The 54,996-nt window shown below is 34.8% G+C and overlaps 5 protein-coding genes across 5 annotated transcripts; 3 read left to right on the plus strand and 2 right to left on the minus strand.

Annotated features, from left to right (window-relative positions):
* Window positions 1–3,361: 3,361 nt before the first annotated feature.
* On the minus strand, window positions 3,362–4,506 carry LOC116124039 (gibberellin 20-oxidase-like protein). The gene is made up of 2 exons (XM_031409754.1): window positions 4,484–4,506; window positions 3,362–4,094 (listed from the first exon to the last, which is right to left on the minus strand). The coding sequence occupies exons 1-2, from the start codon at window positions 4,504–4,506 to the stop codon at window positions 3,494–3,496; spliced, it is 624 nt and encodes a 207-aa protein (XP_031265614.1). The 3' UTR covers window positions 3,362–3,493.
* A 2,860-nt stretch (window positions 4,507–7,366) lies between these two features.
* Window positions 7,367–8,746, minus strand: LOC116124082 (gibberellin 20-oxidase-like protein). The gene is made up of 2 exons (XM_031409790.1): window positions 8,380–8,746; window positions 7,367–8,005 (listed from the first exon to the last, which is right to left on the minus strand). Exons 1-2 carry the CDS (start codon window positions 8,733–8,735, stop codon window positions 7,405–7,407), a joined length of 957 nt encoding a protein of 318 aa, XP_031265650.1. The 5' UTR covers window positions 8,736–8,746; the 3' UTR covers window positions 7,367–7,404.
* A 9,348-nt stretch (window positions 8,747–18,094) lies between these two features.
* On the plus strand, window positions 18,095–21,520 carry LOC116124040 (pentatricopeptide repeat-containing protein At4g02750-like). The gene is given in 7 exon segments (XM_031409755.1): window positions 18,095–18,195; window positions 18,383–18,470; window positions 19,060–19,193; window positions 19,879–19,967; window positions 20,191–20,324; window positions 20,409–20,742; window positions 20,745–21,520. Coding segments are annotated over 7 exon segments (1,656 nt in total).
* Window positions 21,521–22,673: 1,153 nt separating this feature from the next.
* On the plus strand, window positions 22,674–23,514 carry LOC116124041. The gene is made up of 2 exons (XM_031409756.1): window positions 22,674–22,835; window positions 22,927–23,514. Exons 1-2 carry the CDS (start codon window positions 22,674–22,676, stop codon window positions 23,512–23,514), a joined length of 750 nt encoding a protein of 249 aa, XP_031265616.1.
* A 6,625-nt stretch (window positions 23,515–30,139) lies between these two features.
* LOC116124042 lies at window positions 30,140–32,695 on the plus strand. Its single transcript, XM_031409757.1, has 4 exons — window positions 30,140–30,163; window positions 31,181–31,310; window positions 31,412–31,554; window positions 31,970–32,695. The coding sequence occupies exons 1-4, from the start codon at window positions 30,140–30,142 to the stop codon at window positions 32,522–32,524; spliced, it is 852 nt and encodes a 283-aa protein (XP_031265617.1). The 3' UTR covers window positions 32,525–32,695.
* Window positions 32,696–54,996: the final 22,301 nt, after the last annotated feature.

Below are 54,996 nucleotides of genomic sequence, written 5' to 3' on the forward strand. Positions count from 1 at the left end.
TAACACAATTAATCATTCAAATAGATTGACCGAATAAAAATAATCATTCAACCAAATAATAACCGTTAAAATAGTTAGGAGATATACTTACAATTTCATATTAAAATAGTTAGATTATATACTTACAGTTCAGAAGAACGAATCAAAATAACAACTCATTTGACAATGTCAATCGGACATCCTTCCTTTATTATATGCCAATTCGTGAATCTTTGACCTGTAAACAACAACAAAAATATAAATAAATAAAAATTATCGATTAACAAAATCATGAAGAATAGATGTATTATTGGCACAAACTAACATGACCTATAAACAATTAACAAAAGACCAAACGTATTGTTGAAACCAACTAATATATTGCGATAATACATAACTAAACATACGCCTCTTTTAAACCCCTTATTTAGACCTTTTGAATATAAACACAATTAAATACGAATTGAATACGAAGAAATGTTTGCAATGTTAATACAATGCACCTATATAATATTAATAAACAAGTATGCTTTTACTACCAATGTAATGCACCTATGTAATCCAATCTTTATGTCTGATTATTTAGACTTTGGAATAGCAATACAACAATTAATATTATCTACATCATCACCAATAAAATTCAACTACATGACAATCACAAATCCAAGGTGTCATTATGGTTAGACATTTATAATGCTAATGCAATGCACCTGTATTATTATTATTATTACTATTATTAATTATTAATACAAATTCTATTTTTTTAATTAATTAATAATTATATATAGAGCAATAAATACTAACTCAACATATCAAGATAGAGCAATTTGATTGATTTGTCAATCCAATGTATCAAAATGGAACAATTATAGAGCTTTCAATATGTGTCATGTGTCGATCAGACCGTATAGGTATTCAACTTTATATATATATATATGATTAGTGCAAAGCAGAGAAAATTATGGCATAAATTAAGGAAGTCAAACAATATGCATAAAGTTGAAGCGAGACAATGTTTTAGTATTAGAATATTAAAATTAAAAGTAAAATTAATGTATTTTAGTTTTAGTTTATGAGGTTTGACGTAGTATTGGAATCGATAAACATATAATTAAAGTTGGAGGTGGTTAAATTAATTTAAATTGACAGGAAAATTGAGGTGTAATTTGACGACCTCAATGGGCTCGATCAAAAGGTGCACCATTTGATAATCGGTGGTGGCCGTCCCCGTGAGAAATGCCAATTATTTAGCACCCATTAATTCTTCAACCTCAGGACTCAGGAGGCTTTGTGGCCTCCCATTATCACTTAATCAATTATTAATTAATTAATTTAACTCTCTATTTCTTTGCTATATTCGTTATTTTTTTTGACGTTTGGTTTCTCACGAGTTTACATAAGTAAGAAGTATGTATTACTTTATTTATTTAATTTATTATCTAATTCCCATGCATAATCACTTAATAAATTATTAATTACCACTGAGTAATCTAACGGTTAACTAGGACTTTTGGCATCTTGGGTGTATTACTAAGAAGTTCTGAATTCAATTAACTTGGATTGTTAATATAGTTGTTCATTGAGAGGATTTATCTAGCTCTCAACTTTAGGGTCTCGGTTTAACTAAGTTGCGTACAAGCTGGCCCGAACAGTCTTGATCATAAAAAAAAAAGAAAAAAATTAATCAAACTATCACATTGCAATTTGTTAACTTCTTGTTGTTTGGTTTATCACGAGATAACATAAATAAAAAAGTATGTATTACATTTTCTTTGTAGGGTTTAACAGGAATCATATTAACAAAAACTGTCTATTATTTATTTATTTTTAAAAAAAAAATAACAACTTGTTTAAACTTGACATAATTTTATTTTTTTTAATTTTTTTATATAAAATGAATACTTGTAAATTGGCATTATAACAATATTGTCCACTCTTCAAATAGTTAATCAAAGTAGATATTCTACATCTGCTTTGGAATTTATCATCCAAAACAGTCTATTTAGTTAAAGAGAAAAGATCTTATCACCAACAATTTAACTACCCGTGAGTGATTCAATAGTTAGATAGGGACTCTTGAGTGTATTACTTAAGAGGTCCTGAATTCGAGTTTCTCCTTGGTTGTTAATAGCAGTAGCCATTAAATCTCTTATTTGGTCAGTCGTTTCAGAGTCCTAAGAGATTAGTTGAGGTGCACATAAGCTGGCTCAAACACCCTCCAATCATAAAAAATAAAATAAAAAATATGGATCTAACTTGAAGTTTGTAAGTATGGATGAGACTAAATTTGAGTTTATCCTTAGTTGCTAATAGAGGTAGTCACTGGATCTCTTATTCAGTCGATAGTTTCAAAGTCCTAGGAAATTAGTTGAGGTGCATATAAACTGGCTCGGACATCCCTAGTCATAAAAAAAAAAAAAAATGTGGATCTAACTTGATATTCATAAGTATGGATTGAGACTAAATTTTAATTTACTTGCCGAATACAAGTAAAAATAAAATTTTAACTAAATTTATGGCACTGAAATTATAAACGGCATGTTTGGCTTAATATTTTTATCCCTATTCTGGATCCTATTCTCCAAATAATGTTTGGCACATTATTCCAGAAATATTACTCTATTTTTTAATTACATTTAAACCCCATAAGGTTATTAATTTCACTAAATACCCCCTGAAAAAAAGTTTAAAAATTAACAAAAGCACCCCCATCAACCCAACTTGTCAGATTCCGGCAACCACCGTCGGTGATAGCCGGAATCTGTATAACGGCCTAACTTTCGACCAGAAATGGCCGGAAGTTCACCGCTGTGGCCTTTTTCGGCCAGATCTACCACGGATTTGGCCGTCGCTGACGGCCAAAGATGGCCCTTGTTTGGCCTTTTCCGGCCATCAACGGCCATAACAGACCATAGATCTGGCCTTTTCCGGCTAGATCCGACGTGTTACGGCACAAATCCGACCGGTCTGTGCCGTAACGAAATTTTTCGGCCAGATTCCGGCGGTGGTGGCCGGAATCTGACACTGCAGGTGGTGGGGGTGTTTTTGTCATTTTATATGTTAGGGTCTTTAGTTAAATTAGTAAACTTAAGGGCTTTTTCATAAATTTTTAAAATTTACCTCGTAATACTCCCCTATTACTCCCCTATCCAATAACCCAATACTATCCCTAAAATCCTATCCAAAATACTAAACCAAACGCACCCAAAAAGATTTTGTTTCAGTTACACAAAAAGATTTTTGGCATTAATTATCTGTTAAAAGTTTTCGGTTCAAACTGGAAATTTTACTCAAATTCGTTAATGTGCCGGCAGATGCATCCAATCCACATTATACATATACAGTAAACCGAATCAGCCACCATATTGAATCATTATTTTATTCATACCCACACATTTTGTAGCTTCAATTCATTGCTTCAGATTAATTCATGAACAAATAAAAACAAGTTACTGGAAATATACATGGCAAAAACTTAATTAACAAACCCAATAATCACTTCTTCATCTCTTGATTATGAATTAATTCCTGCAAACTGTTTCACTGTAAAACCCACCTTCTCAAACTTCCCTTTCTCGCTGCTCTCTCTAAATCTCAAATAATCCCTACAAATAAACGTCTTGTACATCCTGTTATCTTCTTCTCCAACAACTTCATCGGGGGCTGAAATGTTTTTCTCATCTTCAAAACACCAGAAGAACGCCAAAGAAAATCTATTAGCATTACGTTTTAGAACAACTCTATGTTCAGATGACCTGAGCTTCCCATTGCTCCATGCATGCATCAAATCTCCAATGTTGACAACGAGAGTGTCTTCACATGGGTTTATGTCCATCCATGTACCTTCTTTAGATCTCACTTGAAGCCCTCCAATCTCATCTTGATAAACTATTGTCACACAACTCATGTCTGTGTGCATCCCTAGCCCTTCAACTTGTTTTTCTACCACATTTTCCGGAGGTGAGTAGTTGATTATTCTCAAGTAACCATGGCACTTGCTGAATTCAGATTCATAGAATTTCTTTTGAAAATCTTTGCCTAAGCTCATTAGAACAAACTGTACTATTGCTTTTGATAGCTCTGTCATCTTCCTTCCATACTCCTTTAATGTCTCACTGCCAACAAAATCAAAACAGAATCACTCTAACTATCAGAAACAATACGAGTTAAAGATGACTAAATTCATGCCGTAGAGTTGTGGTCAATTTATTACTAGTTGTTCAGTGGAAACTGAAATGCATGTGATGATAAAATGAATGGTTCACTTGACCCAAATTTAAGGGATTATCATATTAGAATTGATAAGAAATATTTAAAATAACACATATTAATTGGAAAACATAATCAGCCAAAATTAATTCATTTAACATATATAATCGCACATCAGTAAGACATAAACAATTAATCATTTATATAACAAATTAAAATACACGAATATTTTTACAGAAAACATATTCAACACAAATGAACTATTTCTATTAATATAGATATGACACATACTCACAGTTCAGCTGACAATAAGATCATCCTCGATTTGATGTTAGTAAAGTACATGAACATTTCCTTGAAAACAAACATAACAAAATTTAATTAATCTTTATGTTAAGATTATTAAGGAATACACTTACTGTTCGGCAGGACTAACACAATTAATCATTCAAATAGATTGACCGAATAAAAATAATCATTCAACCAAATAATAACCGTTAAAATAGTTAGGAGATATACTTACAATTTCATATTAAAATAGTTAGATTATATACTTACAGTTCAGAAGAACGAATCAAAATAACAACTCATTTGACAATGTCAATCGGACATCCTTCCTTTATTATATGCCAATTCGTGAATCTTTGACCTGTAAACAACAACAAAAATATAAATAAATAAAAATTATCGATTAACAAAATCATGAAGAATAGATGTATTATTGGCACAAACTAACATGACCTATAAACAATTAACAAAAGACCAAACGTATTGTTGAAACCAACTAATATATTGCGATAATACATAACTAAACATACGCCTCTTTTAAACCCCTTATTTAGACCTTTTGAATATAAACACAATTAAATACGAATTGAATACGAAGAAATGTTTGCAATGTTAATACAATGCACCTATATAATATTAATAAACAAGTATGCTTTTACTACCAATGTAATGCACCTATGTAATCCAATCTTTATGTCTGATTATTTAGACTTTGGAATAGCAATACAACAATTAATATTATCTACATCATCACCAATAAAATTCAACTACATGACAATCACAAATCCAAGGTGTCATTATGGTTAGACATTTATAATGCTAATGCAATGCACCTGTATTATTATTATTATTACTATTATTAATTATTAATACAAATTCTATTTTTTTAATTAATTAATAATTATATATAGAGCAATAAATACTAACTCAACATATCAAGATAGAGCAATTTGATTGATTTGTCAATCCAATGTATCAAAATGGAACAATTATAGAGCTTTCAATATGTGTCATGTGTCGATCAGACCGTATAGGTATTCAACTTTATATATATATATATGATTAGTGCAAAGCAGAGAAAATTATGGCATAAATTAAGGAAGTCAAACAATATGCATAAAGTTGAAGCGAGACAATGTTTTAGTATTAGAATATTAAAATTAAAAGTAAAATTAATGTATTTTAGTTTTAGTTTATGAGGTTTGACGTAGTATTGGAATCGATAAACATATAATTAAAGTTGGAGGTGGTTAAATTAATTTAAATTGACAGGAAAATTGAGGTGTAATTTGACGACCTCAATGGGCTCGATCAAAAGGTGCACCATTTGATAATCGGTGGTGGCCGTCCCCGTGAGAAATGCCAATTATTTAGCACCCATTAATTCTTCAACCTCAGGACTCAGGAGGCTTTGTGGCCTCCCATTATCACTTAATCAATTATTAATTAATTAATTTAACTCTCTATTTCTTTGCTATATTCGTTATTTTTTTTGACGTTTGGTTTCTCACGAGTTTACATAAGTAAGAAGTATGTATTACTTTATTTATTTAATTTATTATCTAATTCCCATGCATAATCACTTAATAAATTATTAATTACCACTGAGTAATCTAACGGTTAACTAGGACTTTTGGCATCTTGGGTGTATTACTAAGAAGTTCTGAATTCAATTAACTTGGATTGTTAATATAGTTGTTCATTGAGAGGATTTATCTAGCTCTCAACTTTAGGGTCTCGGTTTAACTAAGTTGCGTACAAGCTGGCCCGAACAGTCTTGATCATAAAAAAAAAAGAAAAAAATTAATCAAACTATCACATTGCAATTTGTTAACTTCTTGTTGTTTGGTTTATCACGAGATAACATAAATAAAAAAGTATGTATTACATTTTCTTTGTAGGGTTTAACAGGAATCATATTAACAAAAACTGTCTATTATTTATTTATTTTTTTTTTTTAAAAATAACAACTTGTTTAAACTTGACAGGATTTTTTTTTTTTTTTTTTTTTTTTTTTAATTTTTTTTTATATAAAATGAATACTTGTAAATTGGCATTATAACAATATTGTCCGCTCTTCAAATAGTTAATCAAAGTAGATATTCTACATCTGCTTTGGAATTTATCATCCAAAACAATCTATTTAGTTAAAGAGAAAAGATCTTATCACCAACAATTTAACTACCCCCGAGTGATTCAATAGTTGGATAGGGACTCTTGAGTGTATTTTACTTAAGAGGTCATGAATTTGAGTTTCTAATTGGTTGCTAATAGGTGTATCCATTAAATCTCTTATTTGGCCGGTCGTTTTCAGAGTCTCAGGAGATTAGATGAGGTGCACATAAGCTAATACAGACATCCCCCGATCATCAAAATCTATATATATGGATCTAACTTGAAATTCGTAAGTATGGATTGAGACTAAATTTGAGTTTATACTTAGTTGCTAATAGGGGTAGTCATTAGATCTCTTATCCAGCCAGTAGTTTTCGAGTTCTAGGAGATTAGTTAAGATGCATATAAATTGGTACGGACATCTCCGGTAAAAAAAAAAAAATGTGGATCTAACTTGATATTCGTAAGTATGGATTGAGACTAGATTTTACTTGCCGAATACAAGTAAAAATAAAATTTTAACTAAATTTATAGCACTGAAATTATAAAAAGATTTTGTTTCTGCTACACAAAAATATTTTTGGCATTACTTATCTGTTAATGTGCTGGCAGATGTCATCCAATCCACATTATACATATACAGTAAACCAAATCAGCCACCATATTGAATCATTATTTTATTCATACCCACACATTTTGAAGCTTCAATTCATTGCTTCAGATTAATTCATGAACAAATAAGAACAAGTTACTGGAAATATACATAGCAAAAACTTAATTAACAAACCCAATAATCACTTCTTCATCTCTTGATTATGAATTAATTCCTGCAAACTGTTTCACTGTAAAACCCACCTTCTCAAACTTCCCTTTCTCGCTGCTCTCTCTAAATCTCAAATAATCCTTACAAATAAACGTCTTGTATACCCTGTTATCTTCTTCTCCGACAACTTCATCCGGGGCTGAAATGTTTTTCTCATCTTCAAAACACCAGAAGAACGCCAAAGAAAATCTATTAGCATTACGTTTTAGAACAACTCTATGTTCAGATGACCTGAGCCTCCCATTGCTCCATGCATGCATCAAATCTCCAATGTTGACAACGAGAGTGTCTTCACATGGGTTTATGTCCATCCATGTACCTTCTTTAGATCTCACTTGAAGCCCTCCAATCTCATCTTGATAAACTATTGTCACACAACTCATGTCTGTGTGCATCCCTAGCCCTTCAACTTGTTTTTCTACCACATTTTCCGGAGGTGAGTAGTTGATTATTCTCAAGTAACCATGGCACTTGCTGAATTCAGATTCATAGAATTTCTTTTGAAAATCTTTGCCTAAGCTCATTAGAACAAACTGTACTATTGCTTTTGATAGCTCTGTCATCTTCCTTCCATACTCCTTTAATGTCTCACTGCCAACAAAATCAAAACAGAATCACTCTAACTATCAGAAACAATACGAGTTAAAGATGACTAAATTCATGCCGTATAATTAGTATCTAAATCAATCTAAACCAATTTAAATCAAAGTGTTACTAGTTCTCATTTGCGATAAGGTAGGCGTTCCTAAGTGAGTGCCAAACCCTCAAGGTTTGTCTAGAAGATGGTTTTGTTTTGATACCAATTGTAAGAATTACAAATGAGTAAATTCACGTTGAAACTGACTTGTAAAAGAAGGGCGCTCAAGTGGTTATTAACCAACATGTCAGGCTATTTCTTAGCCGTGAAACGCAAGTAGTGTGCGGTGATAAAAAGAAGATTAGAAAACTGTATAACGTGCTTTTACCTGAAGTCTGAATTTGGTTCCTTAAGGAGAGCCTCCACAGAACTCTGGGCAGAAGAGGAAAAGTCGGGTCCAGACACTCGAAAACTCTCGAAGAAAGGGGACGCAATGAAGTGTGGTGTGTAAGTTTTGATGGATGAAAAAGGGCCAACCTTGACTTTGGTTTCATAAGGGAGGTTGAAGAGATGATTTGAGAGGGAATGAAGTTTCCTGTAAAGATCTTTGGAGACTCCATGGTTGGTGATATAGAAGAAACCCCATTCTTTGCAGGCTGCGGAGAGGGCAGAGAGCTTGGAGGTGCTTAAAGGCTGAGAAATATCAAGTACAGGAAGCTCTACAGTTGTCTGTGATTCAGCCATTAATTAATTTATCAAGATATGAAAATGATGAGGTAGTTTGTTCAGTTGGGATGTGGTGGCTTTTATAGGTAGTTGGTTACCTAAAATTTCTTAAATTATAATCTTCAAATTTGGAATTAATTACTAGAGTGTGAAAAGAAAAGCAGGAAAAGAAACAAGAATTAATTATGCAAATCAACAGAAACACATGCTTAATAAATTAATTACATATAAGTTATTTTATATTGAGTTTCAGAATGAGTTTACACAGTTGTCAGAATACTCCGACAACCAACATGAAAAGAGTTAGCAATGTAGGCTGTATGGTTAATGTGAAAGGTCAACGGAAACAGCTGGTTGTTCTTCAGAGAAAATTATTTGATTATTTAAGTTAAGAAGGTCAACAACGGGTTGCTTAATTTGCAAGCAGATGGGCAGCAACAGGCAGGAATGATGGAGGTGTGCTGGTCGTCNTCCAAGTTTTTGAGGAGAAACTGTAAATTAATAGTCAGTTACAAGTTTTGTAGTTCCAGGCAAAACCAACCGTGGTTCAAGCTCAGTTGGTTGCAGTGTAAAACAGGCCCAGGGTTTTCAAGTATTTACTATTTATATGTAGTTTTGTAAGAATTTATATGGTTGGGATAAGTAAATACCAAATGAGTAAAAATTTTCCTTGTTTTTTTGTGCATTTGAGCAAAACCATCTTTCATGTTTAATGTAAATAATGTGTCCATTTATTTCAGAAATCAGAAGTATTAATCTGGTTTTAATTCTTCCCTTGTTATCTACTCCTAATTAATTACTCGAAAAAGTATCTTCCAAAAAGAGAAGTACGTTCAAATAATTTCAATTTGTTCTTTATGTTCTTGTCTTATATAAGTAAATCCTAATAAGACAAACTATATCCATTTAACTTTTTTCAAGAATAAGATCAAAGTTCTTAAATTGAAAAACCATCTTGTATGCATGTATTCTAAATATAAGAGCCAAATTATCATTCTTTCCATGTTAAAACTTAAAACAACAAATATACATATAAACTGGGTGGTCATGATGACGATGATAATAATAAATGTTCAATCCCGTTTATGCAAAGGTGGATTCGGGGTGGCTAGAGCCAGCCAAGAAAATGATGATGAAGCTGAGGAGCATCCCCTTCTCTTCTGCTCACAATCCATTAATATTTCCTTTCTTTCACCTCCCACGGTTTGCCTCATAGTATCCTCTTGCTTTTCAGGTTGTAACTGTAACAAAAAGCATGCCAACTTTAATATATATATCATCTTCAATACATAGTAAAAAAACTGATGATAAAAATGAAATTGAGATAGCCAGTGAAGTTATACATACTAATGAAACAACAGTGGTGGTCGTCTCATTTTGGTTGTTGGGAACCACATTGAGGTTAATAAGAGAAGTTTTGGTGCTGGTATTAATGGTAACAGCAGTAGTTGTCTTTTTCACAAACTGGGTCTGGGTGGTGGTGGTTTCAGAAGGAAAAGAATGATTACTCAAAGTGATAGCAATGGGGCCCTTCTCAGGCCGTGGCTTGACCAGGGATATTGGATGATTTCCCATTTGGGAAAGGTCGGGAGAGAGGAGGAGGTGTGGTGGTGAGGTGGAGGAAGAGGAAACTGAGGGAGGTGTTGAGACCATAATGAGATCTTCAAGAGGGACTACATCCCTAACCGACATTGCCATGTCCGGCCACATAAAACTCCCCTGTGGCCTACATATCCTGAAGCCGCTCTTTAGTCTTTCTATTTTGGCGGCTCTTTCTTCTGGTATTATTGCTTTTGTCATAGTCGCAGGTGATATTGTTGATCCCATTTGTAGTAACGGTGCTAGGGTTGATTTTGATTTGTATGTTTCCTCCATTGATGATTTTAGCTTCTCCATTAGAACCTGGATGATTACCATTAATTTATGCAATGTATGAATTTAGTTAAAGCTTTAAACATAGACACCATAAATAACCAATCATCACTAAAATATTAACTAATTAATACTAACAAATGTTTGTTAATCATGTCCAGCATTAATTATTGTAACATTAATCACCACATGTTTTCAATTATCGGACAAAGATTCAAAAGCAGATAAACATATAGAAATAAAAGGAAACTCAGTAATTGAAGGTTTAATAATTGAATACCTGCATTCCACGAAGAGATCGTGAAACTTCCATCATTTGTTCTTCAATCTTAGCTTTCTTATTCACCAAATCTGTATACATCTCCTGCCAAAACAATCCAACAAACACCGAAAGAGTTAGATTAACAACACTCTGGGGATCAAATCCCCTGTTCAATAGTTAATCATTTACCTTCAATGGAAGCAAGAAGTTGTCATGATCAAAGTTCTGACTCGTATTACAAGAACTTGGAGTGTTCACAACAGCCACGTCATCCTCTTGCTTCTTTAACAAGAGCTCCTGCATGTTCCTGTTGATTTCCAAACAAACACAAATATATATCAGTATTATTCAACATCAATTTGTTACAAGGAAATTAAAAAGCCTCAGGCAGGTAGTAACCTTTCCATTTTGGCCATGGCTTCCTTGAGCAGCTTGAACTCCATGGCACAAACAGGATCCTGAATCGGATTATCACCAAGGCTCCAACCAGGCGGTGGAATCCAATAAGGATCCTCAACTCCTGCCTCTTTTCGAATATTAACCAAATCAGCACTCTCCAACCAGTACTCCATAGCTCCGTCGGCGTTGTGTCTCCTTCGAAACCTCTCTCGTCCTCCTGGCGCCACCTTCCCCGCCATGTGTTTCAACAAATGATCCAACAGACCGGTATCACCGATCAGTTTCCTCGCCTCCATTCTCAACGCCGGCCTCAATATCGGCTTCCGAAACACCGCTTCTTTCTCCTTCATTATCTTAAACATGTTCACTTCAGCTATTTGATACCTCTCTTTCGACCATCTAGAACTTAAATTGTTTGTCCCTTTCTTCTTCTTCATCGTCTTCTTCTCACAGCTAGTAATAAACACGTGCGCCGCTCGCTTTCTCTTCCGATTCTCCTTCATCTCCTCAGGTGACCGATCTAACTTCACATCTTCTTCTTCACCGTCTAGTTTCTCCGTCTCATCATTTCTGAGGAACAGAACTTTCTTCCTATTACCCCAGTTGAGCATCCCGCTACTGTTAAGCTCAGTCAAGCAGTGGCCGTTCTTGGAAGGTTCCAATGAGACGTGAATCTCAACAGGTGATGATGAGAGTTCATGACCGGCTTCCTTTTCGTCCAGTGAAGGCATATTCGTCTTCAGCTCTTCTTCAAGGTTACTGTTAAGAGTGTTAGTCTGTGTGTATGGGACGAGAGAGATAAATGTGATTTCACTGATTTGTGTTAGTAGATATAGATATAGTGCTTGTCTGCCCAAATCCATCATTTTTGCGGCGTCGTTTAAATAACATGATTTTGCTGCCTCCTACAAAACGATAATATGAATTAATGAAAATTGAGAATAAAAGTGCAGAGAATAAAACCAAATCGCATGATAATAATTATGTTTATAAGTGCTCATGCACCCGCACGTAGAACAGAATAAAAAGAAAACTGATTTGGGTAAAACAGAACAGAAGACGCGCTTGTACCGCCGTGAGCAGACAGAAAAATATTGATATTTCAATATGATGGGCCCTTATGTCTATTGTCGTAGGGTGGAATTGATGTATCTTTGTGAGCGCGTGGTAGTTGTGGGAAAAGTGGGTAACAGAAAAAAAGAGAGTTGTGAGCGCGTGGGGCTTAAGATTTGCTTTGTTTAATTTATTTTTTAAATTTATAAATACATTTATATTTAGCACTACTAAGTATTGAAATTGAAAATTTGAATCATTGCAGGTATTGATTCAAACTCATAGTGAGAAGGTGCCGTCTCGTATTGTAAAAGCCTTGGACAATATCTGTAATGTAGTTTCTCCTTTACACATTCAATTTTGTCATCCAAATGCAATAGCAGAGCCAGCTTCCCAAGTTCTTGAGGGGAAACTGTAAATTAATAGTCAGTTATAAGTTTTGTAGTTCCAGGCAAAACCAACTGTGGTTCAAGCTCTGTTGGTTCCAGTGTGAAACAGGCCCAGGGTTTTTGATATGTAGTTTTGTACTTTTGGCGGGTGAAAACCAATTTAGTACTGACGACCGTTATTCTGAATTTAACATAATAGGAGTAAATTAGACTTTTAACGTTTAATATTAATTTAACAAAATAAATAAAATAAAAATCACAGGATAATTTAGTGCCAAAGGAAAAGAAAACTACAAACTCTTAACTTCTCCATGAATTGCACCACGTAAGTTGCTTTAGCTTCGTTCCCGACACGATTAGTTTCGTCTTTTTATGCAATTCACTGACGTCTGTTAGCTTAAGGGATTAAATCCAGAGCAAATAATATCTAACAACTTGGTTGCAGTTAGATTTGCTGACTTCTTATTTCTCTCCATCATTCTCGGTAAACAAGCTCAACGGTTTAGGTCTTATCAGAAACGGAGCAGGAATACCAAGTATGAATCATTGAAATAAACCCAGCTGCTCCATTCACTTCACTTCATTCCTCTTCCTTCAATTTCTTTTTTTAATTCTCAAAAAGACGTTGTTTTCAATCCGATACGATCGCCAAATAATGTTGCCAAGATGTAGCGGAGCACTCAGCTCACTAAAATACATAACACATAGAAACCATTTTCTAATGTGTTCATAGCTGGCCTAGGAGAATATTGAAGGCCAATCAAATTATCTTGAACATATGTCTGATTTCTCTTTTTTGGGATATGTTTGAAAATTATATAAATTCATTAAGATATAATCAAAATCCTCATGTTGCTTGCTGAAAAATGTTTAGCATCAATTAGTTCTTAAAAGATAAGACCATAGATAATCAGTTCTTATGTGTGCTGTTTTACAACAAGACCCCAAAACTTATTTTAGGTTTCCATCTCTCATCTCATCCATCAGTGTGCTGGCAATATTTGGACTACAGGCGTAGCTAGCTATGAAGCAGTTTTATATATAAAGAGCATGTGCAATGCTTCATCATCATTAGCTTTCTATTATACTACAAATGCATTGTAATTGTCTACTTTTCCAACTATTGCTTACAAATTTTTGTAATGCAGGTTAACTTATTGTTGTCAAAATGGATGAAGGAGTTGGAGAAAATATTCTATGGAAATATTGTTGCAAAATATTCTATGGAAATATTGTTGCTTATGATGCTGCCATGCTTCCAGAGGCTAAACAGGATGAGCTACAAAATGTAATATGGAGGTAAACCATTTTATAAAAGTCAGTCTTGGCATTGCATTTGACATGAAGGGGACTGTCAGTGCTCATATCTTACTGTTTCATTGTCATGGGAGAAATATTTGTGGGTAGATTTTTTGTGATTACTAACTCTCTAATTTATTGTTGTCTGGTGTTTATAATTTAGGCAGCGACTTGGGTAATAGCCAGGGGTCCTTGGGTGAGGTAGGCACTTATGCCTGGGCAAAGTTTTTTTTGGATATTTACCTTTTTAACAATGATATGCACTGGCGTTTTTTGTGCTGCAGGAATATCTTTTCTGATGATGGTACTTCGAAGCCAGATGATGCTGCATTACGGGCAGTTCAGGCATGTATTCAACTTTGCTTTTGTCACTGTGTTTGTCATCCTTGCTGGATGCAAGGTCTCCATTCATTTTACTGATGTGATAGATATAACAGATAAAATAATGAATCTCCTGGCTAGGATCTAAATAAATATCATTTTTGGAATATAATACATCAATCCTCCATTACAAAGAGATAAATGTTTCTTTCCAGCAATGAAGGAAAGTTCGTCATGGTCACTGCTATTTGATGGGGTGCAGTGAACCATCAGCTCACTCATAGAGCTGTTGTGTCTTTCCGTACTAAATAGCATACTTTGTCAATCATTGTGGTACACATCCCCCAATACAGAAGGGGTTACTGAAAATGCCATCTATCTTTCTGTGTGCGGATCAAATTCTATCTGCAAATTATTCCACCTTCTCTGTGATAATTCTAAGATTTTATTGAGTCTTTTCTCTCCTAAAGCCATATAATTACTGTATCTTTTTCATCTCTGCGGGCTATGACAAGGTATGTCCGTCGGGAATTCAGTTGCCTGTCTTTAACTGGTAAGTCAACATTCCTCGTTTCTCTGATAGGATAAATTTTTTGTTGTGCAGTTAATTAAGTGTGTTGCCCAGCTATATTTAATTGACAAAATGCACTCACCCTCTTGCATTTCAGTAACCTGTAAATGATTTTTCTTATAGTTTTCTGGTGGGCACTAGTAATTTTCAATATTTAATTTGCTACTGTCTGAACTGCTGAAAATTTGTTCTTGGTATATTTATTTGACAAATTTGAGAGTTCACTGGGCAGGCAAAGAAGCTATCTTTTCTAGGAATTTCATGTTCACCCCATTGGAGATTACAGGATCTAGTCCATTGAGAAAGTAAAATGGCTAAGAATCCATTAATGCATAATGGAGATCATGTTGAAAGCATTCTCGCAGAAGGAGAAAGGGATCGTAGTCTCTTCTGTTCAAAGTTGTTGATTGCTTACAACACTTGAATTCTATAATAAGGTAGAAGAATGGTGCATTTAGTAATGTTATTTATTTCAGATTATAGCAGTTAACTGAAACAATGTCCAATACTCTTGTTTCATTTTTTTTATTTTTATTTTTTTGTCTTTTTGTACTCATTTTTTTGGAGAACATTATGGTCATTGTTTCCTCTTAGATTAAATTCTTGGCAGTGATAGTGTACTCATGCAATATTTGATGAATCCTCCTGGGCAAAATTGGTGGTTGTCTTAATTCTGAGAGTGGATATTTTGCTTGCATATAAATATATGTACAGTAGATGAATTTTGCGTCTTTTTCTTGCCTACAATTGTGAGCAATGCTAATACTATGGTCCAATAAAATTAAGGTTGTGATGTATTGCAATATGAACCAGTCAGGTTTTACCATTCCACCATTTTACGTGCATCTCGTTAATCAAATTGTAAAGAATCTGGTTTTCAACCTCTCTAAATTTATTATATCTACTTACACTGTGATAAATGTATGGGCTGAATTATATAAACATATAATAAAATCATCTAACTAATAATATCATTTTAATTATATAAACAAAAAAAATTTCTTACAACTATTTGAAGTTATATAATTAAAAGAAATTTTTAACTGTCTCTCTATTTAGTTCCTAAATTTCACCATCATGAAAGGAAATAACTCTGTTTGTTTCACTACTTCCCTACTATCCTATCCCAAGAACCTAAAAATGTATTTGTTTTAATATTCTTGAAATTCAATTCAATTCTATGCAACTTAAAATATTTAGATTATTTTTAATCTCTTAGATTTGTTAATTTAACTAAACACTTTCAACAATAAAATTTTATAAATTGATAAAAATACTCTCACCCACCCATATTTATTAGATTTCGGCCACCATCACTAAAAAGTGATTAAAATCTGTCGTAGTAGCATATTAGTGACTGAATTTGGTCAATAGTGCACTGATCTGGCCGTAGAAGAATGCTGAGTAATGCTTTTTTCGAAATAATTAATAACATGGATCATGCAGGTTAGATCTGCATACGGTTGCTGCTAGTTCCGTACCAATTTGACATTGATATTAGTAACAGAGAACCACGTACATCATACAGGAATTAAGATTATTAAAGAGATATCCTGCAGAATATATAAATTAAGGCAATTGGCAATTAATTGGAAAAATAGTGTATGGTTTTTTTGTGGAAAGCATATGCATTTTGAGATTGACACTGGGCCGGGGAGGATGTAGCAACAATACAGCAATAGACACGCCATGTGACTCCATTTGAATCCATTATATTCGAATTATCAACTCCATTTGAATTAACACAATTTTTCTTGTTTTTGTTATATACAAAACACGTTTTCGACGTTTTATGTTTTTTTTTTTAACATTATATCATTAAAAAAAAACAAAAAACAAAAAACAAAAACCACAATAATTAAATCAGATTTTTTTTTTTCACTTTTATATTGAGGATAAGAATTTTGTGTTATTTGGTGATAAAGACAGAGATAAAATTAAAAAAAAATAATAATAATAACATAAGAGGTCTCACTTAAAATGTTCATTAAATTTGGGTAATTTTTTATTTAACTAATAAAAAAGTTTAAATAATTAAACTATTCAATGATCTGATACAATTTATTTCTTATAAATGGATGTGACAATGCATCATATTGAGGGATAATCCCTTCCTATTACTAATTTAAAATCAATTAAACATTATTGAACCAAAATATGAACCTCTAGAAACCAAGTCAAACATGACAAAGTGAGAATATTTGACTCCACATTAACTTGCGCCGAACCTGACCCGGACCCGGACTCGGCCCAACTTACAATTACCCACTTCGTCTTTGACACTCGAGTAAATAGCAGCCAACTCCAACTATACTCATCTCTAATTCTTAAACCCCGTCTCTGTTCCGCCCCCTTCGTTCTTCATTCATCTTATTTTGCGAAAGGGAGACGAACTTGTGGGAGTGGGACCACTGGGTCGAAGCAGCACTCTCAAAGCTTCAAATTTAAAAAGTGCTTCGCTTTCTAAGGCCCATTTGATGAACTACAGAAAGAACAATCTCCAGTCTCCACCCGTCGAAGAACGTGACGATGATTACGAGGTGTTCGATGAAATGCAACCCTGGGATCGATCTGCCGTTGAAATATCAATCTCTGACTCCGCCTTTCACAGATGGCTCCATGACATTCCTAGTTCTGGTACTTTTGCTCCCTTTCTTTGTCTTATATTGATTGGTTTTAATGATATTTTTTTGTGGTTTTCATTATACTTGGTTTTGCTTCTTTTTATCCATTGTTTTTTAGGGATGATATTGCCAACATTTTAGTTAACGTTTTGTAGGATTATACAGTAGCCCTGTATCATATTCATAGTGAATACATAATTCTGTACAATAGGTTTATCTTGTAAAATTTATTAAACTTAATCAAAAAATACTTTATGATTAAAATATACCCAATATAATATTCGTTATAGTATTGCAAATGCTACTGGACAATTTGGCTTACCAAACATTGTCATATAGTTATTGGTGAACGATTTATGCACTAGTGTCGCTCCTTGGATTTTACTTGGACAGGGCTATTAACAATATGAGTGGAGACATGGCTTACTTAGTACTTTATTTGACACTTAACCGTTTCTTTTTGGATTTACAGGAGATGAGATTGTCTCCAGAGATGGAGTAGCTAATGGTAAGGCCACCACATGCTCTAGGCAGTTCAAGAAGCTACTTCTGTTAAATCTCCTAATAAGATTGTAAACTTCAGATACATGGCTGACACCATTTATGAGTGTATACCTTGGATATTTTGCATCTTGTCTACGAAACCTTACTACTCTGTGGTTCACAGTCCTCTGAGTGACTTCAACGAGTCTTTTGGAAATATTTGCTAGGTGTTTTGGTAATATACCATATATTTGTCAGATTGCTGGTCTTACTATGTTTATATGTTGTGTTATTTATTTATTTATTTTTAATGTTTTTACTGCTGAAAATCCTGATGTTTTAACTTCTGGCATATTTTCTTGACGATGTGCTTAATTCTCTTCTTTCTGCAGCTTGTTTATTTTGGATGGAGACTTTGCACCAATGGTTGAACTCGTGAAGCTCCGGAAGAAGTATGGCTTTTTGTTAGTCTTAGATAATGTAAGTTGTCTTGATGGTCCAGTGTTCTACACTTTTTTTTTTTTCTTTCTAGTTTATTTTCAACTTATTTGACTTCAAGGGTTAGGTTAAGTGGTATGGACTTTTGGAATCAACCAAGAGGTTAGGGGTAAAACACTCCCCAAAGCACTTACTTGGATACATCCAATAAGTTTCTTGTAATCCCCAGTTTTAAATTCATGAAGATTTATGAAAGGTTGGGGAATTTCTAGGCATAAAAGAAAATGTTCAAGTATTTAGCACTTGAAGAAACTGTTATGAGTTTGTCTTTTACATGACACTTGTTGAGGAATTGGACTACATACTCATTTATTTCTTGCACACTTAAAGCCTTTAAATTATGCTACATAAAAGGTCTAACATTTCAGTTTTTCAAAAACTATTCTAATTATATTGATTCTTCAATAAATCATTTTTCAGTTGATATATACATTCTCTTTCCTCTCTTTCATATGCTAAAAAGCTTGTCCAAAATTTTATAGTGTATGGCATAGGGAAAGATGGTATCTTCTTGATAAATTAGCTACAGGTGAATGCAAGCACCAAGTAACTATTCCTTAACTATTTTCAGGCTCATGGAACATTTGTCTGTGGCAAAAGTGGTGGGGGAGTGGCCGAGGAATTCAATTGCGAAAGAGATATAGACATATGCATTGGCACTCTGAGTAATGCGGCAGGTTGTCATGGTGGTTTCATAGCATGCAGGTAATTACAAGACCCTGGCCCTTTTTGTCCTGTTAAGAACAGAAAGCAGAACAATTCCCTTACATTGTGCTTTTTTGCTCAAATGTAGGCTACGACAAGGTTATTTTAGCACTTCAATAGATTTCCTTCGAAATTTTCTCTTTAATTTTTGATTTTGGTGATTGAAGAATTGCCTAGCATATTGTCGCAGTGTCTACAGACATCCGGTGTTAAACTATTGCAGAAACAAGTGCAACAAAATTGCTTAGAAAGAACGACTTTGAACTTAATGCGTAACAAAAATTTCATGAGTTTCCCCAATTTAAGTTTACATGTTTCTATTGTTGGTATCTCAACAAAACCAGAAGCCATTTTAGCTTGAGAGTAAAAATATTGAAGGTTTTTGTAGGATCAAGGATGACGGAACATAATTCCTTTCATTGATACAAACAATAAAAGATATCTACTTTCAAAATTTTGGTTTTGATTGCTTCTTTGCGGATTGATGAAGCTATTTTTTTTTTTCTTTTGGTGGGACATAGCTTGAAAGTTATTGATTTTCGCACAAAATAGCTACTGATGCATTTTATGATTTCTATTTTCTTGTTTGCTATAAAGAGCATCTTATGTGCATATGTAATATATTTATATGATGATAGTTAAGATATGTATAATACTTACAGCTATTCTGAATGTTTCTATACAGCAAAAGGAGGAAGCAGTTCATACAATCTAGGGGTCGTTCTTTTATATTTTCAACTTCTGCATCAATTCTCATTGCTGCTGCAGCACATGGTACAGACAATACTTTTCCTTGAGTTTATTTAAAGAAAATTAGTGGCATAACATTTCTTGGATTGTCTTAGTTAGTTTCCCATTAATGAGTACTAGCACTTATGGAATGTAAATAGATGTTTTAAAAGGTAAAGCAATGGTATGATGAATTGTTGTGGTATAACCAGTTTTGCCACTAGATGTGAGTTCCAATGACAGAGCTGAATGAATGTTGGCTCAACAGAGAATGGCTTTTTCTTGGATGGGTTTAAGTATTTTTATCAAATGCTTAATTTTGGAGTCTTACCTGTTATTTTTGCGTATTCTGCAATTATGCAGACATCTGTTGGTTTAAAATGCATTGACTTGGGTAGAATGGTGCATGCCCATATTGTTATAAGAGGCTTCCATTCTCATACTTTCAATGGTATTGCTGATTTTAAGTATTAACCGTTTGGGAAGGAAGTTCATGGGATGGTTTTGAAGTCTGGTCATGATATGATGGTTATTAGTGTTTGTAATGCAATTGCTGATGCATATGCCAAATGTGGAGCTCTTGAATACGTAAAAAAGATTTTTTACAGGATGGAGGACAGAGATATGTTCTCATGGACAACCCCGGTGACTGCTCACTCTCAATGCTTGGAGTGGGAGGAAGCACTGGCTATTTCTTCACAGATGACAGAAGAAGGTTTTAGACCCAACCAGTTTACCTTTTCTAGTGTCCTGGTTTCTTGTTCTGGCCTTTGTTTTCTTGAGTATGGACGGCAAATTCATGGTCTTTTGTGCAAGGCTGGGTTGGCACGGACAAGCGCATAGAGAGTGCTCTGGTGGACATGTATGCAAAATGTGGCAGTGTAAGTGAGGCAGAGAAAGTCTTTGAAAGGATTTCTAACCCTGATACTGTCTCATGGACAGCTATGATATCAAGTTATGCTCAACATGGTCTCTCAGAGGATGCCCTTAGAGTCTTTAGAAAGATGGAGCAACTGGGTATGAAGCCTAATTCTGTTACTTTACTTTGTGTTCTGTTTGCTTGCAGCCACGGAGGACTGGTAGAGCAAGGATTAATTTGTTTTCAACAAACGGAACAAAATTATGGTCTGGTGCCAGAGATGGAACATTATGCTTGTATTGTTGATCTATCTGGTCGTGTGGGTCGTTTGGATGATGCAATGGAGTTTATAAGAAAGATGCCAATCGAGCCCAACGAAATGGTCTGGCAAACCTTGCTGGGAGCATGCAGAGTTCACGGCAATGTTGAGTTGGGTGAAATTGCTGCAGAGAAGGTCCTTTCAGTTAGACCAGACTCAGCTACCTATGTTCTATTATCGAACACGTATATTGAGAGTGGGAGTTTTGAAGATAGCCTTACTCTTAGAGAAGTAATGAAAGAGAAAGGTGTAAAAAAGGAACCAGGATATAGTTGGATTTCTGTACAAGGTAAAGTCCACAAATTCTATGCAGGCGATCAACATCATCCACAAAAAGGTGACATCTTTGCCAAGTTAGAAGAGTTAAGGGAGAACGTTAAGTCCATGGGTTATATACCAGACTTGAATATTGCTTTGTGACTATATTTAAGAAATTTTTTAGAAATATACACTTTCAAGTAGGCTCTAATTATCATTTGATCAAGATTATCTAAAACAAGATGTAAAATAGAACATCTTGGCATTGGTTTCACTGGAAACAACATGCATATGGGTGTGTGAAAATCTATTTATGATGGCAAGTTTAGGGCACAATCTTGCAATCTCTTCAGAAACGTGGAGAGAGACTTAGAAAAGGACTTGATGAACATTTTATCCTTTCTTCTCACAGCTTCTTGAAACAACACAACCAAGTTACACATAATTTACTAAGCCTTCTGTTTTGTTCAATCAGTGCATTTTACCTATATGATTAGAAGGGCGGTTCAAGTCAAAGGCTATAATTCATATCCTTAATATTTATAGACATGTTTGAAGGTGAAGTAACTTGTTCAGGGCAATTTCATCAGCAACTCGACTTCTGAATTTTCTTCATTATTGGAATTTCTTTATATTAAAAAAAGAAAGGTAAGAAAAAAAAAATATTTTTTTTTTAATAAAAGGCAATTCAATTTATTGCTTTCCTGGAGCATATGAGAAAAAATCCACGAAATCAATGAGTATCTTCACTTTGGCCTTTATCGATTGCAATTTCTAAGTATTTGAGGTAAAGTTGAGCGAAGATATAAGGAAATTGCTTAAGTGATATTATTTCCTCTTTGCACATCGTTGAATGTAGTGTTGTGTTACATTATTTATTTCTTGTGTATCTTCCGTACCAATATCCAGCAATCACGTTTAGTCTTGCTTGCTGATGAAAGCTTTGAGGAAGTATCTGAAAAGCTTAATTTCTTTATGATAAAGTTTATGGAAATTTCCTGGCTACATCATTCTACCTGTTTTCTTCTTGATTATTTCTCTATCTATAGATGCGCCTTCCTGTAATCGGGGTGCCAAAACAAAATTTCTTGGAAAAAAAAGGCATATGAACAATGCACAACTCAATACACCTACATCGAAAATTGGAATCATTTTATCAACTTTTTCTTTTTGACTTATTTGAGTCTATTCCATGTTTTGTGCTTGCTGTGAAAAGGGTTCATTCATTTGACCTGCTTGAATTTGTTTTCATCACTATTTTAGAGGGCAGCTGTAAGAATATATATGATTCAAGCTTACAAGGTTCAGACAGCTAATGCCTAATGCTATGGTAGAATATCCTTCCATCAAACAAATCTCTTCGGCTAAATGGCATACAATTGCCATTGAAGTTCCTCAAGGACTGGTGTTTCTAGATATGTTAAAGAAGCAAGATATTTGCAGAGACATCAACCCCTCCAATATACAGCTTGATGGGGTAAGTTTTCCCTTGATGCTCTTTTGGTTTTTGTAAACAATGTAGAAAAACTGAATAATATCCTAAAATTGTTTATGTTTTGTTACACTAGGATGTTATGCAGACAAGTTTGCTACCTCATACTCCCAGCAACTCCAGACCCGAGAATGCCATGGATGCCGGTGGCTTCACAGATTTGGAAACCTCTCTTGTCTTACCCGTTTGCGTGAAGAAAGATTCGGAAACTAACAAGAGTCCACAGAGGAAGAGACCTTTGAGAGCTAAAGATTTATTTAAGAAAGCATTTTCTTGGTGGCACCAGAACACTTGCCACATGAAAAATAAAAAAGAGTCCAAAACCAATGTTTACCATCAGTTATTGCTCATCTCCTCATTGCTGGCATCTATAACGCTCCACACAGCCTTAAAGATCCAAGGATACAGAGTGGAAGAAAGCTATGAATACAATTCTAGCATAAATGATGCTGTCTGCCAGACTGAAAATCAATATTATTTCTATTCAAACTGGTTGATCATTATGTTTAATTCCATCGCCTTTTTCTTATCGGTAGCATTGCTGATGAGACTCTTCAATGAGCTTCCACTCAGGCCATTGTTACAAGTTTCAGTATTTTCAATGGTTGGAACTTACCTGTGCACAATATTGGACCCTTTCAAGCCTCGCTCGTGCTCATCCTAGCCCCTGTTGATATTGTTGGCAGGTGCCTTATTCATCATCAGATTCACGGAATATGGAATAACACCAAGCAAAGCTCCTCTTTTGCTGTAGAAATAAAAGTGTTCCAGTGCCTACAGGCATGTAGAAATTATCAAATATATGTAAAAGTATGAAGAACTCATATGCCTTAATGCTTGATAATTAGTACTGAAAACTGATTTACAGGATATTTTACTGGTGTTCAATATTACTGAAACATTCTCTACATAGCAAGGTGCAGGAAGAACAAATGTGAGCGTTGAATTCATCATAGATTATAAATTAATTAAACTTGAATTCCATATCCATTCGGAGATTAAAATCATAATCACAATCACAATCTCAATAACACAATAATTTTTTTATGTGAAAACTAGATTCAGAGAAAAACTATGGGAAATTAATAAGTCACCTCAGGAAAAAATCAAATCAATGATGGAGATACAAAATTCACAATATTACCTTCTCAATGCTTCACTTATGACAAAGGCAATATTCCGAGAAAAGGTAAATGTTCATGTCCTTTCTTCCTTTGGACGTAAGTTTACTTGTACAAACAATACAGTTGAATCTTTGCGCTCATATGATATTTCTTTACATTTATAACGCAATTTCTAGTTGTAATTTTGTAGCAGTAGAAAGATCAAAGAAAAGAGGAAGAAAGTGCATGAGTGGTTGAGACCAGAGGAAACAGAAGCTTATTTCAAACTTTTTTAACTTACAGACCGGGTTGGAATTGGATCTCGAGTAAATCTCATTATTACCCCTGAGTTTTCCGAAACTGACGATGCGTGCCAGGTTTTTGGAATTTTCATCAATGACATCATCATCATATTGTTCCAACAATATGCACAAACAGTGGTAAGCCAAGATCTGAACCGAGGAGGTGACTGGTGAGATTAAAAAATCATGTACCTTAAAAACATTTTCTACAAATAAATATTAAAATTTTAATATTTATTGATAATAATTTTTTTTTCTAATATTAATCATAAGCTAACAAATAATTTGTGATATATCAAAACCTTAATTTATTAAGTTTGTATAAAATACATTTTATTTATTTATAATCTAAATTTTATTTGATTTGTTTTTGGCTTAATTATTAAATTTGTATATGATAGGCCTTATTTATAATCTAAGCTTAATTTAGTTTCTTTTGGGTTTAATTATCTGATAATAACAATAGTTACAGATTTTTTGGAAAATCCGAGGGGTGGACTTCTATAGTTGTATTGGCACCGCAAAATATGATTGTTTTCCCTTTTGCCCTTTATATTAAAAAAAAACAATTAAATTATTGTATTACCTTAATGCCTGTTATACCTTTATTATATATAGTTATAAAATTTAAAAAATCTATATATATATAATATTATATATATAATATATATAATAAATATTATAATATATATAATATATATTTGTTTTTATGTTAACAAATTTACTTGTTTCTAAAGTTGCTGGTCCATGAATATACAAATTTGTTAATTAAGCCAATTTTAATAAAAAAAGACTTTTTAAGTCAATTTTTTTGGTACAAATTTGCATCAAAAATGATATCATAACTTATAATAATGCTAAACATACAAAAAAATCTCATAAAAATTTATATACAAAGTGATGCAAAGAAAAAAAATAGAATGAATACAAAAAATCAAACTCATCATATTTACCTTCCATTCATTTACTACCATCCACTTTGTATATAATATTTGTAAGATTTTTATAAGTCTAGTATTACTCTACAACTTAATCCTTTATTTATGTACACAACCTATGAATTCAAAAAAGAAACAAAAAATTCAGTTTAAACAGTTAATTGATCCAGCTCTACCATGCTTCCAAATCTTCCAGAATTATTGCTCCTGTAGCTGCTTCTTCTCATCCACAAACAATTGACAAGCCGCAAAAACATAGCAAACTGTATTTTGCCAAACACAGTATTGCAACTCCAGAGAGAGTAAAGACTATCGCTAATGACCATAGCAAAGCAATACCGGAAATGCTGGAGATCCCAATTCTTACAGATAATTTAGGAGTGATCTTGTCCACTAACATGACATATACAATGCATGGCAGATCACCACAAAAAGCAGAATGCTTCTAAATAGCAGTGGCCATATCAGTATCACAATGATAAACATGGTAGTCATAATCCAGCTGAGTTAAAACCATGAGGTGAAAACCGTTGGCAATCTACCAATATCACATCCTTAGCCTCCAAAGTTTCGCCTGCAGATCTTTGAGAAAAGCTTCAGGCAAATTGCATGTTACTGTAAAGCTGCTGTACTATCAATCCTAGAACCATCATAAAACGTTTCTTGCCTCCGAAGTCACTTAGAGGCATACTGATCTGTCGGGAACATAATTCTTGATCATGTGCAGCAGCAGCATCCTTAAGGATCTTGAAGTTTTTTGTGATTCTTATCTTTAGAATCAGATGGACACACATCTAATGCTGTTTGTCCCTTGTTGTTCCTGCAACTGAGTAGAGATGCATGCCATTGGAACACTCACGGACAACAGCTTACAGTCTGCAAAGTATTATTTAACTCCTTAGAACTTGCAAGCATTAGGTAATTTAAAACACGGAGTTTCATGGTGAGATATACTGATATCGTTACCTTGTGATTTTATTTACTGTAGCGATGTGCAATACTGTGTCACCGTTTCATCTTTACTATTCAGGACATCCTTTAGGTTGAAATTTTAATTTATCATCCAGCGACTTCAAAAGCATCACATTTGGAGTTCTTTGCTGCAAGGTGAAGAACCGTCTCTTGATTGGAAGTCAGAGTTTCAAGAGACTGGGGATTAGAGTCCCCAATAATTTAATCATCATGACATTTCCTCCACAGCAAACATGATGCATGGCTGTGTAACCATCCTCTCACTTTTGTGCTAGCTATTTGAGGCCACAGTTTTGCCAACCCTTCAGCACATGAAGCTTCCTCGTCCATAGGCAATGAGAAAAAGTTTCTGCAGCAACATTGATCCTCCATCATCCTCCAATGATTCTCCGTATTCCAAGAGTAACGACTTAACTTTATCAGCATCATCTCTCCAATAGCTTCCTGAAATGATCCAAGTTAAACATAATTAATAACCCTTGTTTCTTCCTCCACCCTCCCTTCAAAATTGTTGTTTTCATGAACTTAGGCCATTTTTTTTTGGGATTTGGCGGTGGTGGGGTTTAGTACTCTAATGTATTCAACTATGATCCGGATGGCTGGTGGTTGGGGTTCTTTTAGTGTTCTAATGTGTTCCCTATGATCCGGATGGCTTGAGGTGAAAGCTTATTATATAAACACTGCACCTCTAATTTGGGTTCATGTTCAGATGTTCCAATGTAAAAAGGCAAAATGAAAATCAGAGGAAAATACTAAGAAAACAATACCACACTTGCAAATCACTAGACATATTTTTTCTTGTCAAGTCATGTCATATATTTAATTATATTTATTTATTTTTTAAATTTTTACTTATCTATGATTTTTATATCAAACCAAAACACAATTACATCAAACAAATTAAAATTAAAAAATGCAGCAAACTCATACTTGCAAAATTAATGATTAGAGATTAATGGCCTCTATCTAATTATTTGATTTACTTGTGAGGCCCCATGCTTAAATCCCCAATAACAATTTTATAAATCATTGAAATTTCTTTAAATTGGGTGGTGGTCCAAATTTCTGTGAAATGAAAGAGAATTTCTGGGAGATGTTTGGAAGATACAGGAACCGAATCAGAGTAGTCTATCCCAATTATTTTAGTAAGTCGCTGGGTTTTAGTAAGTCATTGGGGAAAATCACTTAAAGGAGAAGAATACACTTCTACCATTTCCAGGTAATTACCAGTCAACCCATAAAGCCCAGGAGAAGTTTCGCTTAAGATTTATTAGCCTCTTTTCTCAACTTGTGTCAGAAGCAAAGAGGTGAATACGCGGCATGTGCTAGCACTAACAATAACACCACTAATTCCTTTGAAAATCTTGCCTGCGTAAACACTGTGTAACTGTCCCTGTTGTCCTTTTATTCCTAGGTAGAGTTCATGGAAAATCCCTAGCTATTTCTCCTTATAATACCATAAACTTGCCTTGCAATACACGAAGTAGAAAAAGAAATTTCCTGGAAAACTAACCTGTGAGGGAGCTTTCTTGCAATGGTCACAGTAAATAAGGCACAGACTTACATGAAACTTTATTCGTCTGACTTAATGCAACCTTTGCTCTGATATCTGTTTAGTCCTTTAGTCTTAACAATCCTCTTTCATATACCAAAGTGAGTCATTTTCCGAACACTTAACTCCAAGAGCCATTAGTCATCGTAGAGGTTTGAAGACTCAGTGAAAATATGCTGGAACCAGAATTTAAGACAGCTAAGGTAGAAGTTATGAAAACCGAGTCAGGAGTACAGAAGAGAAAGGTTGATCATTCTTGTACCACTTCACCAATCCTCACACCAGAGATTTGTAGGACCTCGTTGGGAAAGGAGCATAAAGAATTTGAGCCTGAAAATGTGCAGCTAAGTAAGAAGAAAATGATAGATTCGGCTTTTCTTCTTTGGGAAGAGTCTTTGGATAATTATCTATCTGCTTCTCGCCAATTATTATATTGGCCAATCGCAGGGGGTGTCATGTTTGACCCTGCAGAGAGTTCTTCAAGACAGACATTAAGAAGAATTGCGATAGAACAGTCTGAAAATGAGAGCAAACCTCTTCTCCTCAGTGAAAATCTAAAATCACTGCACTCATCAACTGAAGAATGGAAGAGTAGGAACACAGTTATAGATGCAGAACCCAAGCTCGATGAGGTGAAATGTCTTTTCAACCAGGTACAGCAGGTGAATCTCTACCAAGATGGAGACCTGAATCGGAAATGGGCAGCCTTACAAGACTCTGCACTTCTTGCTCATGTTCATGGTGAAAAAGTTCGAAACAGTGCTCCCGCAATCCTTCGCATTTTGGCAAAAGATATTGATGATGAAAAGGTACTCTACACTTAAATTTATGCAAACATAAATATTAGACTCATAATATGCCAATAAAATCATTAGCGTTTGTTGTTATGTGATAGGAACCCACTACAATAACTCAATAATTTGGGCTGGGCCATAGGTCTTTCATGGGCTTGGGTAGAACTCTCCTTGGAAAACCGGCTTACCAAGGGAGGGTGCCCAAGCCTTTATAACCCACATGCCCACCCTTTTCCCTTTCAATGTGGGATCCCAATATTCCACCACGCTTCTGCAACCGACGTCCACGTCGGCCTCTTTACCCCCGTCGGCCTCTTTACCCCTTGGGTGACTACGCGGATCCCCTTTTCCCTCGGGCCTCCATGCCCTTTCTCGGGGTAGCAGCCCGGGCCCAAGGTCAGCCTGCCACGGGTCAGCCTGCCACGCGTGCGCTGCCACATAGGCACAGGATCATGCTCTGATACCAATTGATAGGAACCCACTCCAATAACTCAACAATTTGGGCTGGGCCATGGGTCTTTCATGGGCTTAAGTAGAACTCTCCTTGGAAAACCGGCTTACCAAGGGAGGGTGCCCAAGCCTTTATAACCCACATGCCCACCCTTTTCCCTTTCAATGTGGGATCCCAATATTATGTCGCTTAAATCTTTTTGTTCTGTTTTTCATTTAACTACTCAAATTGTTAAAAGCTAACTTCTTTTAGGTACATGATCATTTCTTCATTATATGGTTTGCTTAGTTTCCCATCTATTGATTGTGAAAACATCTATAAATTCCCACTCTATTGTACAGGACAGATACAAGGGAGATGAAAATATCTTGCCTCTTTTGTATGAAACCCCTTATCTTTATACTCTTCCCTTACAATGCTTCAACCACGTTAATTTTTCCATTTAGTAAGTAACAAATTTCTGAAAAAGGGAAAAAGTTCCCATGACCAGAACTAGAAACTCAAAATTGAGGATTCTGCAGCCCTTTGGCCCATTACTTGAAAATTGGAGCCATGATTGTTGCTAATTTAAGATGAAAACCAATAAAACCCTGTTCACTTGGTTGAAAGCGAGTATGTGAAACAAAACACCAGTTTCTGAAGAATCGTAAGAGCTACTGAAGAAAAAAGGAAGCTTGAATTACTCTTTAGCAAATATTCAGTGAGATGCAAACATACAAGCTGTTAAACTTCAAACTCCTAAAAAGGAATTAGAAAGCACGAAATGAAGAAGAATAAAGATTGTTTTGATACACTGAAAATCTAATAGCTATGACTTCAAATAAAGAAAAAAAAACTGAAAGAGAAGAATTCTCGTGGGGAAGGAAAACATGAAAGAATTTATTTAAAGGATAATCTTTGATTTCCCTGTGACAGAAGTTTGAAGTTCCTGTTGAGCTTGAGTCAGAGACAACCTTCTAAGAGGCATGAAAGTTTTTGGTTTAGGAAAAGATGAAAGAATTCATTTAAAGTATAATCTTTGATTTCCCTGTGACAGAAGTTTGAAGTTCCTGTTGAAGCTTGAGTCAGAGACAACCTTCTAAGAGGCATGAAAGTTTTTGGTTGTACATGCTATGCTCAATATGGAAAGAGAAAATTTTGAGCTAGATGAGACTGGTGACAAGTGCTAATTCCAAATATGGTTCAAGATCTATTGGCTACAGTAGTTTAAGAAAAAAAAATCGATAAAGACAGTCACAACTCATGATGTGTAATTACTCCATGAAAAAGCTAAATGAAATAAGGAGGAAGACAAAGTTGAGAAGAAATTTGTTCCTATAAAGGAAGAGCAACAGTAATCATGACTTGAAAGATACTGCCAAACTTGAGGGTGCTAGAACCTATGAAACGGGTACCGAAGAAAGTACTTAAACCCGAGTCTGAGTCTAGTTGTATCCTTCCTAGACTAGACCCGTATCAAAATTTTTTTCAGTTCCCATTATAAAATGAAAAAGAAAAATTATTAGACCTAGGAGGACCTGCCTGCATTTGCAGTGGATCTGAAATGAGAGAGACAAAAAAAGGTTGTTGGGTGGGGGTGGGTGCTTCAGTCCAAGGAAGGGTCAATTTTTTTTTCTTTTTCATGAATCCAGGTTTGAGTTTGAGCAAACCTGATTCAGGCTCCATTGTCACCTTAAAACCCTTATAAATTTAGTGGCTCTGAATAAGAAAACTTAGGTGAAAACTCTATTTAACTCATTAAAAACCAAAATAAAAAATTCTTCATGATATCTTATTTTGCAGTATTTATCATCAATCTACAATAATTAACTTTTTCCTTTTTTCTTTAGTTACCTATTATGCTTCAAAAGTAGTTTTGTTTCTGATTGTTAGTTACTTTCGTTTTGTTTGGCTGCAATTGTATTTGAAAATAATTAAAATGTTTATTAAAAAGAATATAATTAATATATTTCGCGTCAACAAGTAAGGACAAATTTAAAGAATATTCTAATATTGAATAATTAATCAATGTTTGTAATGGAAACCTAACCTAAAACTTTCATCCAATGTCTCAAAGTTTCATGAATTTTAACTCTATGTTAGTGTTTCAAGGTATTTCTTGAGAAAAGAAACAGATAAAGTTGAATATATGAGTGCCACTTCTAGAGAACTAATTAACAAGTAATGAAATGGTGACTTTCACTGATACTAATTATATCATACCTTTTTACATGTATAGACTGACTTTTTCGCTGAACTTTCACATCGAAACCTGGTCAAGCTGTTGGCATATTGCTGGGAGGATAAATGGCTGCTCCATCTATGCTTGTTCGTGCAGAAGGGCAGCCTGGAAAATCGTCATTTCAAGAGTAAGAAACCCAGGAAATTATAAAGGGAAAAAAAGAAAGACAACAAAAATCAACCTCCCATGATTATTTTGTACTAATTATTCAATTGCTTAATTGTACAGAATATTCAACCATTGAACCAGTGTCATGGGAAAAACCGTTCAAAATTCATTCTGGAGCTGCTGGAAGGCTGACTGCTCTACATGGTTTAAAGAAGCTAGATATTCATCAAACTTTCAAGTTTCCCAATATACTGCTTGATGGGGTTGGTTATTATTTTTATCATTGCCAAAGTATATCTATATCTAAGGTCCATTTTGGCACCATGCTCTTGTTTGTAGTCCAAGAGATACACGTAGAATAAGTGAAATACAATAAGAAATACTGCACTCATCTTAGAAAATCAATATGAAGGATGCCATATTTACAACTAGTTCATGAGGCCTATTGTTATATACAAGTAAAATGCTCACTATTTGCACATAAGTCAATGTGTAATTGTCTTAGTATGCAAATGCTATAAAAAAAGTAATTCACACAAGTAGGTGATCTCAATATGCCTTTAATTTTTATTTTCTTTTAGCAAATACTTTTTCCTTCTGTTTATCAAATACTTTTTCCTTTTGTTACACTAGCATATTTTTCTCCATAGCAGCTGGCCTCTTTTTTGTATGATGCAGACAACAAAAGGTTTGCTGGCCCAAACTCCAAACAGCATGGATGCTTGTGATTTCACAGCTTTGGACATCCCACCTGTCTTGCTGCAATGTGGGAAGCAAGATATGGAAGTTAAAAATACTCCACCAAGAGCTTGGGCTCTGAGAGCCACAGATGTAGTTGAGAAGACATTTCAGTGGTGGCACCACCAACCAAATCTATCAAACACCCAGACCATGAAAGACCATAAATTACTAAGCAATTCCCATCATCTATTGTTACTGATATCTACACTGTTAGCAACTGTAAGCTTGCATGCAGCATTAAAGATGTCAAGATGCAGAGTGGAAGAAGGCTACAACTCTAGACTAAATTCCATCTTCCAGACTGAAACATATTCAAACCAGTTACTCATTTTGTTCAACTCTCTCACATTCTTCCTATCGGTAGCATTGATGATGAGACTCTTCAATAAGCTTCCTTTCAGGCCATGGTTACTAGTTTCACTATTTTCAATGATTGGTGCTTACATGTGCATAATGATGTACCCTGTGAAGGCTTGCACATTCCCATCGTAGGCACTCTTTTCATTTCGTTGGCAGATGCCAGATGCTTTCAACTTTTTTAATTTTGTGCTCAACTGTTCTTCACATAGAATGGGCTCAAGAATGGCTGATGTGTGTTTTCTTCCCAACAAATGTTACAGACTATCTCAATGCCTATAGGCATTGGAAGAAGTATTCAAGTATATGTAAAAAATCAGAATAATCTCATGTTATGACCAATAATTAAGTAGTTAAGTTATGTTGCTGCGTTTTTTTAGCATTCTCCGTAAAGCTGCAGCGAGATTACTAAAGGACCATTGCAATTAAGAATCCACTAATTCAAATAAGATCAATTAATGTATTAATAATACTAGCTATGTCAGTATAACTGTGATTGACTGTATCTTCAAGATATTACAAAATAAATCAACGGAAAGCCAGTGAAAGTTGCTTTTCAACCCCTTGTCATAATTGCAAAATTCAGGGAGGAGTCAGGAGGAGACACAAAAAAGGGGTAAAGGAGACAAACAAACAGCAAATATCAAGCAATTAAACAGGTAACTAAAACTGAACATTTTCATCAAATAATTTCAATAGTGGTTACATTCAAACCAAAGCAGGCGCATAAAACATTAATGTACTTTTTTTGATAGAAAAATCAATACATTCTTTAAAAAGACCTTAAACTTTTTCATTTTAGAAAAACACTTTCTGTCAGTATTTGGAAATCATGTCAAATCATTAACGCAAGCAAGATTCTCCACATATCAATAAACACGCACAATACAAATCTTGATACTCTCAATTGTATCAATTAGCACAACCTGGGAAATCTCAACCTGATAACTCACAGTAATGTCAGTCTGATAACTTTCCCGTAAATAGGATTCTGAGCACAAGTGCAACTTTACAAGGAGAGAATTTGATAGGATGAAAAGCTAATTTAATGCCATAGAAAACTCTTGAAGTTTAACCACCCGCTGAAGGAAATGTAACAAATGGTTTGGTTCTAGTGATGCAACCACATTCTTGAAAGAAAGAAATAGTAACCATGATAAGATTTCAAAATTCTTAAAGTGAAGAATGGTTCACAAAATAAGAAATTAAGGGAGCATTTGCAGGCCTATATTTTAAGAAGTATATTATCATAATCTGTTTAATCAGACAAAAACTTCTGCAAGATAAGGCCTGAGACCAGTGATGCAGGACAGATGGATAAACAAAAACAAAAAAGAGAAAGAAAGGGGAGAAAGTCATACAGAGGATGGAGAAAATTATGGACCAATAACAATGGGGAAAATAACAGATACAAAAGACACAAAATTAACTTCTCTATCATCTCAGATCTCCTTACAATGACAAGTAAACCTTGTATAGTGGTTAAAAAAAATATAATGAAAAAAAAATATCTTACCTAATAAGAAAACTATTAAATAACTTCAAATAAAGAATAATTTGAATAAGAATTAAAATACTCTAAATAATCTGATGAAAAATATAATTCTTTAACTACCTATTTCCTAAAATAAGTAGCTTCTAGATTCTACATTACTATGGCTATCATGGTAAAGTTGCAGGGAAGTATTGAAAGTAGAGCCAAGACTAGATGACATTGAAATTTGAGACTCGCACATTTTGCAAGAAATAGCCACTTGTTTCTCGAAAGAGATGGGAAAAACGCTCAATATCATTTGATTGAATAGTTGACCCAGCCCTTTTGTTTGAAGAAACCCTCCGCTTCAATTGTATTTTTTCACGAAAAGCAAACATGAGATAACAAATCCAGTCTTTCACTAAGATTTCGAATAGCTGTCCCGATTCAAGTTGATTATGTTTCGCCTCTTACTCGAGAAAGAACCATCAACAATTCCCAATCATGGTCCTGCGGATCGGATCATCTATATAATATACAAAAGAAACTCCAAATTTGATATCTTTCTCTTTGAATGAGACTCAATGCGATTACTCAACCAACATTTCAAGCACATTTAAATTTGAGACTTGACAATTACTCTAACCAACATTTTCAGTTTATAGGTCTTCATTATTTGCTAAAAGGCACCTTTGAGAATTCTGGAATTAATGTGTGAGTGTGTATTGGAGGAAGTTTTTATCTCTTTGTACATTGTGCTCATCATTGTATCATGCTTCTTGTAGTGCAGACAGACAAGCCATGTGGTTATCTTTCCACCTAGGAGTGCTCAACACTCTATCACGTAGTGAAAGAAGACCCAGCAAAATGGATTTAAAAGGAGCGCAGCAACTGTCTGGATGCTGAAGTAAAAAATTGGAGTCTCAGCAGCTCACAAGAGGTTTGTTATAGAGGAAAGAAGATAGTCCTTTCTTTTATTTTATATCTCCTGCCACTTAAGAGTGTTCAAATGGAAAAGACTAGTCAAGAGTGGGCCACAAACCTATTCAAATACATCTAGAAATCCAGTGAGGGAAAATTGATGTCATAGAGATTGAAAGCAGCAAGAATGGGCTTATCCTGATTATTTGGTTGGACACCACAATGTGCAAAACACTATTGAGTTTGTGGTCCTTCCTATCAAGGAGATGCCAAGAAAAACTGAGAGGAATCACACAGCTTGTTCTTCAGTCTTTAGTGCAGGGAGGAAGACTATCTCCCGCAAGAAGGCAAAATTTTCAAGTGACTATAGACATGCGAGGAACATCTCCATGCTGATGCAGGGCAGCTTGTAGATGAAGGGCAGTTTGGAGATGAATCAGATGATTCATAGCACTTATTGCTCAAAAAGAAAAGTTTGAACCTAGTGTCACTGAAACCTTTATAATTAGAAGATCTCCAATAGCATAAGCTAATTGCAAGATACGATAACCATCTTCAATTTTCTTCTCAAAAGATTCAGGTTTCCTTTTTCCATCTCAAGAGACACAAAAACTTACAAGCTCATATACTAACAAAGGCACCAATGTTTAATAATATCTTCTTTTAGGGCATCAAAGCATAAGTGAAATAGAGATAAGTTGTTTGTAGCTGTCATTACTACTTTATCTTAAATTGTATTAAGTAGTTATGTAATATACAAGGAACAAATACGAGAAGCTTCAAACTTACACAAAGGCTTACCTTCCCTTATTTTTACATAGTTCTTATTTCTTTCTCAACTTGGTTTTTGTCTCGGCGAGGATTTCCGCAGACACGTTAGAAGTAAAACTTAACTAAGTACATCCCATCAATTATCTTAGTAGTTGTACTAGCACAACTCATCAAGTCGTGTCACTAAAGCTAACCAGGAAAATTATTCCTTCTACATGTAGATGTAGTTTACCATTAAAGCTATTTTTCAAGAAAAAAGTTACAGATAGATGATGAATTTGATACATAAAAAACATTAGAATTTTCTTTTGAAGTGTTTTCTAAATTAAATCCTAGCTTAGAGAGAGTCAAACAGTGAAGCAGTTTACAAAATCACTTGAATCAATCCACAATATACCCACCACATGAACAACCACGATACAGAAATAATAAAAGCGAATTCTAAATCGAATACAGGAAACGCAGTCAATTCAGAATCCACATCAATTCAAGCGTAACAATCATATATCAAACTAAAACATCCTCACTGGAATTTTAAATTAACCATTTATTAACACAAGAACAAACCTATACATATAATTTTTCAAGAATTTAAATTCATGATAAAATGAAAAACAAGAGGTATACCTCATTTATAGCAACAGAACCATCTGTTTAGCAATACGAACCATATTCATCAACCTTAACCTCAGGAATTGAATTATCAAGTATCAACCTAAAAATCCCGAAACTTTTAAAAACTTTTTGTTAAATATCACTTAGGTCCCCAAGGGCAAGAAGTCCTCATACTAGGGGTATTTAATATATTTATCGAAACTCAGGGGACTCAATAAACATTCGTCATTGGTTTTATTGAAGTCGTGTTGCTGTCTCCATAGCTATTTGCTCTTATTTTCCAATACGAGAATCTGTTATCCACAAAGGGTGACTTGTGAATGCGTCAATTCAAAAGTCTTGATGGAAAATATATTTATTATCAAGCAATTTAGCTGTTGCATACTCTTACAATAAGGATCATAATACATCTCAGAGATACTTTTGAGATTCGTACAAACTGGCTTAGACATTTCGACTACCCAACAAAAAAAAAAAAAAAAAAGAATCATAATACATCTTGGAGATACTTTTGGTTGTCGAAGATTAGAGGTAGAAAAAATGGGCTGAGTTAGGCGGGTCAACCCTAACCCGACCGGCATCAACCTAGCTCACGTATACCCCCGTTAGGTTGGTTGGGCCTTCATAGGCCAACCTGACGGGTTATATATATATATTTTTTAAAAGCCCGTCCAACCCGACAGGTTATATATATTTTTTTTAAAAAAAATCGGTCCAACCCGCCGAGTTGGACAAAAAAAATAAAAATAAAATAAAATAATTTTTTTTTTTTTTGCAAAAACCAAATTTACCCTTGAAATATATATATTTTATAGCAGTTGGAGGGCTTTTTAGTCATTTTCGTTTCCCCTTTTTTTTCTATAAATAAAGCCTAAACTCTCAAATTTCCTCACATCCCAAATTCTCTCATTTTCTCTAGTGAAATCTCTCAATCTCTTTGTTGCCAATTTGCTCTCATTTTAATTTTTATTGGTTTTTGCAATTTTCAATTCATATTTCCAAATTCCAATTCTCCTTCTTTAATTCTTTATTTCTTCTATATACAATTTTATTATTATTATTATTATTATTTTAACTAGAATGGATATATATTTCCATCCTATCAATTTCGATGATAAAGAAAATTATCCTAGTCCCCTTGAATTTACTAAAGTAAATGTAGTAGATTCAAATAGTCCCGCTTTCACATTCTTAGAATCTGATACACCTCATAATATTCCCCTTTCCTCCACATGCTGCTATAGCTCCTGATGGTTCTAGAAGTCACCCTCGTAATCGTTGTCCTCGTCCGACTCCATCTCAAGCAGAAGCAGGTTCATCGACTACAGTCGGAACCGATGACAGGCACACATCAGACATTTGGGTGTATTTCGATAAGTTTTACGAGACAGAAATTGAGTTCAAGTGAAGAAAGCAAGATGCAAGTATTGTAGAAATATTTATAAGGCTAATGGAGGTAATGGTACTAGTACTTTAAAAAGGCATCCTAGTAAACATATGAATCAACATGGAAACAGAGAAACCAATCAAATTCAAATAACTAATATGAGTACTACCTGGCGTTATAATTCTGATATATATAGGGAACGATTAGCTTTATATATTGCTGCAACTGATCAACCTATTAATATGACTGAATATAAATATTTTTAAAGATTTATTAAAAATTCATTTTTTCCAGGATTTAAAAGTTATTCTAAAACTGCAACTAGAAATGATTTAATAAATTGATCAGGACAGATACGTTACACAACAAAAAGGAGAGAAAAAAGGGAGAAAGTATACAGAAAGGATGGAGAAAACTATGGACCAATACAATGGGGAAAAAACAGATAGAAAAGAACAAAATCACTTTCTATCATCTCAGATCTCCTTACTGACAACGTAAACCCTTGTTACAGTGGTTAAACACTAATATAGGAAATAAAAATATCTTACCTAACTAAGAAAACTAAATTAAATAACTCCATAAAGAATAATTTGATAAGATATTTATCTCTAAATAACTGATAAAAATAATTCTTAACTAAACAATCTAGAATAATGCTTTAGATTCTACATTACTGATGCTATCATGATAAAGGTAGCAGGCTAAGTATTGAAAGTAAGAGAGCCAAATACTAGAAGCACATTAAATTTGAGACTCTATAATACTCAATCAACATTCAGTTTATAGGTCTTCTTATTGCTAAAAGGCACCTTTGAGAATTCTGGAATTAATGTTGAGTGTGTATTGGAGAAGTTTTTATCTCCTTTGTACATTGTGCTCATCATTGTATCTGCTCTTTAGTGCAGACAGACAAGCCATGTGGTTATCTTTCCCACTAGGAGTGCTCAACACTCTATCACGTAGTGAAAGAGACCCAGCAAAATGGATTTAAGGAGCCAGCACTGTCTGGATGCTGAAGTAAAAAATGGGAGTCTCAGTAGCTCACAAGAGGTTGTTTATAGAGAAAGAAGATGTCCTTTCTTTATTTTATATCTCCTGCCACTTAGAGTGTTCAAATGGAAAAGACTGTCAAGAGTGGGCCACAATCCTATTCAAATACATCTAGAAATCCAGTGAGGGAATTGTTGTCTAGAGATTGAAAGCAGCAAGAATGGGCTTATCCTGATTATTTGGTGGACACCACAATGTCAAAACACTATTGATTGTGGTCCTTCCTATCAAGGAGATGCGATAAACTGAGAGGAATCACACAGCTTGTTCTTCAGTCTTTAGTGCAGGGAGAAAGACTATCTCCCCAAAAAGGCAAAATTTTCAGTGACTATAGACATTCGAGGAACATCTCCATGCTTGCAGGGCAGCTTGTAGATAGGGCAGTTGGAGATGATCAGATGATTCATAGCACTTATTGCCAAAAGAAGTTTGACACCTATGTTCATAAACCTTATAATTAGAAATCTCCAATAGCATAGCTAATTGCAAGATACGATAACCATCTTCAATTTTCTTCTCAAAAGTTCAGGTTTGCTTTTTTCCATCGCAAGAGACACAAAACTTACAACTCATATACTAAGCAGCTTTTCAACTCCTTGTCATCATTGCAAAATTCAGGGAGGAGCCAGGAGGAGACATAAAAAAGGGATAGAAGGAAGACAAACAAAACAGCAAATATCAAGCAATTAAACAGGTAACTCAAAACTGAACACTTTCATCAAATAATTATTCAATAGTTACATTCAAACCAAAGCACGCGCATAGAAACTATTAATGAACTTTTTTTAATAGGAAAAATCAATATACATTCTTTAAAAAGAACTTTAACTTTTCTTTTTGGTGGTCCAAATGAAAATAATGATCAAATAACATCTTATAGTCACCTTGCAAACTTTCTTAAAAGATAAACAAAAAAAAAAAACCCTTTCTGTCAGTATTTGGAAATCAAAAACTAAATTTCCAAAATAGATAATGTCTGGGATGTCCAATCATTAATGCAAGCAAGATTATCCACATATCAATAAACACTGCACTATACAAAGATACTCAGAATCAATGTATTCAACATTGGCACAACCTGGAGAAAATCTCAAACTGATAACTCACAGTACTGTCAATCTGATAACTTTCCCATAAATGAGGATTCTGAACACAAACAACTTTACAAGGAGGTAATTTGATAGGATGAAAAGCTAATTTAATGCCATAGAAAACTCTTGAATTTTTACCAACCGCTCAAGGAAATGTAACAAATGGTTTCCTTCTAGTGATGCAACCACGCTCTTGAAAGAAATAAATAGTAACTCATGATAAGATTTCGAAATTCTTAAAGTTGAAGAATGGTTCACAAATACAAGGAAATTAAAGGGAGAACTTGCAGGCATATATTTTAAGAAGTATATTATCATAACCTGTGTTAATCAGACGAGAACTTCTGCAAGATATGCAAGATAAGGCCTGAGACCATGNAAAAAAGAACGAATGGATCTTGTAGGATTCCCAAGAAATTCTTCGATTTCTTCCGGAAGCAGATGCTTATTCATCTGCCTTTCACGTTCCGTGAATAGCCGGGACATTGAGGAATATCCAGAAAGGCATTTAGGGAATCGGTCTGATTCTCTCTCTGTTTGTTCCGTTTGAAGAAAGGAAGGATCCCAAAGAATCGATCTTTCTTTTAGTTGTTGAATCTCTCTTTGATTGATCAATGTGTGATATTCCGAATCCTCATTACTAATGGAATCGAAACGATCTCTGGATTGATCAGAAGATCCTTTCAATTGGCTAGAATCCGTTACTTGAACGAAACTAGATCTTGTGGAATCATATTGAATATTTGACGATACATTCCGTACCTTGCTAAAAAATCGATCCTTGTTTACCAACCACACATTGTCTAACCAAATCCAACTCTCTCTCGATATGTTCCTCAAAAAATCCGATTCGTGCGGATTCTTCCCCCAACTAACGAAGAGATCTTGGCGGAATTGCCACATATGAAATTGAGCACAATTTTGCAAAGAAATAGCCCACTTGTTTCTCGAGAAGAGATGGGAAAAACGCTCAATATCATTTGATTGAATAGTTGACCCAGCTCCTTGTTGTTTGAAGAAACCCTCCGCTTCAATTGGTATTTTTTCACGAAAAGCAAACATGAGATAACAAATCCAGTCTTTCACTAAGATTTCGAATAGCTGTCCCGAATTCAAGTTGATTATGTTTCGCCTCTTACTCGGAGAAAGACCATCAAACAATTCCCAATCATGGTCCTTGCGGATCGGATCATCTATATAATATACAAAAAGAAACTCCAGACATTTGATATCTTTCTCTTTGAATGAGATCTCAATGACGATTACTCAAACCAACATTTCAAGCACATTTAAATTTGAGACTTGACAATTACTCTAACCAACATTTCAGTTTATAGGTCTTCATTATTTGCAAAAAGGCACCTTTGAGAATTCTGGAATTACAGCATGAGAGTGTATTGGTGGAAGTTTTTATCCCTCTGTCCATTGTGCTCATCATTGTATTGTAGTGCAGACAGACAGGTCTTGTGGTAATCTTTCCACCTAGGAGTGCTCAATACTCTATCACGTAGTGAAAGAAGACCCAGCAAAATGGATTTGAAAGGAGCAGTGCAACTGCCTGGATGCTGATGTAAAAAATTGGGAGTCTCAGCAGGTCATAAGAGGTTTGGTATAGAGGAAAGAATATAGTCCTTTCTTTTATTTTATATCTTCTCCCACTTAGAGTGTTCAAATGGAAAAGACTCATCAAGAGTGGGATCATAATCCTATTCAAACACATCTAGAGATCCAGTGGGGGAAAATGATGTAATAGAGATTGAAAGCAACAAGAGTGGGCTTATCCTGATTATTTGGTCGGACACCACCATGTGCAAAACACTATTGACTTTGTGGTCCTTCCTATCAAGGAGATGCCGATAAAAACTGAGAAGAATCACACAGCATGTTCTTCAGTCTTTAGTGCAGTGTGGAAGACTATCTCCTGCAAGGAGGCAAATTTTCCAGTGACTATAGACATGCGAGGAACATCTCCATGCTGATGCAGGGAAGATCAGAGATGAATCAGATGATTCATAGAGCACTTATTGCTCAAAAAGAAGTTTGAACCTAGTGCCACTGAAACCTTTATCATTAGAAGATCTCAAATAGCATACGCTAAGCCCAAGATACGATAACCATCTTCAAATTTCTTGTTAAAAGATTCAGGTTTCCTTCCTCCATCTCAAAAGACACAAACACTTACAAGCTCATACACTAACAAAGGCACCAATGTTTAAATATTATCTTCTTTTAGGGCATCAAAGCATAAGTGAAATAGATATAAGTTGTTTGTAGCTGTCATTACTATTTTATCTCTGTCTTTTTTCAATCATACTTCAATAAGTGATTTGTTTACCAAAATTAGAGGAAAAAGATTGAAAGTTGTGTTAAGTAGTTATGTAATATACAAGTAACAAACATGAGAAGCTTAAGGCTTACCTTCCCTTATTTTACATAGTTCTTATTTCTTTCTCAACTTGGTTTTTGTCTCAGGCAAGGATCTGTTTATATAAACTAAGTACATCCCATCAATTATCTTAGTAGTTGTACTAGCAACACTCGTCAAGTCCTGTCACTAAGGCTAACCAGGAAAATCATTCCTTCTACATGTGGATGTAGTTTACCATTAAAGCTATTTTTCAAGAAAAAATTACAAATAGATGATGAATTTAAGACATAAAAATCATAAGAATTTTCTTTTGAAGTGTTTTCTCAAATTAAATCCTAGCTTAGAGAAAGTCAAACAGTGAAGCAGTTTACAAAATTACTTGAATCAATCCACAATATACCCACCACATGAATGACCACGATTCAGATTTAATCAAAGCGAATTCTAGATCAAATACAGGAAATGCAGTCAATTCAGAATCCACATCAATTCAAGAGTAACAATCATATATCAAACTAAAATATCCTCACTGGAATTTAAAACTAACCATTAATTAACACAAGAAAAAACCTACACATATAATTTTTCAAGAATTTAAATTCATCATAAAATGAAAAACAAGAAATATACCTCATCTATAGCAACAGAAGCATCTGTTTAGCAATACGAACCAAATTCATCAACGCCATTATCTTATGAACAAGAATGGCAGGAAACGACATGTGGTTCCTTCTAGCAAGGAACCGACAAGTCCTTTCGCGGCCAAACTAAACGACCTGTCGTTTCAATGGATGAAATAAGACATCGTTCCAGTCAAAATGGAACGACGGCGTTTAAAATTTCTAGGAAACAGTCGTTTCCCATGTCCATTAAAGACGTCTTTTCTAAACGATGTCGTTGACTTTGCACGAAACGGGGACGTGGAGATTCTCGAAGAACGACATGTCATCTCATTTGTCAACCAAACGACGTGAAAGAAACTACATCGTTCTTTTTCAGGGAGACGAGGAAGCAACATGTCGTGTAGTTATTAACTCCCTTTCGTTTCTCTTAATATAAAAAAATCCCTATATTTTTATTTTGAATGGAGCTAAGTGATGTTTTTATTGAAGTCGCAGTGTCGTCTCCACAATCCATAGCTATTTGCTCTTCTTTTCCAATACGAGAATCTGTTATCCACAGGGATGGCTTGTGAAAGCGTCAATAAAAAATTATTAATTTAAAATATATTATCAAGCAATTGAGTTGTTGCATACTCCTACATCGAGGATCATTATACTCAGAGATGCTTTCGGTTGCCGGAGATGAGACTGAGAGTAGAATATGGTACGAGAGAGAAAAAGAGCAGAGAGGCTATTGCCTAGGATACCAATTTTTAGTGAGGCCTCAAAAAAGAATTTATTAAGTATTTTTACAAAAAAAAAAAAAAAGTAAAAAACAAAATTATGTTTGTCATTATTTTAATTGATATTTTAAAATCAATATTTTATCTTAATTGACTATTTTATTTCCAATTGAATTCCATTAGAGCTTTCAATATTTTGAAATAAAACTTTTTGTTAATTTCTTACTAAAATTTTCAAACAAATCTTTTATCACTTTTAAAACCCATTAAAATAATATTAATATGTCATAAATCAAATTTAAAATGTTGGTTTATAAGAAATAAAAACTAAATAGACTATTTATTGTATAATAATATTTCTTCTCAAAACTTTAATCTTTTTCAATATAAAATTTCATCACAAATCCTGTCAATTCTTAGTTGTTTTGGTTCTAGAAAAACATGGTACAAGAGTTTTGACCAAATTTCAAATCTTATTATTCTATACCTTTTTTTTTTTTTTGTTTTTTACCTCTAGTATTTTTATTTCAAATTGATGTCATTATTATTATATTTGTAATTAATTACAAATAATCTAATATGAATATAGATACTAAAAAGAAATAAGAAAATGATTAAAATAGAAATTGTTGATGCGGGATTTTGCACCAACGAAACGCACGTGTGAAATGTTGTGGGGGACCCCGAAATCACACGTGAAAGTAATGGGTAGAGGATATTAAATGCAATGGAGACAGTTTTTAAAGTGGTTCGGATGCTAAGGTAGCAAGTCATACATCCACTAATGCTTGTATTGATGATGGGGGTCAGGTCGCTATTAGCTGACTAACTTTACAATAATAATAATACAAGGTATCAATTGATGAGAAAAGAGAGTATAATTAATCAAGCGAGAAGTGTCCGAATCCCTTTAATGAAAGATGAATTCCTAATTTATAGTCGGATGCCCTGAGGTAATGATCACTAAATCTGCAAGTTGATGGGATTATCTGTGCAAATCCTTCTTTATGTCACAGTGCCCACCTTCCAGAGTGATTTGCGCGATTTAGAGCAGGGATTGGATACGTGGGAGCACCACAGCCTCCTGACTAGCCTGACGTGCGCCCACTATCCTGACAGACGCAGACGATGGCTGTCCCAATGATCTGACTTTTGCGGGTTAAAGGATCCTGACGTCAGCCCTTATATTTTTAGGCGGAACAGAAATAATGAAATTATTGATAAAAACTTGAAAAAAGAAAACTAAAATAATTCTTATTTTTTGCCTCAGTGTCAAATTCATTCCCATTTTAAAGAGATAAGGCTCTTGAGGTATTTGAGAAAGGCTCTACATTCTAAAGCTATCAGAGATTGGAGAGTTGAAGATATTGGAAGTAATCAGTGCTTAATTAGGGGCATTTTACTAAAAGGCCAAATCAAGTTCAAATTTAATTAAAATGCCATGTAATTTGAAAGTGTTAAGTAAATAGTCTTATTATTGATTATGGTTAATTAAATATGATTAGTGGTTAATTAAGATGATTAGTGGTTAATTAAGATTAATGAAGTATTGGGTAATCTTTTAAAAATTATAATATGTCCCCAAAGAGCCGAAATACTTGCGAACAAACCCAAACACCTTCTTCTTCTTCCTCCTGCCATTAACGCATCCCTCCCCTGGTTGTTGTTTCTTCTAAGCTTCGTCTACATCTTCTTCTTCTTTTTCTACATCTTCTTCTTCGTCTACATCTTCTTCTTCCTGTACATCTTCTTCTTCCTCATTCCTATACATCTTCTTCTTCCCGCCATTAATACTATCTTCTTCCTCCGCCATTAACATCTTCTCCGTCATAGATCCTCGTCCTCCTCCTTCTCCTGACATTTCGTCCATGTATGTGTATCTCCCATTTCCATTTTATATTTCGATTTACAAAGATTTAATGATAGATTGGGTTTGGGTTATGATTTTGATTTAGTTGTTTAGGTTGTTGGGTTGTGTTTGATGTAATGCAAGTTGAAAGGAGTGAAATTTGTTGAATATTTTCTTGCATTATGGGTAGTTGGGGGTGGTAACACCGATTGTAATTAGAGATGACTGAAAATGTGTTCTGGATATGATAGATCGTTTAAGCGATCTGGTATATTTGGTATAATGCAGCAAATCGTAGATCGCTTAAGCGATCAGGTATATGGCAGAAGATCGCTTAATTGATCTACTATAAGTCTAGTATATGGCAGTAGATCGTTTAAGCTATCAAGTAAATGACAGAAGATCGCTTAAGCGATCTGCTATAAGTCTGGTGTATGGCAGCAGATTGCTTAAGCGATCAGGTAAATGGTAGAAGATCGCTTAAGCGATCAGGTAAATGGTAGAAGATCGCTTAAGCGATCAGGCTTATTTATACCAGATCGCTTAAGCAATCCATTATATCGCTTAAGCGATCTAGTAAACGATATATCAAATCGCTTAAGTGATACACCAGATTACTCAATCGACACTAGAGATGTTGTTTTAAAATCTTTCAACCCTTAATACACTAGTTAATAATTTTTTTTTCTTGCATTATAGGTACTTGTCTATTATTAGACATGAGACAAGTTGTTTTGGGTGTTGAATATTTTGGTGAGTGGGTGGAGGAAGAAAGTTGCTGGAAGAGGATTGGAAAAAGCAAAGAAGTTATACCAATTGCTGTGAGCATAGAGGTTAATTTTGATGAGTTGATTGATGAAATAATTAGAAGAGGTGATTTGAGTTGCTCATGTAGTGATATAGCTGTGAAGTATGTTTTAAGCAGAGTTCCTAAACATTATAAGGTATCTCCTGCTATATTAAAGTCGGATGAAGGTGTGAAGTTATATATGATTGATGTGGGTGATAATGGTTCGAGACCGATTTTAAGGGTTTCTTTTGGTTCAAAGGAAAGGGATAACAAGGAAGTTGGCGAGGAGACTGTTGGTTTTAATTTGAACTATGAGGACATTGATTTCTTAGTTGAAAAATCAAGAGTAGGCGGTGATTTGGGTGGTGAGGAGGACATTGTAGAAGAGGTTGGTCATGTGCGGCATAATGAAAATGTTGAGAAGGAGGACCCTATACATGTTCCAGCAGATGTAGAGATTCCTTTAAATACATATTATGCAAAAGGTGTAGTTTGTGAGGAAGAGAACACTATGGTCCTTTATGCTAGTTTAGAGGGGGCAATTGCAAGTAGTATTGAATCAGCTCATGTTTTTATGAATGGATTGGAGTTGCGCATAGGGTATTTATTTGACAATAAAGAGGAAGTGGTGAGGAAGCTAAAACTTATTGCTGTGAGAGGTAATTTTGAGTTCATCACCAAAAAGTCTAATTCATCGGTTGTAACGGTTACATGTCGTGACCAAAAGTGCAAATGGTGGGTTTATTGTAGAAGGTTGGCGGAGTCCAAAAAATTTATTGTTAGCACATATACCCATGAGCACACATGTGGTTTGGGACATATTTCAAGTGAGCATCGACAAGCCTCCGTTGATGTTATTGGACAATTTGTCAAAAGTCAGTTCGTTGAAGAGAAATGTCCATCTCCTAAAGACATTTAGAGACTTGTGTGCACAAAGTTGGGATGTATTGTTAGTTACTGGCAATGCTGGAAAGGGAGACAATATGCACAATATTTTGTGATGGGCATGCTAGAGCATGGGTACGTAGCATTAGAAGTGTATTGTTATATGCTTGAGTTGACAAACCAAGGTAGCAAGACAGCTTTGAAGTGGGACAAGAATATGAGGTTTAAATATTTTTTGGTTACTTACAGTTCTGCTATAAGGGGTTTTGTAAACATGAGAAAGGTGTTGACTGTTGATGGTTGCTTTTTGACAGGAAAGTATGGAGGTACATTGTTGGTGGCCACTGCATAGGACAGTGAGAATCACACATATCCTGTTGTATGGTGTATGGTTGACTCTGAGAATGACAAGTAGTGGACTTAGTTTTTTCAGCAATTACGTACGATAGTGCCTGACAGTGACGAGTTGTGCATAATATCCGATAGGCACAACTCTATAAAGAAAGGGATTGCCACTATTTACCCTCAAGCACATCACAGATTCTGTATGAGGCACCTTGGTGAGAATATAAAACAAAAGTTTAAGTGTGTTGGCCTCCTTTAGACATGCTACATGGAAGCAAAAGCTTATCAAGTTGATGAGTTTGAGGAGCACTTCCGGCAAATCCAAATCAAGGATGATAAAATTTCTAATTATCTTAAGTATAATGTTGGTTTCGAGCGATGGAGTAGAGCTTACTTTCCTGGAAGAAGGTTTGATGTCATGATCACAAACACATCCGAGTCCATAAATCGAAGTTGTTAATAGAAAAAGAGTTTCCGATAGTTGTCATTTTTGATGCAATTCAGAGGACATTGTCACGGTGGTTTCAAAGAGAATTCCATGAGCATCGTACAGAGTCAGATAACTTTACCACAACCCTTGTTCCGTCAGCTTGAAAATTATTGCGAGAATGTATGGAACTGTCAAATGCACTATTTTCCTATCCCTTTAATGCTCAAGAGTTCACCGTGTGCGGCTATAGTCCGGATGCCCTAGTTAACCTTTTTAGTAAAACTTTCAGTTGTAAAGTGCTTAACATACAACGTTTACCTTGTCCTCATGCACTAGCAGCACCACCAACGGAAGACAGATTTTGGTTTAAGAATTTACATGGAACTTTGCTCCCCTCTCTATATGGCAAATCACTACATGTTGGCTTATTCGGAAACGATATATCTAGTTCCTCTAGAAGAGCAGTGGGTGGTGCTACTAGAGTTTGTTCATATTATCATCCATCCGCCATTTAAGAAGACAGAAAAAGACAGAAAAAGAGAGAAAAAGAGTTAAGCGTATTCCATCAGCCTCTAAGGTTCCCCAGAGGATGAATAAGTGCTTAATTTGCAAGCAAGCTGGCCACAAAAGAAGCAGTTGCCAGAATCGATCACATGCAGATCTAGAAAATTAGGTTCGAATTGATCAATAGCAAGAAAGCAAGCAATCTGTAGATAAGATCGGATTGCTTAAGCGACATAAGATTGCTATCTACAAATCTGAACAGCATATGGTTTAAGCAATCTATTGCTCAGATCAGATCTGGTGGCCACCAGATAGTTTCAGCAACGAAAGGTCGCTTAAGCGATCTTTTCTTATATGCAGATCTGACAAGCATATTGCTTAAGCGACCGAAGATCACTTAAGCAATCTGGTGAAGTTATTATGTTTCTCTTTTGTGGTGCATTAAACTGATTTTATGTCCCTGTATTTCCAGCTATGTCATCAAGAAGAATGATGAAATCGAGAGAGTTGCCAAGGCCAACCATTGAAAAGTTGTTGTTTTCAATTTTTCATGTGTTAAATTTTACTGTTACCTTGAATAAATCATCTTTATAACGTATTAAATCAAATTAATTATTTTTCATTTTCATCAATTTTAAAAAGGGTTTACGTTAGTAAAATTTCACATATTACCTTTGAACAGCACTGATAGCTGCCCAAAGAAGCAAGACAAGCAAAATAAATATTATCAACATCATTATCGTATCAAGACAATCAATCAATTTACTGAATTAGTCACGAATGTGAACGTTAATAGAAATGTATCTCATTTCACAAATATGGATGGTCATGATTGAATATAAAGCTCAGCCACAATACGAAATATAATTTCTCACTCAAACGTGCACAATATCAAAAGATTAACGAGATAAGAAGAAAAACCAAAAGCGAAGAATCTCTTAAGCGAGAAATTACATCGCTTAAGCGATCATGCATCTGAACATGTATTGATTCTGCCTTGTACATGATCGCTTAAGCAACCAAGGGTAAAAGTGAAGCATCGCTTAAGTGATCCTGATCCTTGCTTGTACATGATCACTTAAGCGACTGGACGTGATCGCTTAAACGACTAAGTCTGAACATACTAGATTGCTTAAGAGAGGCCTAGGATCGCTTAAGTGATCCACTGTAGTTGGATGACCTTTATTCTGCCTTTGACAAGATTGTGTAAGTGATTTATTATCGCTTAAATGATCAAGGCTAAATGGACAGGATCTCTTAAGCGAAACTATATATCGCTTAAGCGACCAAGGCTAAATGGACAGGATCTCTTAAGCGAAACTATATATCACTTAAGCGACCAAGGCTAAATAGACAGGATCACTTAAGCGATTAAAGGTAATTTACTTTGGTACTTTCAAAACATTCTATACTTTAATATTTCTTTTCCATGTTTATGTACCATTGTTTAATAAAGACGTAAAAGAACTAATTTAATTAAAATATAATTTTGAAAAAAAATCGATTAAGTGATATAAATAATCAAATCAATTGACACAAGACAGATCATGGTCCACTGAACTAATCGTACAGTCAAAATTGAAGCTTATTTCAATCTAATCATTCTTAAATACATCATCCATATTTATGAAATCAGGTACATTTTTACTAACGTGTCACACTAGTGCGCTATGACATTCATCCATATATCATACGGTTGTAACCTTAATATGTGTTGATGGAATTAGGATGCAAATAATCCTTCTTAATTGGCCTTAATAAGTGTTACTAACCGATGTTGCTTAACATTAACGTTAATAATCATGTGATGTTGTAAACGTCCAAAGTTCACATTAACATCACTTAATATGGGACAACCTATTCCAAAAAAAAAAAAGGGAATCGCTTAAGCAATCCTATCATTGCTTAAGCGATCCAGTGTTGATAAGCTTTTATCTCTTAAGCGATCTTGTGAAAGGCAATAAAAATAATCCGATTACACTGGATCGCTTAAGAGATTTCATTTCTCGCTTAAGCGATCTTGTGTATTTAGCCTTAGTCGCTTAAGCGATCATGTACAAGCAAGAATCAAGATCACTTAAGTGATGCTTCACTTTTACCCTTGGTCGCTTAAGCGATCATGTACAAAGCAGAATCAATTCCTGCCCAGATGCACGATCGCTCAAGTGATTTAATTTCTCGCTTAAGCGATGTTCGCTTTTACCCTTAGTCGTTTAAGCAATTTGGGATCGCTTAAGCGATCAAGTCTAAGGTAGAATCAAGATCTGCCCAGATGCACGATCGCTTAAGTGATTCTTCACTTTCACCATTGGTCGCTTAAGCTATCAAGTCCAAGGCAGAATCAAGATCTATCCAAATGCACAATTGCTTAAGCAATTTATGGTCTCACTTAAGCGATTCTTCGCTTTTACCTTTGGTCACTTAAGCAATCAAGTCCGAGACAGAATCAAGATCTACCCATATGCATGATCGCTTAAGCGATTTATGGTCTCGCTTAAGCTATTCTTTGCTTTTACCCTTAGTTGCTTAAGCGATCAACTCCAAGGCAGAATCAAGATTTGCCCAGATGCACGATCGCTTAAGCAATTCTTTGCTTTTACCCTTGGTCGCTTAAGCAATTTTGAATCGTTTAAGCGATCAAGTCCATGACAGTATAAACATCTGTCTAGATGCATGATCATTTAAGCGATTTATTGTCTCACTTAAGTGATCCTTTATAGAAAAACCTTTGTCACTTAAGAGATATATGTAGTCACTTATATATCGCTTAAGCGATCATGGGCAATACATATTTTTTCTAGTTTTTCTCCTGAATTTTGACAAACTAAAATCACTAACACATATTAATTCCATATTTTCTCTTGAATTTGTCAACCTAATTGCATCAATATATCAATGCCATGTAACAAGAATACTAAATAAACTCAAACTCAAAAGAGAGAGAGAAATACTTAATTGTTTTTGTATTAATCTGAAATGTGTCAATTATATTCAATTACAACATTATAAACAACAAATAAATCTCCTATATACACCCAAAACAAAAGCAGGGCCGGCAGCCTCCATCCCCCCTCTTCATCATTCTCTTCAGCCACTTCCCCATCCTCCAAAATTATCCAGCACACCTTCAGCATCAGCATCATCATCAACATCAACATCAACACCACAACCCAAGTATCAACAGCCTGACACCTAACAACACCAGCTGATTTAATTCAAGACAATCCAATTATTCAAGATAACCCAATAAGACAACATCACATAAACTACAAAATTCTAAGTCCAACTTCCATACCTTTTGATGACAGCATCAACAATGACTTGGATTTGGTTTTAGTCAGTCAAAAGGGATCTATATGCCCAAGGAAGCACTCCACAGCCCAGCGCTCCCGACAGTTGCTCATTGTTTTTTCATTCAAGCCGTCCATCGAGGTGTTGGTCATGTCGAATGCCTCGCAATCTATAACGCCCGCTTGTGGTACGTAACTCATTTTTGCTTATTTTGCCCTTAAAGTTGTTTTTGTGACCTTAGTTAAGTGTGTATGTGTTGAAATTGCTTGAATGCCCTGAAATTGGTGAAGTCTTGTTGAAATTTGTGAAAGGCAGACTTCGCCGCGGTGACGTAGGCCTTGGAATTTTTCGCCGCAGCAAAGATTCGATTGAAATTTTTTATGAGTTTCTAGAGAATTCTTCCTTTGGGGCATAATGACCATTCTACCCCTAATTAGCAGGAAAAGTAGGGAGTGAAATGCAAAAAAATTGCATGGAAAATAGTTTAAATGGGGGTGCATTTGCAAAGAATTAAAGGGCAAAGTTGGAATTCCAAAGAAATAGTAAAGGTAAAATGGGAAAGAATGGAGAAAATATGAGATATTAAGGGTTTAGCTTTAGAAACCCTTTCATTCTTTCTTTTCCACCGCCTCTTCCATCCTTCAATTCTCACAAGCTTTCATTCAATTTTCCAAGGATTTTTGGAGGGCTTTTGACTAGAAGTTGTTACAAGTTGATCCTAAGCACTTAAAGGTAAGAATCCTTACTCTAGATGTGAATTTTTATTAGTGTAAGAGTAGGATCCTTACCAAGTTTGTGTTTAAGGTTTAAGAGAAAGCATCAAACCATCAAGAGTAGAGAGCTTAAGTGGATTCTACTTGAGTATAAGGCAAGTAAATCCACCTAAGTTGTGATTTGCATGATTGAATGATGTATAGAGATCTGTATATGATTAATACTTGAATTTTTATGTTTGAAATGAGTTGATGGATTTATGAATGAGTTCAATGTTGATTTATGGAGAGATTTCCACCATGAGAAGGGTGGATTATGTTGATAAAATTTGATAGAAGTATGGATAGCTTTAGAAGAATTTGAGAGTGTGGAGAAATATTTTTCTTGTATTTTATAATGAGATGTACAATGAATTTATAGCAAAAACAAAAAAACTAATCTAGGAAGTAAATTGTTACATTCCTATTATAATTCTATTTCCTATTCCTATTATAATTCTATTTCCTATATTACAATGAGAATAATTCTATTTCCTATATTACAAAGAGAATAATTCTATTTCCTATTTTACATTTCAACAGAGAGGAATATTTGAAGTGTGTTTTCTTTGCAGGATGTGTGATGATTTAAAGGATTTGAACTCCAATTTTGGATGGTTAAGAAAGAAGTAGAATTATAGTTAGAGTAGAGTTTATGTATGCACACATATTGTTTGATGAAATGCCTAAGAGAAGCATGAGTAGAAGTAGAGAATCTTACTTTATGTAACATAGCATATTTGCATTTTATGAGTGCATATAAGAAAGATTCTAGGCATGAGCCATCCATATGCATATGTTTATATGTGTAATCATCAAAGAAAGAAATGTGAGTAATGAGAAAGAAACACTCTAAGAATAAAGATAAAGAAAAGAACTAATTCTCTTAGAATAAAGAGAAAGAAAGAATTAGCTCTAGAAAATAAATGAATAAAAAAGTGCTAAAGAAGAGAAAAGAGAATAGGTTGTACAATGGAGAACCCGTGAGTGTAGAATTACCCGCATGTAAACCGCCGTGACAGAGCGGTCTCCGCCATGAGAGAGCGGAATGAGAATGAGAAAAAGAATTCATATAGCCCGTAAGAATACATGCGGATGAGGGCTATACACGAGAGACAGTACACTCACATGGCTAAGGGTTCTGAATCCATGCATCAACCAAGACCGATCGGCAAAGAATAAGAGAAAGAATGAGAATGAAAAAACATGAGAAAAGAATAGAAAGAAAAGAAAAGAGAGAAAATGCATTGCTTTGCATTAGTGCATATGCATCTCATCCATGCATGTTATCATGATATCCCTCATGGGTGATGAGAATAGAAAGGAAGAAAGAATAGAAAGAAAGAAAAGAACAGTGAGAACTAGAAACAGAGAAAGAACAAGAGAGATTGAATAAGAGAAAGTGACAAAAGTAAGGAAAGAATTGAAGAGTGATACAAGGGGACAGTAGAGTAGAGGATTTACTTAGTGAGCACCTTTGTGCTCACCCCGTTGTTTTCTATGTTTTTGCAGGACATAGGTGAGGACGTTGTCGGATGGACGTCAGCAAGGGGGAGACTTGGCTACACTGTCCACTGTTTTGAGAGTCTTTTTACACAAATGATATTGTACTATGTAAAGAATGTATATATGAAGTAAAAAAAAATTTTGGGCCCAACTATTTTGATAAGTATACTTGTATTTTTATTAATAAAATGTATGAATATGATAGTAGAAAGAAGTCATTACACAATCAGCACTGCAATAGGAGAAAGACATTAACATTAGATTCAGCTCATAGAATAATTGTATTATGTAAGTTTTATCCTTGAGTCATTTGTCGGGATGGGAAAACGCTTTAGTAGCCACTTTCCCGTCAGTATTTCATAGCCAAAGTGCTGAAACATCTTGCTGTCACATAACAGCCACTGGAACAATACGCACAATGGTTCCAACTCCATCTCCAACTACCTCTCTCGATAAATATTTGGGTTGCAGTCAAGGATCTGCAACAAGCCCTTCTCTAGAAGCGCGACGACGGTTATCCAATGCATATCCTTGATGTTGATGATGTAGTATACTCTTTTAACCTTTGCCCAATTGTGACCATGTTTGGGCCTTTCCCCCTGTACATACTACATCATCCTATCATCAAACTGAAAATCATCAAGGACACCATCGAAGTCATCTGTGGCCAATCTTTTTCGCTTGCCTCCTCTTGCTGCACCTCTACCAATGACCTTTTTCATTAAAGTGTCATATGTCATTACTAGCGTTTGGCTAAAAGCCACATCAGTGATGGCATAATCAGGATATAATATATCACCATTACTGTTATGTCGTAGCCTCATGAGTGCCAATACCTCATCGATGTGTTGCATCAAATAAAAACAACATGATAAGTATACAATACATCGTGGAAAACAAAAACAAAAATAAGGGAAAATAACTCATCGAGTCGTCAAGCCACCTGCCCATCGTCAACATCTTTTCAAACCACTCCTAGGAATAATCCCTAATCTTGCACTTCACATGGGCATCACTTCCAGATTCATTGTAATAGGCATAGAAGAATTTTTTTTTCTTTTCCTCTTCTATTGGCCTATACAAATCGACCTTTAACTCCTCCGTTTTCGCTTGCCCACTTCCTCCCCCTTCCTCCATTTGCACATCCGCACTTCCTTCGCGTCCTGCCTCACCCTCCTCCATTATCACTTCCCCACTTCCTCCACCAACCTCCTTAACCTCCCCCATTTT

The sequence above is a fragment of the Pistacia vera genome, unplaced genomic scaffold (genome assembly GCF_008641045.1).
Source record: "Pistacia vera cultivar Batoury unplaced genomic scaffold, PisVer_v2 Contig147, whole genome shotgun sequence".
NCBI lineage: Eukaryota > Viridiplantae > Streptophyta > Magnoliopsida > Sapindales > Anacardiaceae > Pistacia > Pistacia vera.

What these genes read in the sequence shown, in the direction of transcription:
- LOC116124039 (XM_031409754.1), bottom strand. Translation starts at nt 4,506, where the DNA reads ATGATCTTATTGTCAGCTGAACT. An exon ending in ATCTTATTGTCAGCTGAACT is followed by an intron (nt 4,095 to 4,483) that starts GTGAGTATGTGT and finishes TTTTGTTGGCAG; the next exon opens with TGAGACATTAAAGGAGTATG.
- LOC116124082 (XM_031409790.1), bottom strand. Translation starts at nt 8,735, where the DNA reads ATGGCTGAATCACAGACAACTGTAGAGCTTCCTGTACTTGATATTTCT. An exon ending in GAACCAAATTCAGACTTCAG is followed by an intron (nt 8,006 to 8,379) that starts GTAAAAGCACGT and finishes TTTTGTTGGCAG; the next exon opens with TGAGACATTAAAGGAGTATG.
- LOC116124041 (XM_031409756.1), top strand. Translation starts at nt 22,674, where the DNA reads ATGCCTAATGCTATGGTAGAATATCCTTCCATCAAACAAATCTCTTCG. An exon ending in CCAATATACAGCTTGATGGG is followed by an intron (nt 22,836 to 22,926) that starts GTAAGTTTTCCC and finishes TTGTTACACTAG; the next exon opens with GATGTTATGCAGACAAGTTT.
- LOC116124042 (XM_031409757.1), top strand. Translation starts at nt 30,140, where the DNA reads ATGGTTCAAGATCTATTGGCTACA. An exon ending in TTCAAGATCTATTGGCTACA is followed by an intron (nt 30,164 to 31,180) that starts GTAGTTTAAGAA and finishes TTACATGTATAG; the next exon opens with ACTGACTTTTTCGCTGAACT. An exon ending in CCAATATACTGCTTGATGGG is followed by an intron (nt 31,555 to 31,969) that starts GTTGGTTATTAT and finishes TGTATGATGCAG; the next exon opens with ACAACAAAAGGTTTGCTGGC.